Source organism: Chelonia mydas, chromosome 4 (assembly GCF_015237465.2).
Source record: "Chelonia mydas isolate rCheMyd1 chromosome 4, rCheMyd1.pri.v2, whole genome shotgun sequence".
Lineage (NCBI taxonomy): Eukaryota > Metazoa > Chordata > Testudines > Cheloniidae > Chelonia > Chelonia mydas.
In genome coordinates, this window is record NC_057852.1 from 51,060,374 (window position 1) to 51,132,462 (window position 72,089).

A 72,089-nucleotide genomic window follows, 5' to 3' on the forward strand; every position below is an offset into this window, starting at 1 on the left:
AAGCTACCATAATGTAACAGCCAGTCCTTAAAATAGTTATGGGAAATTGGCTGCATTCACACTCAGGAAACACTCGAGCAGCAGAATGTGTATGGAAAAAAAAAATACTAATGAGCCATGGTCTAGCTAGACATCTGTCTTTTCCCTCTGTTTGGATTTCCCTGTTGTCAGATAGCCCATTAATCAATCTTTTTGTTTATCTGCTTTTGTATAGCTTAAGTTTCAACAAGTCCATTTCTTGTTTTTGCCACCAACATTTCCAGTAGATTTCTTCCAGCATGTCAGACTGACAGATACATTTCTGCCACCAGCCTTGTAGGGAGCTTATTATTGTTTCCAACTTGTGCACTCAAGCTGGAGGTCTTCTGTTCAAAGTCCTCTGGAGATGTAGGTCATTTCAAAAATCTATGTTGAGTAAAGGTGTTATTTCTCTGCTAGCAAAAGCTTAGGAGAAGAGGTCAAGGCCATGTACTGAATTTTATATCACTAGCCCACATAGATAGATAGTAAAAGCAGAAATAATGGCAATAAACACTAAGTAACTCCTCACAGTATTTATTCTGAAGTCTATTTCATTTATATGGTCATCTGATGTATGCTGAAGAACCATAACATTTATGAGATTGGTTGTATCTTTAAATATTGCAGGTCCTTGCTGGCAGCACATGGATATTATTGCTGTAAATTTCTGCATTTTAATTATACCTGTAAAATGTTGCTGGGTTGAGATGTATTTTTGATGTTTAATGGGCATTTTGCATGAAGTTTGAAAAGAATGAGTTTCCATATAAATTTGAGTTTACTTCCAACTAAACGTCATGTAGCTATTGTGGACTATTATCTGTAACACTGAACCCAACTGCCCATAAACATCACTGAAATCAGCACAAATATTTTTAAATGCACAAATGAGGGAAGCTGTGACATATGGGTCAGACCTGATGGAAGGATCATATTCTGCTTCCGCCCAACACAGTTCTTATTGTACTGTTTCCTTTTTCATGCCTCTAAAGGACCAGATTGCCCATGCTTTCTATTGAGTACGGTGGCAATAACAGCAAGGCACCCATTATTTAACATCATTGGAATCCAACAGTGCAGGGTCTTCAACCCAGCCCCCTCCTGCACCATTGTGACTGGACTGTGGCATTACTCCACAACTTCAGAATTGAGTGAAGTGTGCAGTATGCTCCCCTCAGGGGAGCTCTGAGAGGATTGTGCCTGTGGTAGCCAGACTGGCTCATGGAGCTCTGGGGCATGCAGGGAGAGCGCAATTGCTGTGCTGCTATTGGAGGAGGAGAAGGACATGTGCCTAATGGAGTATTGCTAACACCAAACAGTCAAAAATACGTCGGGCTCCAAAAATCATGGGATTAGCTTTAAAAAAATGAAATTTTTAAAAGATTCTTTTTAGAGGCTCAAAAACCCAGAAGGCAAATAGTGTGAACATTTTCCAGCTCTCTGCTACCATGAGGGTTAGAGCCCTATTTTAATATGAAAGCTGCGATTCTCACATTATATGGTTCCAAGCACTGAAACTTTTAGAAAAATATGGAATGTCACAAAACCCATGATACCAATTACACGAGTTGGCAACAACAATGGCAGGTGCAGAGGTTGCCATAGCTACTGCCACCTCCAACTCTTGGCTCCCTTTCGAGTGGCTAACACTACCATTACCCTCATGGAGTCCTTGCATGTCCTGAGTACAAACACCCTGTTGTGCCCATAATTTGTGTAGGAGATGCAAGGGGAGACAAGAAACTTTATGCCATCTCTCTGCCTTATTTACCTGTGCACAGTCTGGCCTTTTACTTCCTTACCATATATAAGAAGTAAAGAAATAGGTTGCCTTACTTTTATTGACTGTCTTCTGAACATAAATGGTGTTTCCTTTAATTCCTTTTGACATTCAAAATAACTCAGAGGAAAAAAATACAACAGATACAAGTAGTCATTAGAGTTGGAAAGGAACTCAGAGATGGCTAGATATGTTAGAGAGTTGTTCAAACAGAGTGACAACATCTTTGTTTTAATGGGCTTCTACATATATATTGAAGAGTTGCAGGAAACTTGTCACTCAGGGTTCTCTTTGCAAATCCATCCTGTGACACACTGTTTTTCTGTACAGCTGAAAGAATAGCAAGTACTACACTTCATTATTGATGCCATTTTCCATTATAGCATCACATTAAGATCTTAAGCTGCTCCTAAGATAAGTATGCAGAGATGTTTTTCTTATTGAAATAGACAATCCAATGAAATAATAATGCAGGACAACTAACAAGACCAGAGGGTTAAAATATTTATTTTTGTTTGATGGAACAAAGCTTGCTTACCTATTGGGAAAAGGTATTACTTATACAATGCTTACCAAATGTTGATATATAATAAAAATCCCAAAGAGAAGAAATACTGAGTTAAAGAAAACACCTAAGGAGTTTGATATTTGTTTGGGTTTAGTTTCTAATAAATCTTAATTTCTCTGTGATTGGCATCTTTCTTCTGAGACTGTAACATGGCACACAATGCTGTGAGACAGACTATAAAGATGAAAACAGACAATTCTGTCTAGGTAAGTTTTATGCACAGCTGCTTAGTGTGATGCTAACACACCGGAGTCCCTGGCACAGTGATTGGGCTGTACAATGTCATGATTAGGTTTTCAGCCCCTTGGCTGTTGCCAATGCTGTGGCAAGTAGGATGGAATAGTTTGCGGGAGGTCACCTTCTTTTCCGTGGCTAAGAGGCCAATGTAGCGTGGGAAGGCTCTAGTGGAGTTGATAGCTTATTAAGAGAATAGCAGTGGCACCTAGGGCAGGTGAGGCATGGTAAGCAGACATAGCTTCCTCCTAAAATTTACAACTGAATTAGGTTCTGCTATATTTTATATTAAATATATAAATCTTTGATAGTATAGTTTTTCTATTAAGGGTACATTTTGAGGGCCTAATGGAGGACTGAGTCTTTACTTATTGCAGATTTGGGAATCCCTGTTGAAATTTGTGGCTTAAATTATTGTTTCTAAAATTCTAATACTGATGCATTACCAATGTTTCTTATCAATGGACTGTACTTAAATTCACTTCCCCACAAGGAGGGAGGGTCCCAGAGCTGGGGCTCCAGCCTGAGCCCAGAAGTCTACACAGCAATTAATCAGTCTCTTAGCCCAAGTGAGCTGACTTGGGCTAGCCGTGAGCGTTTAATTGTAGTGTAGACATACCCTTAGTGAAGAGTTTTCTGTGAACTGAATTAATAAAGTCATGTGTGAGGCAATCTGTGTGGACCTGTGAGTTTACTGTGTCTGTGTGGAAAGCATCAACCCAACTCAAGTGGAGTGCCCCAAGGGTTGGTCCTCGGGCCGGTTTTGTTCAATATCTTCATTAATGATCTGTAGGATGGTGTGGATTGCACCCTCAACAAGTTTGCAGATGACACTAAACTGGGAGGAGAGGTAGATGTGCTGGAGAGTAGGGATAGGATACAGAGGGCCCTAGACAAATTAGAGGATTGGGCCAAAAGAAATCTGATGAGGTTCAACAAGGACAAGTGCAGAGTCCTGCACTTCCAGTTCTGAACATAGTTTGGTACCTCTTCCACTCAAGTGAGAACCAACTACTACAAACAGGTTCTCCTGAGAGAAAGCATTATATAGCCCCATGAGTTGAAGACTCATGCATGTATCAGAGGGCCGCTCTGATCAGTCTTTTCCTTCCTTCAGTTGTGTTTGGCATCAGTAACGTCTCTGATAAGATCACCTGTGTCAATCCCATGTTCATTTTTCTTCCCAGGTTAGTGAACTATTTTATGACCTCAAATGTTCTTTCAGTAATGCCTTTTCCCCCATATGGATGATAATTTGTGGGATAAAAGCAACTGAGTGCATAACATTGGTTTATTAAATAGCTACTAAACTTTTCCTTTAATTTAATTCATATATAAGAGGTTTGATTCCCTTGCATAGTTTTGACATGGTCACTGTCCGTCAAGTAATTCACAAAGTACTGAAAAGCTAAACATTTTATTCATTTAGATATACTTCAAAGTAGGGTTGACAAGGCAATTAATTGCCCCCTCCCTATTAAATAATAGTATGTGCTATTCAAGTGCTCTTACTGTCATTTAATTACAAAAAAAAGTAAAAGGGAACAAAAACCTTAACTTAAAAAAATCACTAAGCTAAGCCTAAAGGTATGTAAAAACCAGAACCTCAAAGCTGAATCCTTTTGAATTTCACAGGGATTGGATCCAAATCCTCAGATCTGAAGCTAGTTTGGTACCAGGTGAGAGCCAAAATCAGTAGGGGACAATTTCAATTGCTTAGATGTACCCAAAGTCTTTCGGGGTGATCATGAAAACTCTTAGGAACAGATCTTACATGATTTTAATTTTCCATTTAAATCTCATGAGAGCTGGTTGCAAGATTTCAGCAGCATCAAATCTCAGCCCAGATGGTGACCTTGATTCAGCTTCAAACCTAGAATTAGGTGAAACCATATTTGGATCTAAATTCTGCCTCCTTAGTCCATCTGTAACTAAACTGGAAAGTCTACTGTCAATGGAAACCCAACATTACACTGCTCATGTGATCTGAGGAAGAGAGAGTAACACTTAAGGGTAACGGAGAAAAAAACAGTGATGGAGAAGAAATTTTATACTGTTGGTTCTGGACAGTAGTGTAAACACAAAAAGTGACTTTTCTTTGTTTTCCTGAATCATGGACAGGATGCTGCTAAATGAGAATATTAGTGACATTCTTGCAAATACAAATAGGATAGAACTGTAAGTATCATAGAATCATAGAATATCAGGGTTGGAAGGGACCTCAGGAGGTCATCTAGTCCAACCCCCTGCTCAAAGCAGGACCAATCCCCAACTAAATCATCCCAGCCAGGGCTTTATCAAGCCTGACCTTAAAAACTTCTAAGGAAGGAGATTTCACCACCTCCCTAGGTAACGCATTCCAGTGTTTCACCACCCTCCTAGTGAAAAAGTTTTTCCTAATATCCAACCTAAATCTCCCTCACTGCAACTTGAGACTATTACTCCTTGTTCTGTCATCTGCTACCACTGAGAACAGTTTAGAGCCATCCTCTTTGGAACCCCCTTTCAGGTAGTTGAAAGCAGCTATCAAATCCCCCCTCATTCTTCTCTTCCGTAGACTAAACATCCCCAGTTCCCTCAGCCTCTCCTCATAACTCATGTGTTCCAGTCCCCTAATCTTTTAAGTTAAGGTTTTTGTTCCCTTTTACTTTTTTTGTAATTAAATGACAGTAAGAGCACTTGAATAGCACATACTATTATTTAATAGGGAGGGGGCAATTAATTGCCTTGTCAACCCTACTTTAAAGTAAAAGTAATGGGGATTCTTTCTGTGCAGAATAGAAAAAATGTTTCATGCAAAACAGCTTTTTTTTAGAAAACTAAATTTAGATATTTATTAAAGAAGGCAGCTGTTGCTACCGTATATCAGTGCTTTTGTGTATGTCAAAATCCTCTGAGTTTAGCCTATAGAGGCTGACAGATTTATTCCATTAATTTAGATAGATGTCTGTGAGCATTTCCCATAGAATGGGATACTCCGCATAATGAATGCTTGTTCACTCTCTCTGGTAGCATCAATTGAGGAAAGATTGAGGGGGAAACTTAAGGATCAAGAATTCCTTTGACATTTTTGCTACCATCAGGGTCTGAAGGATACATTTGTAGAGGTTTGGGTAAAGTTTGAAAGATAATTAGTCTTGCTTTCTTGGCTATTATCACAACCTGGTCCAGACCCACTTTCTGAACAGACACCACTCTGCTGGGATGAGATTCCATCATTGCATCCCACCTGCTGCTAAGCAACCTGGTCTGGGGAGTGACACTGTTCCTTTCTCTGGGTCAGGCACACTCCTCAGGTGTAGAATATGTGTCCGACAGCCCTCTTACAGTGCGTCCCTGCAGACTGTCCACCTAACCCCTGGAACCAGTGCCTCAGTCCTCCCAAGTCCAGTAGTTGCTGAGACACATTCCCCTCAGAGACCACCTATGTGAGCTCTGGTTTCAGACATGTTAGTAAGGTAAGGAGAGAGGGGCTTAACACTCACTTTACTCTTAAGAAGCACAAGAGTTACAGGCCTATGGGAAACAAAGCTGAAAGCTCCCTCCCTCCCCGCCCCCCCCCCCCCCCCCCCCCCCCCCAATGTCTGATCTCACTCTCCTTTGTGAGTTCCTGGGTTTTGTCAAAATCCATAACGGAGGCAAAGTCTCTCCTGATGCCATTCCTTCTGAGCTTTTGGTGATGGAATATCTTCCTGCGGTTAGAAAGCACCACCTTTTAAAAACAGACTGCCACCTCTTGGATTCCAGCCTCCCCCACCCAGGTTTCTGTGAAGATCGTCCATTCAAAGGCCCTGTTGGCAAAAAACCTCACTGTCCAAATAGGGCAGTGTGGGAAGTGTCTTTCAATGTTGATGGTCCTTGATTGCTCTGGCACATCTTTCCAGACAATCTCTCCATTATGTGCCCAGCTCCTGCTACAAAACAGATGATCTGATCCACAATGGCATTCCTAAAACCAAATGGAATTCACAATTGGACATAAATATTCCCCAAAGTGTCACAAGAGTAACCTCTCCCAATTGGGTGTATTAGAAGTCTTAGTTACAGAAGACTCCCATTTTAAATATCACATGAGAGGGTGGAAAGAGATATGGAAAATAGGGATACTCAAAGGGGATCAGATTTCAGAGTAGCAGCCGTGTTAGTCTGTATCCGCAAAAAGAAAAGGAGTACTTGTGGCACCTTAGAGACTAACAAATTTATTTGAGCATAAGCTTTCGTGAGCTACAGCTCACTTCATCGGGTGCATTCATTGGAAAATACAGTGGGGAGATTTTATATACACAGAAAACATGAAACAATGGGTGTTACCATACACACTGTAAGGAGGGCGATCAGGCAAGGTGAGCTATTACCAGAAGAGAACGGGGGGGTGGGTGGGGGAGAACATTTTGTAGTGATAATCAAGGTGGGCCATTTCCAGCAACTGACAAGAACATGTGAGGAACAATGGGGGGGAAATAAACATGGGAAAATAGTTTTACTTTGTGTAATGACACATCCACTCTCAGTCTCTATTCAAGCCTAAGTTAATTGTATCCAGTTTGCAAATTAATTCCAATTCAGCAGTCTCTCGTTGGAGTCTGTTTCTGAAGTTTTTTTGTTGAAGAATTGCCACTTTTAGGTCTGTAATCGAGTGACCAAAGAGACTGAAGTATTCTCCGACTGGTTTTTGAATGTTATAATTCTTGACGTCTGATTTGTGTCCATTTATTCTTTTAAGTAGAGACTGTCCAGTTTGGCCAATGTAGATGGCAGAGGGGCATTGCTGGCACATGATGGCATATATCACATTGGTAGATGTGCAGGTGAACGAGCCTCTGACAGTGTGGCTGATGTGATTAGGCCCTATGATGGTGTCCCCTGAATAGATATGTGGACACAGTTGGCAACGGGCTTTGTTGCAAGGATAGGTTCCTGGGTTGCTGGTGAGTATTTGCTTCAGGTTGGGGGGCTGTCTGTAAGCAAGGACTGGCCTATCTCCCAAGATCTGTGAGAGTGATGGGTCATCCTTCAAGATAGGTTGTAGATCCTTGACGATGAGTTGGAGACTGAAGGTGATGGCTAGTGGCGTTCTGTTATTTTCTTTGTTGGGCCTGTCCTGTAGTAGGTAACTTCTGGGTACTCTTCTGGCTCTGTCAATCTCTTTGTTCACTTCAGCAGGTGGGTATTGTAGTTGTAAGAACACTTGATAGAGATCTTGTAGGTGTTTGTCTCTGTCTGAGGGTTTGGAGCAAATGCGGTTGTATTGTACAGCTTGGCTGTAGACAATGGATCGTGTGGTGTGGTCTGGATGAAAACTGGAGGCGTGTAGGTAAGCACAGCAGGGATATTCAACATCCTGCTTATCAACTGTAATGAACTGTGGTCCTATACCATAACCATCCAAAATTTCATAGCCAAAATGGCTCTAGATCCCCTCATATTTCAGCACTGAAAGGTTTTAACAGAAAATACTTAAAATCCCTGAGTTCATATAGACACACTGTTTGACTTTGGCAGTGACCACACAAGATCTCTTAGCAGGCACTATAAAGCAGAAAATTTCCATGGGATTTTGGGCCACACAAGTGCAGAAGTCAGAGATCCTGGCTTCTTGGCAGGTCAATCTATTCAGAGAGAAGGTCACACTGTTATGGAAACAGCTTTAAAACACCCCAGAACCACTGGTACAAGTTGCAGAGTTGATCACAGATACAAAGCTCAAAAGAGGCAGTTCTCCCACTCCCAATATGGCTAACTGCCTCTCTCTCTGAGCCTTACTGCAAAAGAAAGCTTTCTATCATTAAGGTTCAATAAAAGGTTCTTCTTTTTTGTGCCCGAGTGGGAAAATATAACAATTTAATTTAAAAACAACATTTTCAAGGTCTCCCAAATGCAACATTTGTTTTAAGCCAGTTCATTAACTGCTCTCTCTGATTAGGTCTACTTTGAGGTTAGTCACAGAGATCTAATTATATCAGCCAAAGTCTCTAAGGTCTCAACACTAGATGAGAGGCCACTGGTTCCTAGAAGAGTCTTTCTCTAGCTGATCTCAGGAATATGTATAACAGTTATGGTTTAGTCCAACATCAGGTTGTGACTCCTTCAGAGTCCTTCTTCCCTACAGGGTCCAATCATTCTAAGAATAATCTATTTTCATCGATTGACTCCATGATCACACCACAGAACCATTGGCAGAAGTTTATCATGACTGGATTGAGCCCTCTGAGTTAACTGACCAAAGGGAGGTGTTATTAACAGAGGTCTGCTAGCATGAAACTTGGCTGAGGGATGTAAAGAAAGAAGAGGGGTTTTGGAACAACTCCTCTATTACTAAGAGATAGTAAAACAAAGAATGAATCAAACCCATATTTTAGTTCACTAGATCAGTTCTAATTAGTTTTATTCATGGACTGAAAAACAGTCATACCTAAAGGCAACAAATGCCTAAGAAAAAAAAAGAAAAAGTAAATGAGAAATATGGTCAGAATATATATAGCAGGTAAAAACCAGAGAGAAAGAGAGTGAGAGAAGCCGTAGTTAAACATTTAGAAAGAAGATGAACAAAAAGGTTATGTACTCTGCTTACAAATCACCTCATATGAAATAGTAAAAAGTATTGATGAATTGGATCATTATCTTCTTGTTTGCTTAAAACAAAGATGACAATGGAATTCTGAGGAATTATAAACCTGTTAGTTCCCTGTCTGCACTCTGTAATCATTCACTAAAGTGCAATGTAATTGGGTCAATGTGGTACTGGATTTCACTAGCTAGAGAAGAGAAAAGCTTCTTTCCATCATTATTTTCTGCAATAAAGCTACTTTTCTGTAATCAGTGAGCTTTGAACAAGAGAAAACATAATTTTACCACTGTGTATGGCATTCATCAACTACAAAAATGTTTCTCATTCAGTGATGAGAAATGACTCTGTACTACCTATACAAAGTGAAATATTATCGATAAAGATACCATTCAGCTCTTGATTATTAAACATGAAAATGAGCACTCTGTTTCACGAAAAAACAAACAAGAAACAGAGCAATGAACTTAGGTGACAACAGGTATAAAAGGATTATATGTCATGTAAAAGGAGTATATATAAAGTGCTTAAACTTGAAATAAAAACATCCTAAATCACAGACAATATATGGTGCAATGGAGTTAATAGAGAAGCTCCTCCATGAAAGCAAGACTGAAAGTTAACCATAAGCAAACAAAATCACATACTCAAACATACAATGTTGAGATCATTAATGAGAGACATGACTCCACAGGAGAACATCTTAAATAACATCTTAGGATAGACTACAGAGGAAAGTAAGAGCTGCAGATGAGTCGAAAGTGCATTTTGAGAAGGAAAACCCTTAAAACACATGCAATGTACCACTATGCAATCCCTTCCTCTCCAGGAAACTTGGCCAATCTGTAAAGCAATGACCTACAGTAAGAATCAAAGACATGAGCTATCAAAGAAAATGGAATGTTTTCCTTTATTCCCCTTTTCAATAAGGACTCTGTGTTGAAACTTTGGCATTTCTTATTAACATAAGTTATAATAGGTTATACTGTATGTTGTTTTAGGTCTTCAGTATATCATTTCTTCCATTCATTGGTTTACTAGCTATATTGTTGACTCCACATGCAACTGTCATAACTGTATTGTGTAGAGCTGGGCAATTTTTTTTTGGACAAATAGTTTATTCACCAAAAAAAATTGCAGTTACAGCTGACCTGAAAACTATTTTTAAATTAGACCTAATTAAGTTTTGGCTGAGAAAATGTTTTTTGAAAGGCCAGCTTCAGAAAAAATGTGTGTGTTTTCACCTTTAGCCTAGTGACTGGAACATTTGCCTGGAATGTTGCAGACCTGGGTTTGAATCTGAGGCAGGGACTTGAACAAGGCTCTCCCCCATTCCAGGTGAGCATCCTAATCACCAGGCTATTGACTATTCTGGTGAGGGTTACCTTAGTCTCTCCTTCTGAAGTTGTCCCACTGTTTATAAATACATAAACGTTCACTGGACTAAAGCGGAACAGCTTCAACCCGAGAGACTGAAAGCAGAATAACCTGCTCCAGAGTGGGAATTCAAACCTGGGTCTTCCATATGCCAGGTAATTGACTAAAGCAGGAGTCGGCAACCTGTGGCATGCGAGCCAATTTTTACTGGCACATTGCTGCCAGCGAGGGTCCCGGCCACTGGCCACGCTCAGCCCGCTGCCTGCAGGCTGAGTGGGGCCGGCGGCCGGGACCCCGGCTGGCAGGAGCCAGCAGCCGGAACGCCAGACAGGCGGCGGACTGGGCCACTCAGCCCGCCGCTGGTCTGGGGTTCTGTCCGCCACCCAGCTCAGCCCGCTGACAGTCTGGGGTTCCAGCCACTGGCCCCTTGCCAGCTGGGGTCCAAGCCATTTGTCCCGCTCACCTCCCTGCTGGTCTGGGGTTCCAGCCGCCCGGCCCCCTGCCAGCTGGGGTCCGGGCCTCCGGCCCTGCTCAGCCCTCCTGCTGGCTTGGGGTACCGGCAGCCAGCCCAGGGCTCTGTTCCTGGCCTGGGCCCAGCGCTCTGCAGTCCTTATAAAAAATTACAATACAATTAGCTTAAAAACTTTGTATATTACAGTAATCATTAAAAAAAGTAAAAAGTTAATAAATACATAGGTTTGATGAAACAAAGTAGTTGTACTTATGTACCTGTGCTTAATTTGTGTTTTCAATGATTTGCCTTCTAAAAAAATCTCTCATGTCTCATACCCCCAGAAAGGGCATCTCACACCTCCAGGGGGTGCATGCACCCCAGTTAAGAACCATTGCACTACACTGATAAGATCTGCATTTTAATTTAATTTTAAATGAAGCTTCTTAAACATTTTAAAAACCTTGTTTACTTTACATACAACAATAGTTTAGTTATATAATATAGACTTATAGAGAGAGACCTTCTAAAAACATTAAAATGTATTACTGGCAAGTGAAACCTTAAATTAGAGTGAATAAATGAAGACTCAGCTCACCACTTCTGAAAGGTTGACGACCCCTGGACTAAAAGTTAGGAAAGGTAGACAATTTTCTGAAGTTGGTCCTTGAAAAAAGGACCAAAATGGACTATTCCAAATTGCTCACATATTCCAAATATTTTCACAACCAAACCAAATGTTTTTGGTTTGCTGGCTTAACTGAAAAAATTAATTTATCAGCTGTAGTATTTTAGTTCTCCAGAACTTGGATTTGTGCAAATTCAGAGTCAAAGGAGGATGGGCGTGGGAAAGCAGTGACTTAAAAAGTAAAATAGCTTTCAAAGCTGCGTTTTTTCTTTTTGGTTAAAGCACATAATAAAGAAACTAGAACCAAAAAAGGCAAAAAGCCCTTTCTTAATCCTATAAGCAGGACATCTTTCAGTGTAGCTACATGGCTCAGAGTTACCTACCGGCTAACAGAGTGACTGGGTATTTCCAAAATACAGGTCCCTAACTCTAACCCTTTCCATAAATATCATACATATAAAGAAAGGCCCTCACTCTGCAGTGAGACACATGGAGATGGACCTCATGACATTCTAGCCAGAGGAGCACCTCACAGGTTCGGGGATCTTGCATGTATCTCACTGCTTGATCAGGCCCAAGATCCACAGGAAGCGAGAGAAAAACTCCTGGCCCCCTTGAAGTCAATGGGAGTTTTGCGATTGATTTTAATAGGGCCAGGATTTTGCCCGTAATCTAGAAGCTCTGCCATCCAAAACATTTCAGAGACATCTGCCAGCATTTACTTTTAAGTTTTCACAAAGGAGCACACACTACCTAAAGAATATGAGTCAAGATTTCCAAACTCACTAAATATTTTAGGCTGATGTAAGTGTCATACTGGATATTAGCCTATTTAATTTATGGACTTGCTCAGCATGGTCACTTAAAAACCAATAAAAATACATTTTAAAGGTCAGAATTTACACTAACTGTTTTATGGACACTAAGATATATTTAAGAGGATTACATTTATATGGGCTTATAAAGCAGATTCAATGCTGTCTCTCTACAGTAAGTGATTTTTAAAATTAATTTCCCTCTTACAATTTCAGGGTCTAAGCAATAGACCATTTGTATAATCAGTTAAAAAAAAGTTATCTATGCACTATTAGAATTATACTCATGTTAGCAACATATCTCTAATGAAGCTTTACAAGATACCTGTACTATGTGTATTGAATTGAAGGGATACTTTATTGGAAAAAAGACAAAAGTATCATATAAAACTTCTTTCCAGTTAATATCCTATCCATGGAAGTGGCATTTATATGCCAACAGGAAAGAAGATGAAATATGGTATCAGGCCGGAAGGCAGATAAAAAAAAAGTCCACAACAGAACATTTATAAACTACTGCACTTCTAAACTGACAAATATTACCATGTTTGGTGCTACTAGGACCTTTCTTAGGACTATCCCAAAAAGTTCTCAACTGCACATAATCTGAATTTCTAAAATAGTTTTGATATAAATAGCACTATGGACGTTGTCTTCCTGTACATTATGAAACAAGCTACGTTCATCAAAGCTAAAACCTAGACCGTGGCTTGCAACCTTTCCAGACTACAGTACCCCTTTCAGGAGTCTGATTTGTCTTGCCAACCCCCAGATTTCACCTCACTTTAAAACTACTTGCTTACAAAATCAGACATAAAAATCCAAAGAAGTGTCACAGCACGCCGTTACTGTAAAAATTGCTTACTTTCTCATTTTGACCATACTATTATAAAATAAATTAACTGGAATATAAATATTGTACTTACATTTCAGTGTATAGTATATAGAGCAGTACATACAAGTCATTGTCCGCAGGAAATTTTAGTTTGTACTGACTTTGCTAGTGCTTTTTATGTAGCCTGCTGTAAAGCTAGGCAAATATTTAGATGAGTTGTTGTACCTCTTGGAAGACCTCTGTGTACCGCCAGGGTATGTATACTCCTGGTTGAGAGCCACTGACCTAGACCATAGTACATGGCCAGAGTAGCTGGACCAGGACCTGGGGAGGAGTAGGCAAAGATATTCCTACAGACTGCAAAGTGGCTATGGAGCTCTCTGCAGAGGCAGCATCAGCCCACTGGCTGAAGTTGCAGATACATGGCACCTACGTACTTCTAGGCACCTCACAAAATGAGGAAAGAGTGAATAGATCTATGGAGCAGTAGATTTTCCCACCCATACCTTCAGGTTGCCCCTTCTGTTACACCAGGGAACTCACAGAGAATGAGGATGCCACATAGACAGAGTACATAAACTGCACACATCCAGCTCCACCCTAGCACATTTGAACAGCACTGATTCCTCCACACAGGGACTCTCTTAAATTACAGGTGAGGAGATCTATTAGCCTTCAAAATAATATAAGGCAAATCTTTTTCATTTGCATGCGATAGGTGACCGGTTGTACACAAAACCTTTCATTTCTGGAGACATGAGTTCAAATTCATTATTGGGTGGGGGAGGGTGATTTTTGGTGGTATCATCCATTTCTTTATTTGTCCATATCACAAACCCTCACCCAGTTTGGCTCAATAGTCTCTTCTTAGAGGAAGCCAAGAGGGTTGAATTAGGTCAGGACCAAGGTGGCAGAACTAGCTTGCCCAGTGCACCTTCCCTGTCCTTTGTCAATCTCTAACCGCGGCTATTGGTCTCCTCACACTTTTGAATACCAAACATTTAAAATAGGTTTTCCTTGTGTAGAATTTTGTCAAGTAAGTGCTGCACCTGGCTTTAATGTATGCGGACAATGTGTGAAGTTTACAGTTTATAACTAAAACAAGATTTTCAAAAACTGTATTTTAGAAGTAATATAGGTGTAATTCACTCTGTGATGCTACTGCGCCATTACAAGGTAAGTTATAAACTGCAGATTCTTTGCATAGCTTAAGGTTATGATTATGAAAGCTGAGCTTCTATTAATAGTTTCCCCAACAGTCATGTATCTGCAAGATACACTGTGGATATGGATGATATTTTGGATATACAGAGGCAAATAATGAAAAAAGAATTTATACAAGTTCCATTAATGATCTTTGATATGTTGGCGATTCTGGAACATAATCAGTATAATTCTTGGCTTTATGAATTCACAGTTAAGATTTTTATACCAGACCTAACCTAAAAAAATCAGCTATAGAGGGAGGGCCCATATATAAATCAAGCAATGCTATTCAGCCAATTAAAAGTATTACAAATCTCATCTTAGAGGTCCCAAGAGGAAGATAAACAATACTCTTAGAATACGTGCAAATACGTCCTGGCTATGTAGGTAGGTGAATTTCAAAAATTAAGCTTTAATAATTGCTTACAGATATCCTTTATTGTTGTTCTGAGCATGAATGAAACGCTGGTACTTGAGGGAGCATGTGTACAAAGGTTCCACAAACCATTCACTGTGACTTGGCTGCAATTCAAAAACATAACAGGGAAAAAAAAACTATAAACTTTTATTATTGCAGCCTAGAAAACAATATATTTCACTGAAATCAAGAGAATATCTTACACCTGCCTCCACCCCAGAACAGCAGTAATTAATTTGTGCCCTCAAAGTTTGAAGACAATGGATTACCCTGCGTAGTAATTTTAAAAGATGCATTCAGCATGGATGATGTGGGGTTGTTTGGCTTCCCGCTCCGCGCCCCCCTCCCCCCCGCATCACGGACTCCTATGTTAGGTCTTAGAGATGATATATGTGGTATTTCCTTTTTACACAGCTGAACTGCTTGGGACTGAATGGATCACTAACACCACAAGCTAGACAAAAATAAAAATGGAAAAGCACCAGGCCAGAAGATTTGCAATATGAGAGTTTAAGAAACTGTTTCCAATCCTTTCCCCCTCAGGATGTATAATCTTTAAGACAAAAACCTGTTCAGAGAAACAAGACATTTCTCCTTGTGCAATGCACACAAGACATCATGTGAAAACTTGTCTTATGAAAGGAGACTCAAGGAGCTTGGCTTGTTTAGCCTAACTAAAAGAAGGTTGAGGGGAGATATGATTGCTCTCTATAAACATATCAGAGGAATAAATACTGGAGAGGGAGAGGAATTATTTAAGCTCAGTACCAATGTGGACACAAGAACAAATGGATACAAACTGGCCACCAGGAAATTTAGACTAGAAATTAGATGAAGGTTTCTAACCATCAGAGCAGTGAAGTTTTGGAATAGCCTTCCAAGGGAAGCAGTGGGGCCAAAAGATCTATCTGGCTTTAAGATTAAACTCGATTAGTTTATGAGATGGTATGATGGGATAACATGGTTTTGGTAATTAAATATTCATGGTAAATAAGCCCAATGGCCTGTGATGGGATATTAGATGGGGTGGAATCCGAGTTACCCAGAAAAGAATTTTCTGTAGAATCTGGCTGATGAATCTTGCTCAGGGTTTAGCTGATCGCCATATTTGGGGTCGGGAAGGAATTTTCCTCCAGGGCAGATTGGAAGAGGCCCTGGAGGTTTTTCACCTTCCTCTGCAGCGTGGGGCACGGGTCACTTGCTGGAGGATTCTCTGCTCCTTGAAGTCTTTAAACTACGATTTGAGGACTTCAATAGCACAGATATAGGTGTGAGGTTTTTTGCAGGAGTGGTGGGTGAAATTCTGTGGCCTGCGTTGTGCAGGAGGTCAGACTAGATGATCATAATGGTCCCTTCTGACCTAAATATCTATCTATGTGCTCTTGAAAAAAATCAAAGTGTGACATCCTAGGACAGCTATATTTCATTTAAGTTGTTAGCCTTAAATATTGGGCTCTAAAAATTCTTCTCTGTTAGTAACATAAATGTGACCTATTCCTTTAGTCTTGCTGCTTGCACTACACGTGCATTTTTAACAATGCAAGTAATATAGGACCCTCAACATTCACTGTTTCATAATATCAAAAAAACTACAGCTGGCTTCCATAGTGATGGGTGGGTGATGTTTGTACTTTAATTAGTCATCCATAGTGACTGTGTCCCATTCAAAGTTGTGTACATTTGTTCCACAAAAGCACTGTTTGGAACAGGTTAATACAGTCCCCTCATTTTGTTTGATTACCTCTCTACTTTAACTTGTACATCAGCAGAACAACATGTGGCAAGTGGTATTTATGAATGTATTGAACAATTCATTGTATAGTTATTGCATGTAGGGGGCCTGATCCAGTGTCTACTGAAGTAGGTGGAAAGATCTGGCCAAAAGACTTGTACAACTGAAGAACATGGGATGCAGGAAAAATTAATTTGTTGACTGCATTGGCCACGGTGGCAAAGTTGTTACTGCTTAAATACAGCATCATGCACAAGATGACAATACAGTTTAGAAATCAAAGAGCTAGTCAAAAAATTACTTGTTTAAATAAATGTGATGTAGTAAATAGTCACTTTTTGAACTTTTCTGCTATGCTCATACCCAGAAGCATATTAAGAGTTTGTTTGGATAGCTGCAATTTCCATTTCATAGCTGCTTGTTCCATTATACAGAGTGATTTCGTGTAGCCAAAAGTGTTTTTATAGTTGTGAATTTTTAAAAAAATATCGTCTAATTATAAAGGGAATATGCAGTGACTTCTGCTTGCTACAGTACTAGCCCATGATTTATTTTACAAGCAGTTTCACACAGCTCTTTACTAAATAGACGTTCTTTGTGCTTTATTACAAGTTTGCTCCATTGAGTCATGCTCTCTGTGGGACATTGCGTCTATATTTTATTTTACTCCTGCTATTAATTACCTTGTGGGCCTGTATCGTGTCTCCTTCAGTCTCATTTATTATAACGGCGCCTGCTAGCACCGCAGTAGTTAAGAGTCTGTCAGTTTTTCCATTAGAAACCCCATCTCCCAGAGGTTTATAATTCAGCTGTAAAACTTTGCTCCTGGCTGATGCTTGGCATAGATGGCCACAGCCATAAGGCATTTTAGCATCAAATTGAATGAAAAACTGTCTGTTTTTAAGTCATAGGATTACACATGGGCTCAGAGTCCTAAACTCAAACCGCTTCATTTCTTTTAAAGGAAATTTTGCAGGCCATTTGCTAACAAGAGAGGTCAGTGCTTGGGAGGCTTTTTTTTTAAGATATATCACAAGACACTTCCCCACTCCTTCTGTCTAGCACAGAACTTCCCTCTGCCCCAATGCACAGCCTTAGTGCCGTTGGCTTCAGAGTTTTCTCCTCACAGCTGTTTTCCGAAACAGCCTTCCTGAATCTCTCTACCATAATCTCTCCTGCCTCCTTCTCTGAATATTTTTTAATTCCATTTCAAGAGTTCTTTTTGGAATACACTTTGGATGAGAGACACTCAGCAAAATAAGGGCCTTCCCTGCAAACTGATCTGCTGAGGTAAACACCTTTGCCAGTACAAAGCCCCTATGGCCTTAATGAGACTCCACACACAGGCAAAAGGGTCCACTCGTTAATCATCTTACATAATCAGGACATGGAGATATATTAGATTAGAAAAGTGTTACTCACTAATTAAATGTTGTGAGGATTTTTTGAAAAAAAAAATTGTGAAGGATCTGGCCTTTGTTACTGTCTAGTCTGTCAATTATCTACAAACTAAACAAGCTTTAGAGGTTAACTTTAAATCCTCACTCATTTACTTTGATAGATTTGCCTGAATAAATACTTCCACTGACCTTACTCAGAAATAAACCAGTGTAACAGAGTACAGTTTGCTCTCTCAAAGTCTGGAACGGATATGGTAATTGATCCTGATAGATGCCACAAAGAAATTCATGGAAAATAAAGATGAGATGTTTATTTTTAATATCAGTAGTCGGTGATCCTCTGATGAAGTTCTGATACATCAGATAAGTCACATACACTGAATGTCATCAATTCCACATAAATTCAGTGTCCCACTTGGCTGACTTAGTCTCTATTAAGTGGAATACCTACTTAACAAAAATCCTGTTTGACTAGCATTGCTGCCACCCAGGGAGTTGCAGAGAGACCATCACATTACCAGACATGCCATAGAAGAAGACATTACTGGAAGATTTCTCTCCACACTGTGGTTGCTTAGTGTCACTTAAATCAACTCAAAGGGGCTGCAATGTGCCCTGATGAATATCCTGAGTGCAAGAACTACAGAGCTGGCTCAGGTGGCTGTACACCCTTATCCCACCCCACACTCCAGGGCATGCTAGAAGTGGGCTGGGGGACAGGCATTGTAGCCAAAGCAAAAAAAAATAAAGGCATCCCTGAAGTCTATCCTAGACTACGTCAGGGCATGAACTGCCCCCCTCCTCCCAGCAGTCCCTGCCTAGTGTCAAATCTAGTCTTACATAGCATTGGTAAGACCAAGCCTGCTGCCTAGCACAGTGCTGGCAGCAGGAGCCCTGTGAGATTCCAAGCATAGTAATTCAAAACGTGCAGCTGGCACAGAATGAACAAGCTAGCAATCAGGGGCAGGGACAAGAGAAGCAATTTATTTTGTGCAAGTGCCAGAGATAAGGTGATTTTCACAACTGTTAGTTGGGCAAAAGTCAGTAATGAGACTGAGGAACACAAAGACTAAATCATCTGAAAGAATCACAGTTAAGTGGAATTACTACCCCTATAAATCAGCAGTCATTGTCATTAAGTATCATTTGTCTTAAAATCGCTTTCCCTGGAGGCATCCTGATTAAGCAGATTTCCTTAATACATACTAGCTTGCTTACTCTATGCCATCACAATTAGGTGGAGTGTTCAGTGGACTTTTTGGAATTGGACTAACTGTAATGTTTAAGCCATCAGTTTCCCTGAAATGGAAGTACTGTTTTCTGGTCAGCTATGATTTAAAACCACCAGGTGGGTGTCAGAGAGAAAGAGAGGGGTGGGGTTTTTTGTGGTTTTTTTTTTGGGTCGGGGGAGGAATCAGAAAAGGAAGTATAGATAAGAAGACAGGAAGCATGTGAGATAGTTCACTGTTCACCCAGTCCTATGAACAGATAACAGGGGCTGTGGGAAGGGGCAGGGGAACGTGAGACACAAGAGGACAAAGACTTGGAGAGAATATTTTTTAGCAATGTACCCTCAAAATATATGCCTATAATTTTGTTTTGGGGTCCAGATAGTAATAATGCTCTCTACTCCAGCAATGAATGCATTTCAGGGTCCTAAGAAAGAAGACACATAGACACAAATGCCTGGCTAGCAGTGGTCAAACTGTGTTGCTTAACAAAACCAAAACTCATCTGCACATGAGGATAAAGACTATGCCATAGTAACTTCAATAATCAAGACACCAAACAGAAAAGTAGATACAAAAGCAGGTTTTTAGAAAACAAAGTTAGAAAACAAAACAAATCCATCCCTGCCCCCACATGTATATAAATGAAGTGTTTTATAAATCAAACTATAAACAGACAGCAAGTATTTAATAGCTTGGTAGACCCTAGCTGAATAATGGTGCTCATTCCAGCTCCTTGGGCTCAAAGGCAGAGGGAAGAGAGAATGCATGCATGCATACAGTCTAGTGCACAGCAAATACATTCTTTTTCAGAAACGGAAATGCCCCTACAGGCCCAATCAGTTAACACAACCAAGCACATTTTGCTTTCAAGAATTATGATGGCATCCTATTGTGTATACTGTTATACAGTAGCCCTTAAAATATACCTGTTAAGCAACTTCATACACCATACAGCAAGTGGTGGAAGCCCTGAGTTTCTCATCCTGCTAATTATAAATCCCTGGATTTTGTTGGTTTGGCAGATCCACATCATTGCTTTTATTAAAATGGTTTTCCTGGTTTTAGTAATGAAATAGCTTCTGGCATCATCTACCTTTACAATGTGGCCCTGCTTATGGAGATCAAGGATTTGTTTTCTCTGCACCTATCTGAATCCATCACTCATCTCTAATAGAAACCAAAAGTAAATCTTTAAGCAAGGCCAACAAATACAGGACAAGAGTTCAGCCTTTGTTCCTCTTAGATTATCCAAATCCTAATTCTAATGCTTGCTCCCTGGGAGGAAGGCTGTGTTTACTTATTTTTCTCTTTAGGTTTACATTTAAATTAAAAATTAATTTTGAAGGTGAAATAGTGGCTTTTATTTAAAATCCGTGCTTATATACAGTCCACAGCAGTTACTGCCCATCAATCAAGCAGCTATTTCTGCATAACTCCTCAAACTCTTCTGTTCTCTTTTCTAATTCAAAGAGAAACTGTCAGTCATGTTTATGGGCTGCTTTCCAGTTTATTACTCGGATTGACTAATAGGCTTCCATGCTAGATTTGACCTATGATTGTCATTATAATATAATTAATACCACCTCTGAAAGTGCTCTATTACCCCAGGATCTTTAAAATGAAGCTTGTTCCTTTTCTCGAACTACTCTCTTTACTCACCATAAATTCTATGATCATTGGCGATTTTGTTATTTCCTGTCCTCGTTTACATACAGTAACTGACACCCGTGGAACTGACCTTCCATAATCCATGCCCCCATTAGTTGTTTTAAACAGGTAAACCAAGTGATATATGTAAAAGTCAGCGATTATCATGTCTGTTTATGCATCTTTCTGCATAAACTATGGAAGGGGGGGATTGACTGGCCGGTGAAGATTGTGACCATGCTGAGATTGAGCAATTACTATACCCAGTTCCCCCCAAAACACACTGAATTATTATTGCACCTATATGTTTTTTTTCTTATTCTGTCCCCACAGCCTAAATAGTCACAGAAAGATCTTGTCACAAGCCAGGAGGTAGACAGTCAGCCTAGTGGTTGGAGCCAGAGTCAGGAACCAAGCAGGGTGCAGGACAGCAGCAAAGCTGGAAACAAGGCAGGATCAGGGCTGGAGCAAGGCTAGAAGCAGGGCACACAGAGGAGAGGCTACAGCTGCAGACATCTGCTTTTAGTTGTTGCTGTTGGGTTTAAGAGCAGGCTTGCCTACTTTCTTGGCCAATCAGGTGGAGTGGTCAATCAAGTGGCCCTGCTCTGGCGTATCTGTGCAGAGAGGTGGCCCAGAGACTAGGCAAGCACAGCTGCAAGTCCTCATTCCTGACAGAGCTAGTGGCCCGTTGCTGCTCCCTTTGATGTCAATAGCAAAACTTGGAAAAAGGATCAGATCCAAAAGTTGAAAAAGTTAATTTACATAAGTCTCTTAGTATCACTGAATGAAAGCAAATAGTAAAAAAAAAGACAGCTTAATAGGCTTAGATCATATAGTTTGATTTCAAATATAATGAAGATAGTAAGGGGCAGGCAAATATAGGAAATCTTTTAAAAAATTAAGAGCAAAAGAAATAGTAAAAATTGAGAGTGTGCTGAATGTTTTGAAAAAGTCTTAAAGGAAAGATTATAATACACTATTTCAAAGGTCTTACATATTGAAAAGGAGAGGTACATTGAAATTTTAAATAAGGGATTACTTATCTGGAGCAAAAATTGGAGGTGGGGGGTTAGTATAAGTACATTAAATGTAATAATAGTGCAACTACTTAGTTTTGTAATCATTTTAGAAAAGCAATAACACTTCAAGAAGATGAAAGCTCTCAGACTTCAACCTAATAACCCACAAAACAACTCAAAAGATATTAATAAGAAAACAATGTCTTTAGAAGTCACAGAAAATATTAATTGGCCCAGAGCCTTGCATGCATTTTTAAAGTTTTCTTTCACAGAGAAACATAAAATAACCCATAAAGCATTAGGTATTGAATCTTGTTCTACAGATCCTTTAACCTAGGGCTGGTTTTGGTTTTATATATATTTTAAAAACAACTTCCTAAGGAGAGCTATAGAACCATCCCTTACGTTACCCTGTTTGACTGGGGTGTGCTGCTTCAGGCTCTCCATCTATGGCATTGGGAAATCTAACTCCCAGTTCTGGAACGCTGCATCAGAGGCAGAAACTGAGATGTTTGGCTGCAACAATTATGCAGCAATTCCTTTACAGAGCCTGTGCTAGGCAGGTCCCCTTGAGGCCCCACTCCACAAGTTCTGGGCAGTTCTGCATCCAGCTGCAATGTCCGCCTCTCACTGCCTGCTCCACAGGTAGTTCTGCAGCTTCTTCTCCCTTGGTCAGATTCCTGCTGGGCCCATGGCTTCTCCGCAGCTGGCTTTCTAGCTCTGCTTTCAGCTTCCCTTGTAGCCTCTCCAGCCCCTAAGGAAAAGTCACTTCCTGGTAAGACTCTTCATAAGAATTCTGATGACCCTCACTCCTCTATTGGCCAGGGGAGGAAGATATACCTGGTGTCACCGGACCCCTCAGTGGTTCAAAACTGAGACTACCAAATTCAGGACAAACTGCTGAGAAATAGGGCGGACACACTCCAAAACTGGTGAGTATTCTTCCATAAGATATACCAAACCAGCAACAAAAGTAAACTTCTTTCTCACCACAGTGGCTAACAAGAAGTCAGAAATGCAGCCTCCTTAGATATTCCAGTCCTGGATTCAATACCCAGACACTAGACTTAATGATGAGTGGTTATTTAAAATCAATTTAATCAAACAAAGGATTCTTCTGAACCCAAAGGGCCAGCCATATACCCAGGTCAGTATATCATTCAGATCTTACACAATAATCACGCTGTTGCCAAGCCTTTAGTATCTAATATCGAAAGGTTTATTTATAAAAAGAAAAAGAGGGGAGAATTAAAATTGGTTAAAGGAATCAAATACATACAACAATTGCAAAGGTCTTGGATCAGGCTTGAAGCAGTGATGAAATAAACTGATGGCTTGTTAAGTCTCTGGTTGCTTCCAAATGATTTGGAAGGTTCTTAGTCCATCGGTAGAATGCTCCCATTAGTATAAATCCATAGTCCAGAGATTAGAGCAGGAAAGAAGCAAAATAGAGATGTTTCCAGGGCCATTTATAGCTTCTGTCATGTGAAGGGAAACTTTATTATCCCAAACAAAGCCCTGAGCATGGTTCATGGAAAAATACAGGCACACAAAATGGTGTTTCGAGTCACATGGGCAAGTCACATGCCCTTGCATGCTTTGATGAGTCAGGACAGCCATCATCCATATTCTAGCTAGAATGTCCATCAGGTGTGGATAGGCTTCTTCCATGGTTCATTGTGAGTTAAGTGTTCTTTGATGGGACATTCAACTTGAATAGTCCCATCACAATGTGCTAGCTAAATACCTTGTGAGTGTTATCCAGGAGAAAACACATTTGAAAAACTGGTATACAGCCAATATTCATAATTTCAGATACAAAAAAGGTACATGCATACAAACAGAATAATCCTATTCAGTAAATCAGAACCTTTTAATTGACACCTTAAATGACATACTTTGTACAAGATTTGTTGCAATTATATAACAGTGGTAGCAACAATGATATACATGGTCATATTTTAATCAGATAATGTCACAGCCTGTGTATCCTGCTGGATCACAGGTCAGTAGATAGGGGGTCAATAGTGTTTCATTAGCAAAGAGTGCTGACTATAGGTTAAATTTAATAAGTGGAGCTGTATTAAACCCTGGGCACTGCTCTGTGCATGTGGCTGTGTTTGAGACCCAAGGAATCACACTGCAGGAGTCCACACTATCTAGCTGAAATTGCACAGGGCTTTTCCCCATGAACATTGTTGCATACATGGAGGTTGGTTTTGTCCCATGTTGCTTTCCTGTCTCATACTCAGGGAAAGAGTCATGACGTTATCATCGCTGTCTAAATGTGCCATCCCCCCCTCGTACAAGTCTGATAATCTTCCTGAGATCTTCCCCTGTTCTTGCACACACTGCTACAATGGTTCAACTTGCCATGTTCCCTGCAATGCTGTTCTAGCACAGAGCTACTTTAACTGCTCATGCTGTCTCTTGCAGTAAATGCATCTCATGATGGGTATGGAATCCTGGTCACCTGCTGTCCTTTGATTTTGTCTCACTGTGTGTATTTCTGGGGGTGTTATGCCTTCTTGGGTTTCATCCTAGGCTTCTGCTGGATGATTTAGGTTTGAGCATCTGTCTAATAGGAGATTGCCTTCCCAGAACAGTCGCTTCTGCGGGTGGTGATCCCAAGTGCCACAGACTATCATGTCCCAAATGACAGAGGCTGTCAAGCCCCCACAATTGCATTTACTAGCCGGTATGCATAACGCAATAACATAGGGATCTACCTCCTCCCCTTCAGATTAGTCTCTAGTGAAAAACCTGCATCATTCCAGTTTTGTTCTGCTTTGGAGAGCAATAGGTCTCCAGGGCTCCTAGCACTGCTGTGAGCCTTGCAGTGAGTGGTGAGTACTGCAGACCTCTCTGCCTTGTTCCCCAATAGTTTTCCTTTCCTGTTGTCCTTTTGTATGGCCAGGTCTGTGTTCAAGTCAGAACTCCTTCTTCCACCAGCTCCATCTTTGGCCTAGGAGTCTGCAAATTGCAAGGGCGAGTAAAGACCGAGGTCCATGGCTCACAGTGCCAACTGCTGCACTGCAGAGAACTCACAGCTCAGACACTGCCACAATGTCTCATTACCAAAGAGTAAAGTGAATGCAGGTTAAGCAGAACAAGTGGAACTTTATTAAATCCTGTGCACTACTCCGCCCATGTGGCTGAGTAGCTTCCATCCTAAGCTTCCCGCATTCCTTGTTTTCCTGGAATCCCATCAAAGACAGTCCCTGCAGAGAATATGGCAGGGGTGGCCAAAGTGTGACTCTTTTGCAGTTAAAGTGCAGCTTGCAGAGCCCCCCGCCCAAACTTCCCCCCATTCTTCACTTACCAGACTGAGGGGAAAGGTCAGAGCTTCTTCCCTGTGGTGGGGTGACGGGGCTAGGAGCTTCTGCCAGAGACCCCTGGTGCCTGCTGAAAGGGGGCACATTTAAAGGTTTGATCCCAACAGCTTGACTCACGCAGTCCCCAAGCACACCTTCCCTTTTAACCTCAGTGACCCCTCCCTGCAGCTCTCAGGTGTTAGCTCTGCCTGAAGAGGCAGCTGCAAAGAGCTGGGAGCTGCAGGGAGGAACCGCTGCTTTAGCTCCGCAGAGAAAGGCATCAGCAACAGCAGTGGCTGCCCTGCAGCTCGCTGCACAGGGAGGGGGTCTGGCAGCACCATGTGACCAAGTGGGGCCAGCAAACCCTGGCAAAAATATGCAGGGGGCACGTGACTCCACATGCCCCCACCACACGTCGCCTCTGGCTTCTGCCCAGTGGGGAGGGGTGTCTCAGGTCTTCAGCCCCACAGGAGATGCCTGCCAGGACTTGGTACTTAAGCCCTGAGCTCAGGCAGGCGCGCCCTGGGATCTCAAACTTCTGTAGATTGTCATATGCGGCTCAGAGGGTCAGTAAGTTGGGTCACCCCTAGAATATGGCCCTTCTGACTGCGGTTCCACTGATCATGATATACGATCAGTTTCCTGCTCAGCTGATTCACCACAGTGCACAGTTCTAGTTCCATAGGATGCAGTCTCATATCCTCGTCCACGCTGTTTGATGGATTTCCACAATGCTAGTCCTCTGGTCAGAGGTCCAGAACACAGTCCTGTGGTCGAGAACACAGTCCTGCTGCTACGTCAAAACATGTCATGTCCCTTTCCATAGACAGACTAGCTCACATTTTGAATATGCACACAAAGTACATATATTCACAAGTGGACAATTATACTTGTGCCTATATGAGCTTCCCCCAAACACTTTTGTGAACAAAGCATCTATCACATAAATGTTTGCAGAAAATGAATTTTAAAAGTAAGTACAGTTGAATTAAATTAAATTTTGAATTCCCACATTCAATCTGCTCTAGAGTGAAACCATTTGCATCATGTGCACATATGATAACAACCTGAAAAATGTCTTTGTTCTGATTTCCACACCTCGATTTAAAGCATTGTATTGCTGAATTCAAAGACACTGCTCCATGAGTAAATATGTAAATGCTAACTAATTAATGAATTACAATTCACATTGCAGACAAGCTGTTGCTTTTTAAGAATTGTATTGATTGAATTCTGTCTTTTTTTTTAAGTGCTCCATTATCTTCTAGCAAAATGTTTGATTTATGATACAGTGGAAGTTTCTCCAAGTTTTATCCTCAGATGCCTCATGAAAAATAAAGACAAAGAAAGCATCTAACTAGGAATGACACCAGATGTCAACATTCCAGCAGTTTATACCAGAGGTGTATTCTCATGTGGTTAGTATTTCAGAGGACCACAATAAAAACAAAGTTGATGGATAATCAACAGGAAAACACACACACACACACACACACACACACACTTTGGGAATAATTATTTCTTCTCATCTCTGAGATGCTTCCTGGGTATACCTGGGACTGTGAGGCACCTGGATACCACCTGCCCTTAGCATGAGGAAGCCTTGTTAGTGCCTGACATGGGTCAGCTCCCCAACTCCACTGGGCATGGGCAACACAAGCACTCCCCTTCAGGTCTTGTAGGCCCTGCTGTCACCTCAGAGGTTAGCGAATAGCACGCTCCAACCTCAAGCCCTCCAAGGGTCTTCCTGGAGTGTCCAGCCCTTGGTCCTCTGGACACAAACAATATTCTCAGATACACAGCTTCCAGAGAAACAGTACACCCCAGTTCCACCTCATATCATTGCTCTGCTTAACGCATAACACTTAGATACATTATAGGGAAATCAGGTATAAGCATATTTAGTAAAGCATAGAGATTTAAATAGTAGCAAGCCGAGGTTTTGGAAACAAATCTTTATATATAAAATAAAATCATAACATGCATTCTAGAGCCTAGACTTCATCATCTCTCCTTGTGGAGCATTGCTCACCCAAAATCCCTGCAGCACTTTACAGCCAGGCTTGGCTGTGACCCTCCTTCCTTGAGACAACTTGCCTCCCAGGTAAAAAGAACTCCATGTATTTCTTTGCACCCCATAGATATTACACACACACACACACACAATAAGGATGAATCAAAATCAAATTGAAACATTTGATGTGAAATTATTATTTTTTTAATTTTCTTTTACTGTGAATTTTGAAGGGTTTGTTCTTAACTGGAACAAAAAACAAACACTAAAATCTCAAAATCCTCTGTAAAATAGAATTTCTGTTCTCTGCACAGCTCTGCTAATATAGCTAAATTTGGACGCCACAATTTTATTAATAATTAGTATCAACTGGGGTAACTTCCCTAAATTACCCAGCAGGCTTGTTCCAGTGTGAATCTCAGCTAGCACCAGTGGCCTCATATGGAAACATGAGGGTCAGTGTGAAGGCCATGTCCCCTCTCTATGCCATCAGTCCTGACAAGGAACCCTGAGAGGAAGCCAAAGTCCCAACCCCCTCCCTTCACACTGGAGATCACAGAGGCAAGATTAAGGGAGCCACAAGCACACTCCTTCCCCATGTGAGTGCCAAGGACCAAAGGCCAAGCAACCCACTGGGCTTTAGAGTTCTCAGTTAAACCCTTCCAAACTTACCAATCACACTGGAATCCTCCATAAAAGCCCAACCATTGTAAATTAACCAAGTCAGGTGGAATGTGTAAAACCCCATACAGCAGTTTGCCCGTTTGGGCATATGAGAAAAATCTCTTCCAGATCCCCATACTAGCTATTAGCCTAGCCCCAGCATCACTAGAGATCCAGCAACTATGTTAAGGGGGCTACAACAGGAAGTCTGCAGCAGACACCCCACTTTGGAAGCCAACTGTATCACCTCTTTCCTTTGTCACAAGACAGGAGACAATCATCCACTCCTGCATCACCCTCCAACAACGAGTAGCAGCAGTAGGTGGTTCTAGATGCAGCAGCTGACCCTCCTCCCTGCTACCATATAGTATGATGAAGGGGGAAAGTGGCAAAAGAGAAGAGTGAACCAAACAACCCCCACAAGTCAGAGGGGAGGTGTGGAACACTTCAGCTTTTCTGAGCTATCACCTTCCCACTACACGCTCGACACCAGCTAGCAGAGCAAGCATTTTAAAAAGTTGCTGGAAAAGTGATGACCATTCCCCTTTGCCAAAGCCATCTGAAAACCATTGTGATTCCTAAATCTTTGAGGAGAAACCTGGGGATTACAGAGATTGAATACACCTCATTAATCCCACTTCTGAAAATGAATCCTTCTATGGCTTTGGGCAAGGGATTTAGGACTGGATTAAGGATTCAAACCACTGGCTCTTGTGGGAGGAAGTGCAGCAGGAGCCCCTGTACATCAGGCAGTCCACACGTCTCTGGGATAGCTGTGTGAACAAAGGGCAAAACAGCCCCCACTTTGCTCTTTGGAAAGGTGCAAAGGGCATTTCCTCCAATTCTGCCCAAAGTGGGCTTGGAAGCTAGAGGCAGAGCCTCCTTGTTTCATCCTTGATAAACATCTACACTGCAAGTAAAGATGTGATTATAGCACTGACAGGCACATGCTTCCACAGAAGTTACTAAGCCAAGTACAAGCCCTCCATGGAGTTTGGGTACATACTTGAAATGCTAGATCCTGTCATCACGTCTATACTACTATTGTCACCAGTGCTAGCTAGATTAAAGCTATTATGGTACCCATGGTACCATCACACCTTCACTTGCAACACCGACATAGCCTTACTTTCTTTGTGGAAGCTAGTGCCACCGCTAGCCTTACCAGTCCTTGCACTCAGGTTATATACAGACTCACTACTCTCAAAAACCACAGTGGTGGGCACATATAAGCAGGGGGAGATCTCAACATGCTTTGAGCAGAAACTGCGAACACTGTATTTCACACAAATGTACCCCAATCCCTGAGGTTCAGCTTTAGTAGTAACTCACATAACAATAAGAAAAGGAGTACTTGTGGCACCTCAGAGACTAACCAATTTATTTGAGCATAAGCTTTCGTGAGCTACAGCTCACTTCATCTGTAGCTCACGAAAGCTTATGCTCAAATAAATTGGTTAGTCTCTAAGGTGCCACAAGTCCTCCTTTTCTTTTTGCGAATACAGACTAACATGGCTGCTACTCTGAAACCTCACATAACAATAAGCCTTCACTTAATCTTTTCCTCCCTAGACCTGACAAACCAACCTATTTTAAATATCTCTATCTAAAAGGGTCCTTCTCCTCTTCCTTGTATTCTGGATGGAATTAACAAGCCTCACCTGCCACATAAAGCAGCAGAAATAAATCAGAACAGTTAAGAGGATAGGTCAACAGCGGAAGCCTGTCTCCCTGTTGTATTATGGTGTAAAATATATTATTACAGATTAGATAATGATTTATTCACTGCTCAGACCCTCCCTTACCTTCCTCCCCCACCAAAAAAGGCTCCCTGCAGCCTCTCCTCTCCTAGCTACCTTGTTTGCCTAGCAGAGCAAGTCACAGACTCAGTTTTCCCATAGGTAAAATGGGGAACATAATATTTACTTACCTAACTCACAGGGGTATTGTGGCAGTGATGAATTAGTGTTTGTACAGTGCTTTGAAAATGTAAGTACTGTACATCAGTCAATGTTAAGTTTCTGCCAAACAAATTCATCTTTTTAAAAGCTGAAACATCTTTTTTTTTTTTTTGTGAAGACAGATGCTGTTTCTTTACAGTTTTCTTGGAATTAGGTTTGCAGTGAACTTCCTGAGAGGGCAAAAATTAGGGAATGAGAACTGCCCACACAAATGAGTGGGATGAGTAATTTCATTGCCACTCACAGCACCAAGCTTATATCTCCTCTGCTAAATACCATTTTTTTTTTATTGTCAGGAAGGTGGTGAATCATGCAATTCTATTCTTTAAGGATTTGTCTTGTGGTGGGCAGATGCAGACTGAGTATCTTTTTTACTTTAAAGAGGGAGAAATTAATAAATATTTTAAAACACCCATAGGTAGTCTGTGAATGGTGCGAGTTAATGTCTGCTCAAAATACAGAAGATGCTTTGGAGAGAGAACTGCTGTAGGCAATCTGTCCTTCCCAACTTGCATAATGTGAATTCAAAACACAGAATGCTCCACTTGTTCTCCTATAGTTATATCAAACTATACATAACTTGTTTATTTTGACTGTGGAAATAGTCTATCTTCAACTCCTCATTAACTATTTGAAGTCAAAGTTTGTGCCACTTGCCTGCTGTCATGTTATGCTGTGCTCTCCCTACCCCCCATTCCCCCTTTGATGTGCCAACAGGTTTCAGAGTTAAGCTGAATATGGCAGATCAACTTCAGGCTGTCTGTAGACTCAGGCAGCATTATCATCAAGTTTTTCTTGGCATACTTAAGGGTAGAAACATATATTAAAAAATTAGATTTGAGATTCTGATCTCATCATGTGACTACTGGAACCAGGGACCCTATAGTCTATACGTGGCTATGACTTAATCTGGCCCCGTAGAGGAGAATAAAAGTACAGGAGAGGTTACATAAGTTTCCTAGAATGTTATTAAGTTCTAAAGTTACATTCAATTAATAGAGTTAATTAATTTCTAAGGCTTTGATCCTGCCATGAACTCCACATGGTCACAGGGGTCTGCTTGCATGATGTTTAGGGTTCAAACTATAACAGGATGATGGTGCTATGAAAGTGCACTTGTAATACATAATCTACTTATACTCATTATGACCTCTCTTTGAAAAGGCAGATCCTCTGGAAAATTATAAGCAATTTTATTTCTGCACAGGTTTTGATCCATTTCCAATCATTAGTTTTATATACACACTGGACTTTCTCAGGCATGTTTACAGAGCTCTTGAATTTGTGTGTCTGTGTTGACTCTTGTTATTTCTAGGTAGCACAACTGTATAGAGTATACATCTGTAGGATGATACTGAGATAGCATAGCGTGACATATCAGGGTACAATCCAAACTAATGAGTAGCTGTGTCACTCCTTCCCTCTAACCTGGGATGCCCTTTACAATGCTTTGCTGACATAGCCTCCAGTTTGGACTGCTTACAGCCTCCAGCATGCAAGTCACTCCCAGCTATGTCTCTGTGTGTACTCCAGCCAGCCAGCCAGACCTTGGCTCGTACCAGCCTAGGTTATACAGCAGGGTGACCCCAACACACTGCCAGTCTTAGATTTTCTCCCAGAAATGTGTGCCCTGTATGGCTCAGTTTTCGAATATTACCTTACAGGACATATTTTTGTTCAAAGATTATTACAATACTATGTACGGTGTAGACAAAATTTCTGTCACACAAACACAAACACCATATAATACAATACAAAAGCTTGTAACATTTGTTAACTGATTGACTACATAATTCATCTCCATGTCCCTGTTGGGCTAGACATTTAATTTATTCTATTGACTTTTTGACTTATTATTAACTATTAATTAATTAGTTAATTTATTTAGGAAATATTAAAAGGTTTAAAAATGATGGACATGTAAATATCAGAAACAAAATAATAATCATTGCAACAGTGAGTTTTTGTTTATAAAGACATTATATGGGAGTATAATAATCCGATCTCTCTAACTAACATGGTGTTAACATATTACAGAGTGAGCATCATTACAACACCTAGGTTTCTGGTGATTTTATTAAACTGAGTAAAATTTCTGATTGCACATATTTAGCAGACCAAGCATGTCCATCAAATGTTAATATTCAAAAAACAAATGGACAGGTGTTCTGAGTTTTTGCAAGTGAATGCACTTTGTACCTTTGAATAAAAGGTCCCAAATGTCTAAATATCTATCATGCTTATGTCAATTTCACATATTGGTATGTTAATTGTTCCATAACAACCTCACATATTTTTGAACCATTCCTCTACAGTGGGACTGTTTTTCTTTTTCCAGTGAGAGGGTATCAGTGTCCATCCAGCTTCTCTGGGCTGCTTACATTGAATATAAGGTCTCTATCAACACAAAACACCAGTTTTATTTGTCTAATGTTGGCCATAAATATGATTATAAAGTAAATGATTCTGACATATTTAATTATTACATATTGTTACACACATAAATACATTATGACATATATAATTATTATATGCTGTCAGCTAAGTAACAATGTGCGTACAACTAGGCAGATTTGATTGCAGACTATTAGACTGTTAGTGGCAAAACTTCAATATTTGGAAAGTGGTCACACACATATAGATCCAGTATAGCAATTGTGCAGATTTAAATGGCCCAGATTCCGTGCTCTTGTGTGCCCTCAAAGCTCCCTGAAGCCAGCATTACAGTTCATGGATTACCCCAGTAGAGGGTGACCGTTCAGTGACACACATCCAACATTGCAGCACCTATGCACTCCCTTTCTACTTACTGCCAGCATAGGGAGTGGCCAAAGCAAAGGAGAAATAGGCAAGGCACCTTTATGCCCTGCTAACCCTGACTCATATTTTTCCCTTGGGGCTACTGTCAGCCCCGTAAGGTTTCTCTAATTTTCCCTGATAAACTAGCGTATATTAGATATTTTATATGGCATCCATTACCATAGTATCTGAGCAGCTCACAGTCTTTAATGTATATTTATCCTCACAACAGCCCTGTGAGGGAAGGAAGTACTGTTAGCTGCTCAGGCACCTAACTCCCATTGGGACATACCCAATTCACACAGGAAACCTGTTGGCAGAGCAGCTAATTGAATCCAGGTCTTCCAAGTTCTAAGTTATTGCCCAAGCTGCCGACCCAGCACACAACCAGCCTCAGCTCAGGGAGGCACAAAAGTGAGTTTTACACTACCTTTGCAGTCCCCCTCCTAAGGAGAGCTGGGTGATTTTTTCAGACTAATATTTATTCCCCCCAAAATGCAGAGGGGGGGTGGAGGTGGAGGGGGGGATTTTTTAAAAAGTCTAAATATTTTGTTTTGACCTTTTCTAAACAAAATATTTAGATTTTTCTTTTTGAAACAAAGTTTTCTTTGGAAAGATTCCTACATTTTATTTTTGACATGTTAAAAAAATGAAACTTTTTGTTTCATCTCAGGTTGAGTAAAACATTTTGGTTGACCCAAAACAATTGTTTTTTCTGTTTTTTGTTTTGCCAAGAAAACCAAAATCATGTTTTGGATCATCCAAAATATTTATTAATTACTAATTATTATTATTATTTGGTTCCGTCAGTGAACCAAAACGATCAATTATTCTCACGGCTCTACTCCTGATCTGCACTGTGTGCTCCTGAGCCACAGCCAAGGATCAGACCCAATATAACCTTGTGAAATTAATATAACCTTTTCAGGGGTCTGAGATCTGGTGAGATTCTATCATTCCAGTTTTACCATGTAGAACAGAACATGTAGGTGGTAGCAGGAGTCTGGAAATCAGCACATTAATAAATAAAGGATTGTCAATTAAGATTGACCCACCTGTTTATCAGTCACAGGACACTATTTTCTATTAAAATAGTGAAACAACAAAAAAATTTAATATTTAAAATCCAGAGTTTGCCAGAGGTGAATGAGGGCTCAGCAGACCTCAGCCAAAGGGCAAATTGCACATCACTGAAATCACATACTATACATTTGATACATATATTTTTCAAACCTTCTGATCTTTTGGCGGGTGTTTGTTAACTTCTTTCATTCTTTTATTTTTCTGGGTGGTCAAAAAATCCAGTCATTTTACAGGGTGAGTAATAAGGAAGAAAACGAGGGAGTACCTCCTTTTGTTCTGAGCAGTCTGGCTTTAGCTCTGCTGACCCAAGTTAATGACGAAGAAACTGAACAAGAGCTCTGTATAAGTTCAAAAGCTTGTCCCTTTCACCAACAGAAGTTGGTCCAATAAAAGATATTACTTCACCCACCTTGTCTCTCTAATGTCCTGGGACCAACATGGCTACAACAACACTGCCTGTGGCAGTTGGCAGGTAGCACTTGCTTTGAATTCCACCTGCCACCCTACCGGCATTTTGTTCAACATATAAGAGCATTGTGGCTCATTGTGAAGAAGCTGGCTAGCCTCGGAGCAGCATGTCTCCATAATGTTTCAGAAATAAGCTTTAGAAAATCTAAATAGCTTGCTTACTTATGTTGTATAAAACCTGTCTCTCACATAATGCAGAGCCAGTGAAAAGTCTGCCTTACCACTAGTGCGGCAGTTCTCAAACTGTGGGTCGGGAACCCAAAGTGGGTTGTGACTCCATTTTAATGGGGTCGCCAGGGCTGGCTTAGACTTTCTGGGACCCAGGTCCAAAGTCTAAGGCCAATTCCCACCGCCCTGGGCGGTGGGGCTCAGGTTATAGGCCCCCTGCCTGGGGCTTAAGCCCTCTGGTTTCAGGTTTGGTGCCTCTGCCTCTGGGGGCTCGGGCTTTGGCTTTGCTCCCACCACCTGCAGCAGGAGGGTTTGGGCAGACTCAGGCTTTGGTCCCCCATCCTGGGGTCATGTAGTCATTTTTGTTGTCAGAAGGGGGTCGCGGTGCAATGAAGTTTGAAACTGCTGCTGTAGTGGTTTTGTAAAACAGTAGAAAAGTCACTGTTCAACCAATCTATTTTGCAACTCCCCAAGAGCAAAATGTTATACACAGTCCTTACAAAGTATCAGTTCATTTAGTGACTGACAATCTGTATACAGGCAAAACACTCATAATATTACTGTTACATTCAGTCAGAGTTTTGTCTGTGAGTGGACTACAAGCTTGAGTCCTCAGTGCACTAAAGCATATCAAAATTAAACATGGGCCTAAATTTCAGATTTGGAGCCAGATTTTCCAAAGTAGGGAATTTTCTTCTGTCTCTAACCCAAAACTGTGTCTGAATTATAATATACACATTACTACTTGAAGAAGGGTGGAGAATGAAAGTCAGGGTCAAATTGTGATCTCTTTACTTGACCAAGTAGTCTCACAGAAGCTAATAGGACCAATCATCTAAGGCCATCACAATTTGGCCCTCAATTTATTATATGATTTGAGCTTGATTGGAATCCTTTACCTACAATTATGCATTATAGTGGCCACACTCCTAGCATAGAAATATGGCTATACAGTTATCAAAATATGTATTATGCTCATGACAGTAGGTGTCAAAATAGTTTCAGAATGATAACTAAGTTCTATGGGTATGTGCTTAAGAGGGAAATGAACATATTAAGGTTTTTTTAAAAAATATTTCTGCACATTTTCTTTTCAGTTTGTTAGAAAAGGAGGAGTGTTAGAGGCTGTATGAAAGAAAGAAAGAAAGAAAGAAAGAAAGAAAGAAAGAAAGAAAGAAAGAAAGAAAGAAAGAAAGAAAGAAAGAAAGAAAATGAAGGCAGATTGAGGCAGCACAAAAATGTTTTTCACCTGCATTTTAATAGCAATGTCACATTTTTCAGAAATTTCACGAGTTGTGTCTGAAAATTTACTAAAATAAATCTCTTGGATGGGAAAAATTCCGAAAGTATTGCCAGGCTGTAATTTTTTACCAATTAGTCTAAATGTTCCTCTTAAATTTCCAGAGTAGCTGATTCTGAGAAAAAGAAAAACATTTTTTTTTTTTTTTAGTTCTCAGGGGTCACAGAATGCAAGAGACTATTCACATATACTGTTTTTAAACTACTGCTGGCTTACAGTGTAATTGTTGCTTCAACACTGACTACTCACCAAAATGAAAGTACCAGTAAGTGACGTTGATGCAAAATCACAAGCTGTGGCACATAGCAGCTGACAAATAAAGACAGAAAGCACAAGGAAGGATCTCATAATAGTAGTTTATTTTCTTAATTCTAAGGCACTATAGTTATTTGTGGATGGCTCTCTGCTCTTTTCTTGAAGCCACTCTATAACTTTTCCAGTTCATTTTCACTCCCTTTCCTTTGATTTCTTTCTTTGACTCTCTCTTAAAAAACCAAAAAACAAACAAAACCAGCCTGCTGACTAAAGCTGAACACATTGCAAACTTTGGACCAGGTTATAGCTGTGTGTGGAGGAATCACACAGCATCAGGAGTCCACGGAGGAATTCTCATGACTCAGCCCCAGTTTCTCCCAGGAATTTGCACAGTGGGCTGAAAGCACTGCCTCCTGTTTACGGTGGCACTTGACCCATTCCAGCCCAGGTCTGCTAGTTGACGCAGAAAGAAAACAAGGCCTTTATTGAATCTAAATATTCACAGTGCTTGCAGTCCCTTGTGTGATTATTACAGATAATTATAGCTATTATTATTAATATGTCACCATGCTAAGTTTGGTCCAGAAATGACAAATCTGAAGATGAAGGGGGCAAATTTTTAAAAGTACCTAAATCCCAGTTCCTCAAAGCTATTTAGGTATTTGAAATCAATGGGAGTCAGGTGCCTAAATACGTTTGACAATCAGGACATAGCTGACTCGGGAACCTTAGTCCCATTGAAAGTCTCCTAAATCTTAGGCTCCTAAACCACTGAGATGTTTTTGAAAATTACTTAGGATTGCTGTCAAAATAACCTACATTTTAAGAAAAGAGAGAAAGAAGCACTAAATTGAAATCTGGACTGTCATTAAAATGTAGGAAATTAGCTAGAATGTTTTCTTATTCAATCCTCTTTCCTGATAATAAAGAATGGAATACACTCAGTTTTAAAATATTACATTTTTATAGCATCTGTCATCCCAAAGGACACCAAAGCACTTTACAAACTATTATTCAGCAGCTGTTTCTTCATGAACATGATACCAATTTAGCAGCACATGGCAACACTATCATAAGGAGAGAAAGCCCAGAGTATTGTACCCTAGTGAAATTGCAAGAAGAATTTTGATTAAACAGAATGTATTTACCCAAATGTAATTTGTCCAGACCAGATGAGACTATCTCTTCCTACTCTTCTGAAAACTGTGATGAGATCTTTAATGACCGCAGGTGATCAGGACTTTCGCTTTGACTTTCATCTGCAGCAGCTATCTTGGCTCAGTGCTGATTCAATGGGAAAAACGTCACCAACTGAACCACCAACACTAGTTTATATGTCTCCTACATGTTCTTTGGAGGTTTCCAGTCCAAGTGTAGACCTAGGCAAACCATGATTACAATAATTACAATAGCTTGTGAAATCTGTCAGATCACAGAGCAAAGTGGAAAGGAAGGCTATGTTTTCTCCTGGAATGAAATAGCTGAACGCATTAAAGAAGGACATTCTTAGGGGTCCTCTGAATTCCAGCATGGGCACAGAGAATCATCCAGGACCAAATGGGAGACCATGAATCCTGATAGTTAGATGTAGAATGCATTAGCCTATGCAAAAAAGCATAGTCAGCTCCTTCTAATTATCTCTCTCCAGTCAAAACCCACAAAAATTACCAGGTCAACAACAATAGGGTAGAAAGAAAAGGAGTACTTGTGGCACCTTAGAGACTAACACATTTATTTGAGCATAAGCTTTCATGAGCTACAGCTCACTTCATCGGATGCATTCAGTGGAAAATACAGTGGGGAGATTTATATACACAGAGAACATGAAACAATGGGTGTTACCATACACACTGTAAGGAGAGTGATCAGGTAAGGTGAGCTATTACCAGGAGGAGAGCGGGGCCGGGGGTGGGGGGGGGAACCCTTTGTAGTGATAATCAAGGTGGGCCATTTCCAGCAGTTGACAAGAATGTCTGAGGAACAGTGGGGGGGAGAGGGGTGGAATAAACATGGGGAAATAGTTTTACTTTGTTTAATGACCCATCCCCTCCTAGTCTTTATTCAAGCCTAAGTTAATTGTATCCAGTTGGCAAATTAATTCCGATTCAGCAGTGTCTCTTTGGAGTCTGTTTTTTTGAAGTTTTTTGTTGAAGAATTGCAACTTTTAGGTCTGTAATTGAGTGACCAAAGAGATTGAAGTGTTCTCCGACTGGTTTTTGAATGTTATAACTCTTGACGTCTGATTTGTGTCCATTTATTCTTTTACATAGAGACTGTCCAGTTTGGCCAATGTAGATGGCAGAGGGGCATTGCTGGCACTTGGTGGCATATATCACATTGGTAGATGTGCAAGTGAACGAGCCTCTGATATTGTGGCTGATGTGATTAGGCCCTATGATGGTGTCCCCTGAATAGATATGTGGACACAGTTGGTAACGGGCTTTGTTGCAAGGATAGATTCCTGGGTTAGTGTTTTTGTTGTGTGGTTGCTGGTGAGTATTTGCTTCAGGTTGGGGGGCTGTCTGTAAGCAAGGACTGGCCTGTCTCCCAAGATCTGTGAGAGTGATGGGTCGTCCCTCAGGATAAGTTGTAGATCCTTGATGATGCGTTGGAGAGGTTTTAGTTGGGGGCTGAAGGTGATGGCTAGTGGTGTTCTGTTATTTTCTTTGTTGGGCTTGTCCTGTAGTAGGTGACTTCTGGGTACTCTTCTGGCTCTGTCAATCTCTTTCTTCACTTCAGCAGGTGGGTATTGTAGTTGTAAGAACACTTGATAGAGATCTTGTCGGTGTTTGTCTCTGTCTGAGGGGTTGAAGCAAATGCGGTTGTATTGTAATGCTTGGCTGTAGACGATGGATCATGTGGTGTGGTCTGAGTGAAAGCTGGAGGCATGTAGGTAGGAATAGTGGTCAGTAGGTTTCCGGTATAGGGTGGTGTTTATGTGACCATCATTTATTAGCACCGTAGTGTCCAGGAAGTGGATCTCTTGTGTGGACTGGTCCAGGCTGAGGTTGATGGTGGGATGGAAATTGTTGAAATCATGGTGGAATTCCTCAAGGGCTTCTTTTCCAGATGGTCCAGATGATGAAGATGTCATCAATATACCGCAAGTAGAGTAGGGGCATTAGGGGACGAGAGCTGAGGAAGCGTTGTTCTAAGTCAGCCATAAAAATGTTGACATACTGTGGGGCCATGCGGGTACCCATAGCAGTGCCGCTGATTTGAAGGTATACATTGTCCCCAAATGTGAAATAGTTATGGGTGAGGACAAAGTCACAAAGTTCAGCCACCAGGTTTGCCGTGACATTATCGGGGATACTGTTCCTGACGGCCTGTAGTCCATCTTTGTGTGGAATGTTGATGTAGAGGGCTTCTACATCCATAGTGGCCAGGATGGTGTTTTCAGGAAGATCACCGATGGATTGTAGTTTCCTCAGGAAGTCAGTGGTGTCTCAAAGATAGCTGGGAGTGCTGGTAGCGTAGGGCCTGAGGAGGGAGTCTACTTAGCCAGACAATCCTGCTGTGAGGGTGCCAATGCCTGAGATGATGGGGCGTCCAGGATTTCCAGTTTATGGATCTTGGGTAGCAGATAGAATACTCCTGGTCAGAGTTCCAGGGGTGTGTCTGTGCAGATTTGTTCTTGTGCTTTTTCAGGGAGTTTCTTGAGCAAATAGTGTAGTTTCTTTTGGTAACCCTCAGTGGGATCAGAGGGTAATGGCTTGTAGAATGTGGTGTTGGAGAGTTGCTTAGCAGTCTCTTGTTCATATTCCTACCTATTCATGATGACAGCACCTCCTTTGTCAGCCTTTTTGATTATGATGTCAGAGTTGTTTTTGAGGCTGTGGATGGCATTGGCTTCTGCACGGCTGAGATTATGGGGCAAGTGATGCTGCTTTTCCACAATTTCAGCCCGTGCATGTCGGTGGAAGCACTCTGTGTAGAAGTCCAGTCTGTTGTTTCAACGTTCAGGAGGAGTCCACCCAGAATCCTTCTTTTTGTAGTGTTGTTAGGAAGGTCTCTGTGGGTTAGTATGTTGTTCAGAGGTGTGTTGGAAATATTCCTTGTGTCGTAGAGAGATAGGGTAGAGGAGCAGGTGAAACAACAAAGCTGCAGTTTTTCCCCCCATCAGTTAGTATCCTGACATTTAATGAAATGATTTAGAGAAACATCTCAAGTCCAATTTGTACTTCTCTCTCAGCAGATTAGAGAAATAGCTCGCAAAGCAGCTTGTTAAACAGTAAGTAACCGTAAAAAAGCATTTAACAATCTGCTTCTTGTATACCTCCTTTCTAGCCAAATTGCACCTATAAAGTTATAGCAGAACTGCTTTGGAATCTAAACAAACATGAGCTGCATATTTTATGGCTTGTATGGTGGTTAGTGTAATACAGTTTCTTAATTAGCCTCTATATATGGATGGTTTTATTTCACAACACTTTATTATTGTTAGTAATCCAATAAAAGATGTCTGTATATTTACAATAAGCAATAGCATATAAACTTTATGCCAGCAGACTGGCACATACAGTACGGGCCAAATCTGGCTTACCTAAATCACATGACTATCCAATGGGTTTGGCCCTGAAACTCCATCTCATTATTTCCTTTCAAATTCTCATAGTTTCTTTTAATAATTAGAAATAAGCTGGCAAGATTCCAAATCCACACACTTTATTCATGATTCTCTCAGTTCTTTCTATTCACTTTAGCCGCACCAAGCTAGATTCAGCCCTAAGTTATGCCATATTTTACCCAGGGCACAAGACCCCGGTGGCAGAATCTGGATGCACCGTGTGGTTATGGTGAAACAAGGCACCTCCACCAAGGAGCTGCAGTCAACCAGAGCAACCCCAGAAAAGAGTAGTGATGACCAGGAAGGAGCAGCTGGAGGAAAGCATCCCTTAAGACAAAATCTGTTTGTGGGGCTCCCATGAAATCCTACCTGCAGTTTAGAACCTAGCTGAACTCCCAAAAGGAACTAAGCAATGGAGCCCTGTTTGTCTGCCCCTAACAGTGAACTCCCCCAGAGTGGGGAGGGACAGAAGACTTCTGGCTCAGGGAGGTGCAATTTACCAGTAAGACTCTCATAATTACTGGTAAATATAATCCTAATCAAGCCCCTCAGAATTACCTAGATCACACGGGTGAGATTTGGCTGGAATCCTCATTTCAACACCAGGGAAGAGATCGATTTTTTTATACAAATCTATTATTTTGAGTTTGATTATTAATAAAACACAAATCTCTGTGGCTCCTTTTCCATCACAAGGGGTCACTGTCACCAGCCTAAAGTACAATATCTCATGAATAATCAATTACAAATCTGTTGTGTCCTTTTACAAACAGGCAAAGTGCATTAAGGAAAAAGTCTTCTCGACGTGTGTTTTCAAAAAGTTCATCTTGATGCGCCCGTAGTCCAATGGCAGACAATGCCTGTGTGTGTGTAGTCTTTTTAAGCACATGCATTTTCTTAACTTTACAAATGTGTCTATTCTTATTGAAGTCATTCCTTGGATTTCAGGGGCCGTAGGCAAAAAAAATCTCCCCCACACAATCAGCCATAAAGAAACTAATTAAACCTGATAAGATAATTGTTGTTGCTTTTTCCTTTTGGTGGGATACTTTTTTTCCTATTTCTATCTGGAAGATTATTTGCTTTTCCTTAATCTTTGGCTTGTCAAAATATGCGTGAGTGACCTATTATTGTCAACAATACTAACAATCCCACTTCATCACTGGGGTTTCTGACAAATTACAAGTAATAGTAGGTGGAATCTATTGGATTATTTATTATACAGCTCTTTCTTAAAGGGGAAAGAGTGTTTCTAATGCAGTGGTTAGAGCACAAGACTGAGAGACAGAACTCCAGTGTTCTATTTTTGGCTCCATAACAACTCACTACAGAGACTTGATGAGGCACATGAGTCATGTGACTCATCTTTACAATGCTCAGTACGGAAGATGGTCTAGAAGTTAGGGCACTAAACTGAGACTAAAGAGACCAAGGATAAATTCCCTGCTTGGCCACAGACTTCCTATGTGACTTTGGGCAACTCTCTCTGCCTCAAGTTTCCTGTCTGTAAAATGGGAATAATTAGGTTACCACACAGTATATATATATATATATATATATATATATATATATATATATATATATATGTTAGGTTCTCAAATACTTCAGTAATGGGGGCCATATAAGTACAATATGTAAATTTCTAACTGTGAGGCTCAATTACTTTCTGAGAACCTCAGAAGAGTAAGCATTTTTATTAATCTGCTAAAATCGACCTAATTCTCTGGCATTTGTTGCTAGTCCAGTATCCCTAGGGTTAGTCCATTATGCATGGTGAGACGTTGGTTTTACAGAGGTTTCTATGGAAGTGGATTTTACATTTGTTTTTCTGCTATGATTCTTATTGAACAAGATGAAATTCACCAAGAAATAGCTGCAAAAAGAAACATACAATGAACTTGTTAAAATCTAACTTAACCCTGAGCAGATATAAATAGACATACAGAAACCCTATCAATCTGTTTGACATTTGTAAGTGCCACTGGGGAATATTTTTTTCCAAAGCATTATTTTACTCCACAAATATTTCTAGATTCACATTTATGCTCCAATAGAGTTTATATTTCTGTTACTTCGAGTTTCCTTTTTATGGCTAATTAAAATACACATTTCAGGGCTCAAAAAAAAAAAAAAGCAAAGCCACAGCGGAGTAGGTATAAAAAACCCTTTTATAGCTGAGATAACTTCATAAAACAAGCCAAAGATTAAAGTATGCAAATCCAGTCATATGCCCATTATTATTTATCTGAATTTGGCAATGAGGGGTGGGTCCTCCATTTCCCCTCTTCCCCTGGAGGAGCTAGTGAGAGGTAAGGCCTTCATGTAGAAGAGGCAGATAGGGGACACCTCTTCTTCTCCTGTCAGATGCTGCTGACATGCTGGAACCCCAGAAACTCCCAATAATGCATCAGATCCTTCTGCTGCACCTACTGTAGATTCACCTGGCTAGTGTGTCCTTGCTTCACCAACCAGTGACGGAAGAAGGGAGAGCCCAAATCTGGGAGGCGAAGGGGAACATGCCTGCTTTACCAAGTAGGTGGTAATATTCTCTACTCTTTTCTTACTTTAGCCCCTGCTCACAGCTGCATATATCTGGTGGCATCTGTGTTGCTAACTCTCCTCTTTTGTTGGAGCAATCAATTGGGCATTTTAAGTCTCCATTACTGTACAAATGAAGTTGTGAATTGTTACAGTCCAGCCAATGTAACTTCTCGAGCATGTGATGTTACTAGTCCCAAAGGGACAAATTTTTAAAGGTATTTTGGTACTTAAAGATGCGGATAGGCACCTAGTGGGATTTTCAAATATTTTATTGATTTCAATGGGAGACCTCAGTCAGTGCAAAAACTGGAAGGGAATTCAATTGTTGTCCATCCCAAGTAAAGTATGTACACACATTATCCTAGAAAGAATTAAAAAAACAGTAGAGGCTATGGAAGGGACAGGAAGAGTTCAGATAGAAGAAATCACGCATAAATCAAATGGCAACCTTATGTATCATCATAGAAATGTCACTCAAACAGCAGTCACTGCTGACATGAATTTCATAAATTTTCAAAAAGTCTTTGATGCTGTGAATAGAGGTCTTGTGGAAGTTGCTACTCCACTAATGGAGTCCCTCAGAAATTTGCAAACATCATTCAGAGTGTCTATGAAAATATGACATGCCAAGAAATACATAACAACAAACTGACTAAGCCATCAGTGCTTATTATTTGTGTCAGACAAGGATGCCTTATATCATCCAGGCTCTTTCTACTGGTAGTGGACTGGGTAATAAGACCCCAGAACAACCCAGGGGTATACAATGGACTCTCATACACAAGTTAGAAGACCTCAGTTTTACAGATGACATCAACCTGCTGCCCCATACCAACAGAGATATTCAAGCTAAAACACATGAACTCCAGATCTAGATGTAGTTAGTAGGATTGAAAATCAACACAGAGAAAACTAAAACCATGAGAATCAACATGCAACAAGAAATACCAAACCTTCTGGGACTGATGGAGAAGACGTCTGACACTTCACAAACTTTGGAAGTATCGTAAGTAAAACAGGTGGAACAGACAAAGTTGTTAAACCTAGCAGAGTGAAAGCCAGACATTTCTTCATAACTGTAACGCAATCCGGAGAACTAAACTTTGGATATTTAACACCACTCTAAAGTCTGTCTTATTATATAGCTCTGAAACCTGTAGACTTATCAAGCCCCTACTATCCAAGCTCCAAGTCTTCAAAAACAGCTGCCTCAGACAACTCCTCAGTATCAGACGGCTAGAAAAAAATTACAAACAAAGAGCTTTGGAGAAGGACAAAACAGAAACTGACAGGACAGGAAATTATGGAACAAGAATGGAGATGGCTAGGACACACATGGAGGAAAGTCCCAAACTATAATAACAAGACAGACATCCCCAGGGTAAGAGGTGATGAGATAGACCCAGACTACATGGAAACGCACTACAGAAGCAGAAGTGAAGGACATCAAAATAACATGGAAAGAAGCTAAGATTGCAGCAAGAGACTTTCAAAGATAGAAGGCAGTGGTGAAAGCCCTATGTTCTTCATGAAACAAAGAGGCATGAGAGGAGTAAGTCAGTCAATAGGAGTTAGGCACCTGTCTTCATCTTTGAGCTCCTCAATACCTTTTAAAATCTGGCACAAAATTCCTTAACCCTTAACAGTGACCAATAAAGCTTTGAAAATGAGCACCAGAGGAAGAAAGTAGACAAAAGATAGGAAAATGAAGTATAGAGAAATACGCAATAGCTTAGTTTTCTGTTTTGCAAGGCCCTAATTTGGCCAAGCACATGCTTAAATCCATCCTTATTCAGCAGAGCATTTATGTATGTGCTTAAGTGCTTTCTGAATAAGATTAGCTTTCTGAACTTGAGTCGAAAGATAAAAGACCAGAGAGAACTAGATTCTTATTTGTAACATGGTATCATAAGTAACGCCTTGACCCAATGCTAGAAGCTTCCATATTCTGTCACTGAACGTCCTGATTCAAGTACCTGAAAGGTGAAAAGGAAAAGGCCATGTTTGAAATTAGTAGCTACATTGTCTGAAAGTCAGTATTGTTAAGAAATATTTAGCTCTGGATAAGGTCAATTCATTAGAATACAGTATCTCTGATGAATAACAGCTGAGCCTTAAATCAATATTCAGTTAAATATTTCCTGTGTTCTAGCCATTAATTGTGCTACAGCTTAGCAAATAACATTTTAACTGCATGAAGAATGGTAACCAAATCTGTATTTGTATTTTCATTATTTTTCCTTAAGAAAGGCTATGCCTCTTTCCCAGTACTACCCCCACATAAGTCAAATGATGCAGGGATTATAGGACAAAACATGTAAGAAGAAACACAAGTGCATCCTCTGGCCGTAAGAAATGCTGTGTTAACTTGCTAGTAAATAAAGAACCAAGCTATATAGTCAGAGGAAAAAACAGTGCTATTATATCCTTTGAGTACAAAATGTGTGTCTTTTAAGTGGTTTTTGCTCTTGGTCTAGAAAGTAGAAGTATGAGCATTTCACATTTCACATTTTTGTTATTTTTAGATTTTGGAGCACAGTCATCCAGTTTCATAAGTTGTATGACTTTTTTTTTTTAAGACTAAGCTTCTTTACATATTAACTACTGTAATTAAGCTGGAATAATATTACTAATGTTTACCTCAAAAATTAAACAAACAAGTCATGAATATTCATGATTAACCACACAATGAATACTTTGAAATAAGCTCTCATAACCCAAATACCATCAGGACACAAACACTTGCTGATGTTTTACTCTCACAACTCACAAAATAGCCAAGGTCAAAGCAATAATGTTTGACTTTGTCTATGTCATATTAGAAGTATTAAAACAGCTGTTTTGTCTGGAATGTAGAAGAATTATATTACATCTCCTGCATCTGATAATTTGCTATCACCTCCATAGTATTATCCATACATATCACTGTGTCATGACTTTATTTCTGATGAAATTCTCACCTTTGTTTTAATTTCCTCTTACCTAGACTACTGAAACTCCCTTCCTATCACCCCCCTCTACTCCAGCATGCTTCTTACTGTGTTCCCACACATACATGTGAGAAAGAAAGATGAAAGAAGCATGAAAGAATGAGCATGTCAACTCTATTCCCAATCAACTCTATTGCCACCCCATTCATTTCAGGATCCAAGTCAAAATTGCCCTCCTTGTGTGGGCAACCTTCAGTGGACTTTTTCCATCCTATCTTACAGACTTTGTCACCTTCTACTCCCACACTTGAACCTCTCTGTTCATGTAGCAATGGCCTTCCCATTTCCCTCTACACAATCTTGCCATTCCTGGTCTTCTGCAGCTCCTGCCATCTGGAACAACCTTCTTTTATCTCTCTGCCTCAATGACTTTATCACACTGATTTATTTCAAACAAAAGCTGAAAATGTATCTTTTCTTGCTTGATACGCCGTATTTTCTTCTGCTGCTATAGTTTATGGACCATGTCATTATTTTATTTAACTGACTATTTAACTCTGTAAAGATGTCATATCATTCTGTTATACTCTTGAACTTAGTTATTATGCTTTGTGGTGTAGGATTCAGCTTACCAACCTATACTATATGCAACAAACTACTCTTAATGGGAGGTAAAGATTGAGCAATCAAGCACTCCAACCTAAGCAAATGCAAAGTAAATGTTAAAAGAACAGTCTTAATTATGCTTATGGATAGGTCTTGAAATACAGTCTTTTATAACATTTTATATTATTTATTAAATAACACTCATATATTTGAGCCTCCACAGAGGTTCTTTGCAGTTCGTCAAGTTTTTAGATGTTAGTGACATTTTCAAACAAAAAAAGCCAAGTTTGAATGTTCTAGCTTTAGTTATCATTAAGTTAGTCCAGTGTAAACGTTCTAACTGAAACTCATGGGGTCAAATCCTCAGTGGATGTAGCTCACCTGAATTCATAGGTTTAGTTTGAATTTTTTCAAACTCAACTCAACTCAAAAAACAGCTCAATCAATTTTGTTTACACAGTCTAAAAAAATTCACCTCTGTGCTGAGATCATGGAAAAGTCCAGTAAAGAATTTGTTGGACAAAGTCCTGAATAACTGAAAAAGTGGAGCCCAGACTTAAATATAGACTAGAGCGTAGCTAGGGGCAAACACGCCCTGTAGTTTAGTTTTGTGGTCTGTAAAATGTAGATAATAACACTTCTCACAGGAATTAATTCTTTATTGTTTTAAAACATATTTGGAGACTTAAATGGAAGGCACTACAGAATTGACAAATACTATTTTATTATATAGTATTGAATACGTACTAGTGAATATGAAGAAAATGTTTTAAGATGAGCAATATGTAAATACAGTAGGCATACATTAAAATGATGCTACATGGTGGTTTTGGGTAATGAAATACCTGCTATGCGTGGCTAACAAGCAGTAACACAAATTGCATACAGACTGCTCAACAGAAAGTTGTAAGTAAACATTTTACAAAAATAGCTTATACTTTTAACTTTTAGGGTCTGTTTCCACTTACTAATTACTCTAATAACCACATGAAATAAGTGATTCTTTTCTCATTTACACTGGTGTAAATCAGGAGTAACTCTAGTGAAGTCAGTGGAGGTTTTTAGGCATAAAACTAGTCTACATGAGAAGAGAATCAGACCCATGATGCTTAAAAGCATAAAAATGCTTTTAAAACTACAGTATAGCCTTTGTTGTATACATGAATATAGAATTGTGCCCGGTGATGGCCTAACAGACGTTGACACTGCAGCCTTCTATTTATTAATAAACTAAATGCAACATATGCACCAGACAGTTGTTTGCATTACCCTGCAACCACTAGCTTGAGAGAATATTTCCAGTCTATGTGACCATTCAGTCCTCAGCATCTCCTCTGAAAAAGCAATGCATACAAAAGAGATATAGCAACATGTAGACATATATTTTAAAAAAATAATTCCCAAATAAAACACTCTACTGCACACACATCTTCCCCCTGGGGAGAGGAAGAGAGAACAAACACGTGACGGATGTTAGTCATGTTGCTTCATGTGCTCAGATACTATGGTATGAGTGCCATACAAGAACCTCTACAGACTAGAGCTCATAGCAATACCAAGTAGTATCACTTGTGGAGGTGGCTTTAATGATATAGGTACATTGGGGGAATAGGTTTGAGACCTCCAAATTGATTTCACATTGTCCATTGAACAGTCCTAGTAACAGCTTTTACTGTGACTGATCTGAGCTGAAGTGAAAGCAGTGACCTAGAGGTGAAAGGCTCTGTATCCCATTACCAGTCCCCAGAGCCATCCCGTCCCTTCTATTGAATCCCCTTTTATTTTTCACAATAGCTTAGTTTTTACTAAATTCTGACAAAGTATTGGAATGACACCTCCAGCCTAGCTGAATTGTTGCCACATCGGATTACATTCCATTAACAGTGATGTGCCAACACTTCTGTCATCCCAATGTCATACGATGTCAAGCCCAAGAAATGGATAAAGACAAACACAGTTTTGTTAACAAGGAGGGTTAAACGTATGTTATATCTCCCTTTAGAGGAAAACCAATTTAGAAAAATAAAAGCTCATCACTTTGGATGGAAGGGATGATACTGAGGTTAAAACACTGGATTGGCAGTTAGGAGACCTGGGTTCTCTGAACACTTCTGATACAGTGATCAAGGAAGGGCAACAAAAAGTCTGAGGCTCAGGCTGTGTGCAGGCTGAGCAGCAAATGAACAGTCAATTAGCCCAGGCCCTAGATCAAGGCAGGGCAGCAAAGAGTCTGAGGCTCAGGCTTCTGGCCTAGGGAAGGGGAGACTGCCACCCCCAGATTAGGGTGGCAGGGAGGATGCAGGCCCATCCACTCCACTGCATCCCGGCCCAGGGTCCTAGTAGTGAGAAAGTGCTTTGTCACTGGGTCAGCTGGGATCCATGCCACAACATGCTGACTCACCCTCTGTCAGTGTTGCGGCCAGACAGGGGTCTGCTACCCCTGGGCCACTTCCACACTCCCCTTCTTGGTGTACCTGTTGCTGGTCCATCGGTTGTCTGGTCCATCGGTGGTCTGGGCCAGTCATCTTCTCATTGGTCAGGTCCAATGACAGTCTGAGCGGTCTGGGCCAGTTTTCTGCTTCCTTCAGGTCTGAATCAGCTAGCGGCCCCGGTGGACCAGGCCAGTCCTCTGCTCCCTAGGCACCCTCCACCGTTTCCCAGCTTGGGAGGCCACAGCAGGCGTCTGGTCTCTCCGATGGTTGCCTCCCTACTGAGTTTTCTGGGCCACGTTTTATACTTCCTGCCTCTCCCACCCACATCCTGGGGGACGGGCAACTAGGCCCTGGTTCCACCCACCAGGGCTTAGTGCGGGGGCCCTCCCACTCCGGGTCCTCAGGAGGCCACCCTGCCTCACTACAGTCCTTTAATACAATACTAATGAGCTATTTGTGTGGTCTTTTTTAAAAGTCAGTTTTTGTTCTATTATTCAGTCAAAACAAACTAACAATTTTTGTCAGATCTGATCAGCCAGTTAAAATTAGTAACGTTAATGTAAATAAAATTTGTCAAGTCCATTTTCATTCAACTGGTCATTTAAAAACTCTTAACATGTGAGCCTGAGGTACAATTTGCCCAACAGTCACTTACTTTCATTTAATCAGTGATTTAAAAAAAACCAGCAGCCTGAGGTTAATTTTATTTTACAAGTCAGCTTTCATTTGATAAGTTAATTAAAAACAGTAATTGGGGTTATGCTTTAAAGTCAGGTTAAATTCCCTCATTCCTCTTTAAAAACAGTGGAAAGCCAAAAATGCAATCTGTTAAAGAAGTGCTGCCATCAGCCAGTTCAAATCAGAAAGTCTACAGTAAAATTGTCAAGCTGACAGTTATTTTATACTGCAAATAGAACTGGTACTCGTCAGACAACTTAGAATATACAGTTTATTTGAAGAATTTGGTTCTTTTTCCATCAGAGATTTGATATTTTACAAACTTGTTCATTATGAAAAGACTTCAGGACTGAATTCTTCAGGACTGACAGGGGAGTTTCTGAATATACGCATATCTTTTAGAGTATTCAGGAAACTTGCTCTTTCTGAAAAGACACATGTACTTGCAAATAAAGTTTGCCAATAATGTTGAAGAGAATCTATATTTTTAGTCAAAATAAAGTTCAGAAGCCTTCCTTTGCAACATTTCTCCACTCCAATTACTATTCATAAACATTGAGGTAAACATTGAATGGTATATTATACCATGAAGTCAATGGGAATACATGTGGAGTAAGATACTGATCACTGTGAATAGGGTACCACAGTGTAGCCAAAAGAACTTAGGGACCATTTCTGTTGACCTCTCAAGGGTAGCACATAATGTACACTCAAGGGGCAATCCAGTTCATTCTGCACTGGTCATCTGTTTTGCTCCTCATCTCCCTCTCTAAGAGATCAGAAGGTTATATTTCCTCACATATGTACTGCAGTGACTTTAGCTCAAAATAAATCAAAGGCCTTGTTTATACTCAAAAGCTTTACCAGTATAACTGAACAAAAATTGGAATTTCCATCCTGCAGAAAATTCCAATATTTCAACATTTGATTTCATCTCCAACTGGGATGACTCCTTAAAATATTGAAATTTCAATTTGGAAATGGTGAAACAGTTTGTTTTGACAATTTCAATTGAAATGAAATATTTCAAACAATATCCCCTGTATCAAAATGTTTCATTTCAGTTTGTTGAACTGACCTAAAATATTTCATTTCAAGTCAATTCAACATTCAGTTGCATTTCCTTATGGTGCTGTATTGCCTCAAAAGAGCTGTAGTTTGGCAGCCTGATACCTCATTATCCCCTATGGGTCAGGGTCCCTGGCTGGACTGTATCTGCCATGGTGCACCACACAGTTTGGCCAGAGGAGAGATCATTACTGGAGATGTAGTCTGACCAAGAAGCCTGGCATACAAGAGACCATGGGGGCCCAACTACCACTCCAATGAGGCAGCACAATGCAATAGAAAATGTTGTCTAATGTTGAACTCACCTGAAACAAAATATATCATTATTGGTTTTCCTGGCAAAAAAAAAATTAAATAAATAAATTATAAAAACTGAAATTTTCCAGGTAAAATTTTGATTTTGTGGGAACTGCAATTTCCATCAAAAATAATAATAAGAAAATTCCAACAAAAAATTCCTGACCAGCTCTACTCCTCACGTAGATGCAGTTATACTATGCACTTTTACTATGCAGTTATAACTATGCACTTTTTTGCCAGTAAAGTTTTGTCTACACTAGAGCTTTTGATGGATTTGATAGGTACAAGCAATGTAGAACTGAAGACAGAAGGGCTTATACTTCTAGGATACTACTCTCCCCAACCTCTTCCTTTCTTCCTCTGACGCTTAGGAGGAGAAAATGCTAGAGCCCCTCTTAATATCAAGCCTCCTGCTTCATCATCTCATGTCTCCTTCTGTGTTATATTTCCTCTTTCTAATTTCTTAACTTTGGCAATGGACTCTAACCCCCCTTCTTCCTTTAGACAATTTGACCAGTTGAAACTAAAATATTTATCTTTCCTTTGAAGCAGCAGTAGGCTAATCCCTTAGGTGGTTGTTAACTATCACTTTTAACTTACTTCCATTCACGCTTTCCAGCTTATTTGGTTGTACTCAATGCAGATGCCTTATGATTTGTCTCTCTGGGCCAGTTAGCTTTTTACTTTCACACTAAGGTGCTGGACAAGTGAGTAATACTGCCCCATAGCTGGATGCATTATTATTACATGTAATAAATGTGCTTATCATACCATTATCAAAATATGATTTTTTCTCATATAGTCTCCAGTCCAACAATATTGTCCAACCTGCCAGAATCCCTTTTCAGAGCATGGAATCCTCTGAAGAAGTGACAATTCTAAAATATAACAGATTCATTAGTAGGACTTCAGTTTACCTTGTTTCTGCCTCATAGATGTCATGGGAAGATAATACCCTCTGACATTCTTTCTCTCAACAAGGGCCTGATTTTACACCTAATTCTCACAGGTGTAAATGAGTCCACAAAGTGCAAAGCACAGAGGATCAGGCTCAAAGGCTGCTAATAGCAGACATATAATAAAATATGTTACTGACGCTACCAGAAATGTCTGCGATGCTTTTTACCAACTCTGTACAGAAGGATGGTAAATAGGAGATGCAACAGATGTACCATCAACCACCAAGATAAGAATAGTGTATGGCATTTTCCTATGAAGAACTGGAATTCAGAATCTAAAAAAAATCACCATTTAGACATACTAAGTGTTTTGCATCAAAATCTCCACTTTTTATACATCATAATGTGTTTATATAAAAGTGTTGCTCATTGGGGTAGCCTCATGAGAGGTGAATGTCTCCAGTAGTTTTCATGATGGTCCCAGGAGGGATAGCAGTTATATAATGGAGCATACTTCAGAACAATACAAGCAATACAATGCAGGACACTCAATCTCCAGTAGCACACAACAAGTCTGAGACATCACCATTTCAGTTCTCTTCATATTAACAAGGCCTCTTAACATTTCTTAAAACTAAACAATGTTGCCTCATCCTTAAGACTGCAAACCCCAAAGCCTGCCTCCCAAATCAAGTTTGGGCTCTAAACCCTTTAAAATAGTTGACAAGGTGAAAGGCATACTTGCAGCTTGCACTGAGTACAAAGGACTGTAAATATGCTGGTGAAGCTATATGATAGTGCAAACCAGTGGTCATCAAAAACTCTTTATACCGTGGCACAAATTCCAGCCTTGGGGACAGCTCCAATGGCTACATCTGAGTGCTACCAAATGAAAATGGTTCAAGGTTCTTATAATGCTCTCCATGATGCCCAACAATAGGTATTGCCACACAAGGCTTAGCACAGGAAGAATCTGGGAAGTACTTTGGATCCTTTCATGGTTTCCCTAGCAACCCCACAGTAGGAGGGGATGCATATAATTTTTTCTGAGGGTTTCCAGGACTAAACTACTGTTCCAAAAGTCTTGAAAAATATCCAGATTTAAAAACTAGTCCTTTCTTTGAAGCTGATATGAGGCAATTGAAAATGCATGCAGCCACTGAACAGGAATGGGAAACATGGTCCTCCCAACTTTCCTTCCTCTGGTGATGTCTTCTCCAACATATGGCCAGCCCTGGATACTCCAAACTCTCCCTTCTAAACAGAGTGCATATTGCAACAGGTCAGGAGCACTGCTAGGTCAGAGGCTCCCCACTCCTCCCTCGTCGGCACAAGAAGACCCCCATGGTTCATACTTCTCTGCCTTCTAGACCCATGGCAAGGGAATGAGCATCCAATCTGGGGCTCCAAGATGTTCCTACCCTGTTATCTTGGGGCCACAGTCATCACCAGTTCTGATCTGTGGCTTTTTAGGGGCACTGAAACCCCCTTTCTGTTTCCCCAGAAATAAGTCATCAGCCAAACTTACTAACCACTTAACCTATCAAATTTGAAAATAGAATCTGATTTCCCTCTTTGTCACCTCAGATTTACACCAGTGTAGGCCCCCTGGCCTCAGTAGAGTTACTCATGATTTATAGACATGATTGTGAAAGAATAATTAGGCCCACTGTTGCTCATCGCAATACATCCTCACTGCTAGAGCACACATGCTGGAATCATTGATTTGGTTTAATTGTGCCATTGACCATATTACTGATTCAAAGTTCTAAATTAAATAATGCACACCAGCGAAGTCATAGCTGTGCTTTTAAAGCAGATGCATTTCAGTTTTTCAAGTAACAAAAGCAAAGTTAGATGAAAGTTTTAAAAACACTATTCAAGAATTGCAGCCACTAATTTCATTCCTCATTCTTATCCCTCTGTAAAGTTTTATTAAAAAGTAAGAGAAAACCAGTCTACACAATGCAGCCTGTCTCAGGTGTACACAGGACAGCAGACCTTCTTGGCTACTTGTTGTCAGAAGACCTTGATGTTCACAGGTTTCAGATTACATTAGTTCACATTGGAGTGATAGGGAAGAAAGAGCTATAGCTCTGCCCAACTGTTGACACTTTAATGTTCCCCATAAATATCCCAGGCTCTGGCTGCCACTGGTTGTTTGTCAGAACTGGCAGTCATTCGGTGGTTGTTTGGGTGGGATAATCTATGTGTTGGCATATGGATGCTCTTGTTAAGTGACTTTAGCCTATAGGTTTGTAATTACCCTTTAAGAAGCAGAATCATGACCTTTACACTTCAAAGGAAGAAAATTTGGAGTCATGGGTGGCAAGTAATGGAGGCTGGGGGACGCTAAGCCTCCCCAAACCTTCACTAACACTCCCTGCCACGGCCCCATGGCCAGGCCATAGAGGGGCTCAGAGCTTCTCCAGGCGATTTGTTGCGTCTTGGATGGCAGGTGGGTGGGCCAGGGCTTGCACCGGCCAGGGAAACTAGTGCAGGTCTGGGCTCGGGGCAGCTCGGGCACGCGAGTGGGCTGGGGCTGCTCGGGCAGGCAGGCTGGCATGCAGGCCAGGATTTGGGATGGCTAAGGCAAGTGGGCAGGCCGGCTAGGGCAGCTCATGCAGGTCAGTGCTCAGGGTGGTTCAGGTGGGCCAGCTGGCCGAGTTGGTGCACAGGGTGGCTTGGGCCAGCAGGCCGGCATGCGGGGCGCCTTGGGCAGGTCGGCCGGGGCTCAGGGTGGCTCAGATGAGCAGGCCAGTCAGGGCTTGGGGCAGCTGGGTGGGCCAGCCAGGGCCCCTCCAGCCACAGTGGGAGGCCCTCTGGCTCCAGCTGGCGAGAGCAGGAGAGCGGGGGCAGAGTTGAGGCAGGGCCTCAGACTGTAGGGTCCTATCATGGTCACTTTGGATGGGCTATTACCAGCAGGAGAGTGAGTTTGTGTGTGCGGGGGCGGAGGGTGAGAAAACCTGGATTTGTGCTGGAAATGGCCCAACTTGATGATCACTTTAGATAAGCTATTACCAGCAGGAGAGTGGGGTGGGAGGAGGTATTGTTTCATGGTCTCTGTGTATATAATGTCTTCTGCAGTTTCCACAGTATGCATCCGATGAAGTGAGCTGTAGCTCACGAAAGCTCATGCTCAAATAAATTGGTTAGTCTCTAAGGTGCCACAAGTACTCCTTTTCTTTTTGCGAATACAGACTAACACGGCTGTTACTCTGAAACCTGTGCCTTGAAAGCAAATTTTTGTTTGAGAAGGCATAGATTTTTGCGAGAGCATTGTTGTTTCTTAAAACTAATAACCTTACATTGTCACGCCTGTAAGCACACCACTCTGTAACCACTCAGTGGTATAACAAGCCACTTGGCAATGGAGGGGGGATGTGCAAATGTTTTCCCTTTACAAATTTAGTCCAGTGCAGTTAAAGGTGGCTCATGAAGTCCATAGGTGACAAATCATTTTTGCCAAATTCAACTGGGGTTTAAAATTTTGTCCAGAAGTGTGGCAGGGGCTGGGGGACAAAGGGGATGGCAGTGGAGTTCTGTATGTTTGCATGCAGCCATAACAGGCTAAGCCGTGTGGATGCTAATACAGCATCTTGTTGATTCTCTCATGAATTCTGACCCAATCCCGGGTACTGATAGCTGCAAACTTTTCCTGAAGCAGGAACTCCAGCTAGGTAGTCACATTTTGGGAAAGGGAAAATTTGCCAGGGCCATCTCAGCAGCTCACCAGCTTCCTTCACTCATAGATGTACTGTCCATATGTTTGAATACTTTGGTTGCATAAAACTACAGGTTTCCCACCAGCCGTTTGGAATAACATCTCCCTTTGTCAGTTGGGCTCCACACGAGAACTGTTATGTCCTCCAAAATGTGGAAGGCCTGAATTAATAGAAAAAGCTTCTGTATCATAGCCACTCATGGCACCTCTCAAACCCTCACCCAACCCAAGTAGTTCTGCAATTTTTAGAAAACAAAAACAGCTTTGAATTTTTAACTTACCATTGTCTCTGCACTTCTTTCTCTGTAGCTAATCAGGCTGTGTCCAGGCTGTCTGTGCTTCTGTGATCTGAAGCATCCCTTTCATAATATATTCAAGTTCAGCTTGGAAAAGTAACAGTTTATCGCCTTGAAATCCCACAAGGATTTTTTCTGTGCTCCTGCACTGAGATATTTGAAACAAAAACCCTCTGGGTCTTGTCCTGCTCCAGGCTCCTCAACCTCTACTTGCTGCAGTACCTTCACAGACACCCAGAGGCCTGGACCAATGTACTTTCATGGACCATTCCAATAGGAAGCATTTCCATAAGGAACTTATGGTTGACACTTTGGACAGGGCTAACAATCAGGTTTGGTACCAAAGACAAAGGAAAGGCATGGTGAGGGAGCAGGCACTTGCTTTGCAATTCCTAGAACAGGAATGGTGGCTAAGGGAGGAAAACAGAGCTCAGCAGAAAGTTTGAGTGGCTCATATCACTAATGGCCACAAGAGTACTGGCTCCTGCTGCTTCATCCACACCATGACCTGAGTCCCCTGTCGGCACCCCGTGCTGCAGTCCAAAAGCAGCTTGGAAAACTCCATGGCTGCGTGGTCTATGCAATTGTGCTTCATGAGTGGCTGGGCAGGGCAGCCTTCCATATTAACCTCTTCCCCTGTGGATGACTCCACCCCCAACCCTCAATGCCACGTGTGTGGCAAACAGAGAAAGAAGGGAAAGGAAAACAGGGAACGAGGAGCCAGGCAACAGTAGGGAGTTTCTGTCTTGTAACTGGTTTCACTGTTTGCACTTGTTCATGGACTTTGGGTTTTTTTGTTTGTTTTCCTTTCCTAATAGTAGTTATATTGGTTTGAGAAAGTTTAAGATCACAGATACCTAAAACTGGTCTTTTTACATATGGCTTTCCAAAAGAAAGGCAGGATTTATGCTGATCCCCTTCTTCAAGCCCATTCCCAGTTCGCTGGGTAAGAGGGGACCCTTGTCCTGCCCACTCTGCAAGGCTCTTGGTGTCAGGCCCTTAATGAAACAGTGACAGGATTTCTACCCAAATACTTACTCCTGGGACTGCTTCCTCTGCACCAATATCTGCTAGGTTCTTGTATATACATCTGATTTTTCAAAAACCTTAATGGGCCACACTATGTGATGGGATGGGCTGACCCTTAGGTATCACTTCCCTTAAGGAGGCAGACTACCCCATGACAGTCATGTTTGACATCATGTTCATTAACACGACTCATCAAGATCGTTCTCAAACACAAGCTAACATACTAGTGATGACAAGCCCAAAGCGTGCTACAACCAAACGCTTCTAAAGCAAGAAATGGGAATGATACCAAATGACTGACAGTATCATCTAGTAACTATAACAGTATCTTTTGGGGATGATTTCTAAATGAAATGTTAACACAGAGAGAATCAATGTACACAGAAGAGCTAGAAAGGGAAGAAGAGCTGGACAGATGGTGTAACCTAAGAACCTCTTAATGCCAACTGGAAAGGGGGCGTAGAGGAATTACAGAAATCTCATGAGTCTGGTGTGTACATTCTAATTCACCAAAGAATGTTGTGAGGTCTCAAATGAAAGCCAGTGTCACTTTGGTCATTCATATTGTTGTGAAATGTATATACAGATACAATGTAACTGTATATACAGATACTATATATTTTCAGTATATACACTGAAAATATATTTTAAAAGTCTTTATCAATGTATTAGTAACCAGCAAAGGTGAAAAACAGGTTTTCCTCTAAACAGGAGGCAAGAAATGTGTGTCTTTCTCTGTCAGCATGTATATCAAGTATTGTAAGTTAACAAAATGGATGCCCATTTCCATACAAAGTCAGACGTGAACAAAGTGATGTGCAGTTAACAGGGAAGAAGCACATACAAAAAACAAGCCACCAAGAGCTATTCCGCCAAAGACTACAGGTAATGAACTTTGCGGGTATTTCTAGAAGGCAAAGATGACACCCTGATATCCTACACCTAGGATGTAAATGGACAGTACATTTGTGTTCATGGAAAAAAAGGTGGACTTTGGGTGGGATAAACATCTGTAGACAGGAGGTTAACCTGTTAGTTAAGTTTAGTCTCTAGAAAACGTTATGATTTTGTTTTATATGTCTCCATTTGTGTCCAGTATCCTCACTCACTATCTCCTGAAGCTGTAGTCTTTGATAATAAACTTATTCTTGTTTTCACTACAAATATATCACAGTGCTGTGGTGTTAAGTAAAGTGCTAGTCCTAAGCTGATTTTTACCAGCTGGTGTATACTGTTCCTTTAGGGACAGCCGGCCTGGTATGTCTGTGAGTGTTCAGTGGAAACAAGCTGGATACTATATGGAACAGTTGGAGGGGGCTCGGGGATTTGTGTGTTCCATTCTTTACCCTGGATAGAGTGAGCGAGGCCTGCAGAGCCCTGGAAGGCAGTGCTTGTGCTGCCATCGGCGTTTGATTTCAGGGAACTGATCCACAGCCAGCACAGACAAGACATCTTCACGTTGAGGGCAGGTAGTGGTGGGGTGCCTCACAATCCTAGGTACTCCTGGGGAGCGTCACAGGTGGTGCTACATATCAAAAATGAATCAACCCAGATCAAAACAAACAAAAAAGCTTGTATAAAACATCAGCAAGGGAAAATGCTGGGTCTCACAGGAATATAAGGGAATCCTGGTCTATTGGCCACATTCCAATTCAGGTAATTACATCCTGCCCAGCGAAATATCCTCTGCAATTTCAATTCAATATGTGATCCTTCATTTCTTGTCCTGAATTGCTACATAGAGTTCTTGTGGGCTGCTGTGTTTCATTCCAGAGAAAGCTGCATTTCACTGGAGGGTGGAGTGATACCTGGGTATAGATTGTAAATCAGATTAAGTTTCTAAAGCCTTTTGGGGTATTTCATTATTATTTGACACCCCACAAGTGTGTACTGTTACTTTGCTGAACAAACAGGTGGGCATGAGCCCTGGCCTAAAAATATGAACAGTGCTATATGGAACAACTACAAAATTATTATTTATTAATTAATCATCATCAGGGAGTGGTGTGGGGGATAGATGATGACAACTTATTTTTTACCTCACAGTCCCCCAGTATGAAAAGTTGTGGAAGATTTATATTTATGTCTGAATGGTCTTTATTTTTCCTGGGTTTAAATCAACATCTCAGCATTCTTTTTAATGCAGCTTCTGCTAGATGAATAAAAATATTTCATCATAAATATTTCAGAGAATATTATATAAGGAGTCACCATTCTGCAGCAAATCAAATTATTCACCTGGAGCAAAAAGCAAATGTATTATTGGGATTTTTTTTTTTTTTTAATAATCCTTCATTGAAGTGGTTTCCAAACTTTTTAGTAAGGCGACCCACCAACTTCAGATTGTCTTTTTGCAACCCGCTGTTGCATATATGCACCCTCCACCCTGGCACCGCAGCACTTGTCCCAGCACAATTTGAAGGAGAGGCCACAGGGCAGCCAAGACAAACCTGAGTGAGGCCAGTGAGCCCTTGCACCAGGTCACAAGGTCTGAAGCAACTCCTCTCTGCAGGAGGCCAGAAAAAGTGTATATTTGCCTAGACCAGGGCACCGTGATAGGTTAATCAGCCTGGACATGGCAACGCATCTAGAACCTTCTTGCAACCTACCCATGGGTCAAAGCCCACTGTTTGGGAAACATTGCTTAATTGTTCCACCACATAATCATTTCACTGCTCCAGATTCTATAGCAGAGCCAGATTCTGATACCCATCATGTTGAGTAACACCTTACCTCACAAAAAAACCTATTGCATTCAATATACCTACTCAAAGCTATGATTCACAAAGGTACTTAAGCACTGGCCTTGCAAGCTAAAAGTTTGGTAAGTGCCTAGATACCTTGTTGAACTGTAGCCTAAGGTGATAGCATGAGAAAAGACACAGAATTTGGCTTGGAAACACTTTAACTATTATATTACATCATGGAAAGCAGAGAACTCTACTATTTAACTGTATTTAGGCTAAATGATTTGAGAGGAAGGCTGGTCTACTGCTTAGGGCACTAGTCCAGGGCTTGGGAGAACTGGGTTTAATTCCCTGCTCTGCCACAAACTTCCTGTGTGACTATGGGAAGTTAGGAGCCTAAATACCTTTGAGGATCTGGGCCTTAGCTTCTCTGTGCCTCAGTTCCTCATTTCATAAAATGGGCATAAAAGATTGTGTGCTGCTTGGATTCTATGGTGATGAGCGCCATCGATGGATATCTGATCATTTAGAATAGCTGAATCTATTAAAATAATATAGTGCACAATCCTTGTCAGGCCTCGTAGCTAGCCTATGAAATACTAATCTGTTAAAATATTTTAAAGTATTGTCATTATATACAAGACATCACCCTCTTACAGGAGGATATACAAATAGAAAAAAAGGAGTTATTTATGGTAATCACTGAAGTGGTGGCCCTGTGTTAATATCATGCTGTACCATGTGTAATAAATAGTAATACAAACCACAGAAAAATAGAGGTGGGAGTAACTATATTCTTTGGTTTGGAAGTTATTGACTATTTTAAACAAAGACAAAAATGATTTGGGAATAATAGTAATGGCTTTTTCCTGACCTCCACATTTGCCTTAAAAATAATTAACTACTTATTTGTAACTAGTCTTTTCATTAAAGATATGATTCATTTAGCATATCCTCACAATATAGACCTGCACACAGGGAAACAAAGAAAGATATATCCCCTACATCATCATACAGGTTGTTGCAGAACTCCTTAACATAAAGGCAGTCCAAAAGTATAGTTTTACTAAGTTACATGTGACGAAGGCTACGTTTTAGTCACGTGTATTTTTAGTAAAAGTCATGGACAGTAAACAAAAATTCATGGCCCATGAGCTGTCCATGACTTGTACTATATACCCCTGACTAAAACTTGGGTGCTCTGGGGCAGAGGGCAGCCCAGGGGCGCTAGAGGTGTTCTGGGGGGGGAGCAGCCTGGGGGCACCATGGTTGTTGTGTGGGGGTTGGCAGCGTGCAGCCCGGGCCCCCTGCTGCCGCTGGGGCGGAGGCAGGCAGTGGCGTGTGGCCCAGGACCCCCGCTGCTGCATGGAGGGCACAGCAGCCTGAAACGCCCTGCTGCTGCTGTAGGGGGCATGGTGGCCCGAGATTGCCCCAGCAACAGCTGGTGCGGCTACAGAAGTCATGGAGATCCCAGAAAGTCACGGAATCCGTGACTTCCTTGACCTCCATGACTGACTCAGAGCCTTACATATGACTAAAACAGACAGTTTTAAAATGTTTGCATTTTGTCCACCTACAGCACAAGGTGGCACTATATCTGTAAGGGCAAAAAAAAATAGTGACCAATTCCTGTAGTAGTCCACATTTTTGTGAGCCAACATTCTCCTGGTAGCAAAGTATTTATGTGAGGAAACATTGTCTTTTTCCTGAGAAGTATGGTTGGTTACAAATATATTCTTCCTTGAAAATACCATGGACCTGATTCTTCCCTGCCTGGCCCCTTGTGTAGTCATTCACAACTGTTCCAAGTGGGGGTAAAATGATACCTCTGGAGTTAGTGCCAAATTCTTATTTGGCAAACTATTGGAGTGCACAGGTGTGAGGAACAATACAAGGTGTAAGGAAAGTGGAGAACCCGTCCCTGTATCTCTCATTAAGTCCTATCAGATGTGCTTTAGCATGCTGTGACTCTTAAAATGTATAAACCTCAACCAAATATCATGTCTACCTTGCAATACAATTAAACTGTTTTCCCCATCTCTGCCTGTAGGGCAGAACTCTGCTTCCACAGATCTCAGTGGCTGAACCATCTCCACTCCAGCTATTTCAATGGCATATGATACAGAGCCCTTAATATCCATGTCTGCAATAACAAGCGACACCCACACAAAGTATGATGGCATATGTAATTCATTTAGCAGTAGCACAGTGTTTCTTTCTCTGCATCTTGACCTTCAAACTCTCTCACTTAAAGTTGTTGCTTTTGGCAGAGACAAAAGCCTCCAACCACAAAGGGAGGGGGTGGGGGCGGGGGCAGTGATGAAATGGAAATCAGGCATCTGCCCAAAGTTTAGACGCCAGGAAGAATAACATTTCCAAGTTATTTTTTCCCATCGGAAATAAGGGGGGGAAAGGCCATGATAGACTCCGAAAATGTGAGATGTTAGAACAGCATGGCCTTTGGTAATAAAATACAATCGTAATTAATAGCACGTATAAACTCCCTTCTTCCAGTGTTCTCAAGGCACTTTACAAAGGTGGGAAATGAGGAAATTTGTACAGTGACGATACCTAGACACAGAGAGATGAAGTGATGGTCCCATAGCAAGGTGTCCCCATCTTTACTATTGCTTTTTCCTCTTTCTCCCTTTTGTCTTCTTATCCATCTGTTGTGCCTTGACACAATCTGAGATAGTGGACTAGTTGGCCCAGGCTCTGTCTTTGGTTTGCTCATATGGACAATGCCTAGCACCATGGGGCCCAGGTCCCTGACTGGGGTTTATAGTAGCAACTGCAATAGGAATAATAATAATGAATAATAATAAAGACAGTGGTGAAGTCAGGAATAAAACCAGGCCTCCTTGATTCCTATCTCGTGTTCTAGCCACTACATTATGCTGCCTCCGTGACCTCCCAAACACAATGGTTTATACTTTAGAACTAGAATTTTATTAGCGGGATAATGTCAGGATAAAAATAATGGAGTCCAGACACTATTAAATGGAGCAAAAAGGAGCAGGAAAATGGAAATATCACTAAAACAGTATCGGTTATGCCTTAGGGAAACGTTCCCATGCAATATCTTACCCTACTACTGCATAGCTGCCAACAGACCCTCTCCAGCAACTAAAGGCAGTCTGGCAGCAAAGGAGAAGTCAGGGCCCAATCTGTGCAGCATGACTGCCTCTCAAGTTGGTAAAATTCAGGCCACAATGAGATGCCTACATTAGCACTGCTGTGAGCAGCATTACTTCAACCTTCACACCAAGGGCATTCAATCAGAGGAGTTATATGGATTATTAAGACTGAAAAAGCTTTACAATTCTAATTTAGCTTCCAGCCCCAAGAGACCAGTCACTTACCCCAGACCACTTGGCACCCTAGATCTTACACCAAAGACAACACCTATAGCCAATGCTGTAATAAACTAAAGGTTTATTAACGAGGAAAAAGAAATTAGAGAGTTATTTACAGGTTAACGCAAGCAAACATATACACAGATGAGTTTCAATCTAAATCCTAAGAATAACAGTGTTGTAGTAATGTGTCAATTCAGGGCAGGCCCAGGAGGTAATGCCTGGGGATCTCTGGCTTCACTGGCATCACTCCACCTATCTCTCCCCCACCTCCCTCACTGACCACCTAGGGGGGAATAAGTAGCATTTACTCTCCTTCTCTCCAATGTAAATGGAGCACTTTAGCTGCAGGTTCTCCTGCTTGGGCAAACTACATCTATACGCTGCCCCTTACTCAGGAAAGTGCACAAAGGTTCTAATTCATTAAGGTTCTTACGAACATGTGTAACTGTAAGCACAAGAGAAACTCCAATGGGACTATTCATGTGCTCAACTTTATGCAGATGCTTAAGTACCTTGCTGAATCAGAGTCAAGACGCAACATTTAGCCCAGAGAAATTTGCTCACCTCTGTACACAATTAGAGGTTGTTATCAGATTTGCCCCTTACTTTGGGGTTCGCTCATTTATTAGGCTTACTCTTCGGGGGGGGGGGGGAGGGAGTGTCTGTAATTCTATTAATGTGCTGCTTGTGTCAGTTGTGTTTTCATATGGAGCTCTACTTCTCCCTTCTGCAAGTCCCCTCCCAATGGAGCTATCCTGCAGGGCCTAGGTTCCCCAGGGCTGGGTTCCTCCAGCCCCAGAATCAGACCCACACACACACACACACACACACACACACACACACACACAAACAGAGCAAGTCTGAGTCAACCAGGTCAATCAGCCCTCTCCAGCTGACCCCTTATATGTCTCTGGACTCAGTCGGCTGGGTCAAGCAGTATTTCCAAGCTGCCACCCTTATATGCCGCAGGTACCGCACCAGAATAGAGTAAGCCTGAGCAGGCTGTGCCAAACAGCACTTTCAGGCTGCTACCCATATATGCCCCTGGACTCAGCACTTCCAAGCTGCCACCCTCATATGTCACAGGTACAGCTTGTCCCTATCCCCACTTTCATGTTACAATTGTTCTGGTAGTAACCCACTTGATGAGCAAACCCCACAGTATTTTTGGGCGCTACAGGGATCTTTAGCTTAGGTAAGAGGAGTGTTGCCGCAGAATAAACGGGGAAGGCAAAACACAAAAGAGTAAAGTTCAGAGAGAGAGAGAGAGAGGGAAGCAACCAGCTTAACCATAAAAGTTATTTGTTGAATAATAGTGATAACCACACAAGGAGAGCCTGAACAGATATAACAGTTACATTATTAAAGATTACAAAACGGATCAAACAAGTCAGAGTTAAAAAGTTAAACCTGAGGTAGCAAAGAAGAGAGAGAGAGAGACGAGGTCTCACCACTCCATGAAGCTTGAACTGGTCGGGGTTCCCAGGTGATGGTGGTAGCTCAGGGTCCTGAGTGCTGGAGACAGGCAGAGCCCCCAGCACGATCAGTCAGAAGAAGCTGAAGTCCCAGTGGAACTGATGCAGTTTAGATCAGGCATCAGAATACTTACTTTAGTGTGGGTAGGGGTTTTTTGTAAGGAAATAACAATGGTTCAAGGGAGAACACTAGATTTGTTTATGACTAAACTGATGACTCAAGGGTTTTCTTTAGGCTAGACAATAGGAACTGATAATTCCTGGCTATGGATGGTGTTCCTTCAAGGGAGCTCACAATGCAATTAGGCAGCTTCAGTATTTTGAATATCAATCAAGGATTCATTACTAGAATTGGTCTGATAACTGCTAGCTGGGTGTGTGCAGGTGTAGGTTCATTAACATCTGGAGCAGAGATTCCTCATGATGCAGTGCTTCCCTGCTTTTCTGGTCCCAGAGTTCAGTGAGGTTCTTGCCTTGGAATCTCGGTTCTCCATTCTGTATGCTAATGGAGATGCCTCCCTGTCCCATCTTTGATGCAGATGGGGCTAGGGGAGTTGCCTTAATCCTATCACCCTTGTCAGGAGCGGTTTAGGTGTGTCTTCCACCGCTCTTACATTGCTTTTTGTAAGTCTTTCTTCTGATTGGTTTTGGTTCAGGCAGAGGCTGGCGGGGGTAGGGGGTGTCCTTCATGAGCCACACAGGCTGGATATTGCACCTGATTCCCCAAGAACACAGAGCTGACTGGTATCAAGGTAAAGTTCAAAAATCTCTGACTGTATCCTTACATCCTCGCTTTTTCATTGATTCAGCCTCAAAGAGATAAAGGTGCTCATCATGTAACTCTTACTCATGCAAGTAGACTCCTCTAGCCCAGTGGGACTTCTCAGGTGAATAAAGCTTGCAGGAGCTGGTGAACACTAAACATAGATAGATATGGGGGGGGGGGCATTTTCAACAGCACAATTGACCTTTCATTTTATAGGCAAAATGGTTTTGCATATATTAGAATAAAAATATACAGTGTGTGGGTAAAAACACCTGGTTTTCAGTTACAGCAGTTAGCATGTTTTGCTAACAACCCCGGAATGATACTGCGCAGCAGCCGCAGAGTTTGAGCTCTCCTGTGGTCATCACACCCACTGTTAATGGATGAGTTGGTTTTGTTTATTTTGGCTTTTGCTTCTTCACCAACACGCCAAGGCACCACAGCGGAGCCTCTTCTCTAATTTTACACTGGTGTGGGGCCGGGCAGGCGCTTAGCAAAAAAAACCTACCAGCCCATGGAGCAACAACAACAACAACAAAAGAGCAACTTCAGAGGGGAGTGGGCCAGGCATTTCTTTGAGCCTGGAACTGCCTGGAGTTAATTGTTCACATAAGAAGAATAAACTGGTGGTGCTATAATTGAATTTTTATGGAAATAAACAGGTGGCAGATTTACTGTGGCTGAAGGGATAGCAGGGGGTGAAATGCTGTAGCCACATTAACCTGTTTAATTTAATAGCCTCTGTACTCCTACAGGAGAAAAATAATGCTGTGTAGCTAGTTCAGTCAGCTGGATGCCAAATATAAATAACTACAATTACCATAAGATTGCCCATGTGCTGGTTGGGAAAAGGGCTTTGTGCCAGCGTCTGCTTAGTTGTCATGTTTATTAATTAAGCTCCAGGAAGTTTAAAAACAAAAGTTTTGGTGTAGCAAGAAAAATAAAGACACCAAGGAGGAGCAAGTGTAAGGCATCAGACACAAAGGGCTAACTGACAGTCCCCTCTGCTGCACTGCCTACTCAAACAGACATTGCCAAAGCCTCAGGGTGACTGTTTCCAAATTGAGAGAAGTGAATGAAGTTTTGCACCATGCTACCCCCTGGTGGTGTAGCATTAACAATACATTGGCTTTGAAAACTGGCCAGTGTCAGACTGCAATCTTCAATACTTGAGAGCAATGAGCACAAAATAAGCACTGATGTTTCTAAAGCATGGTATGTTTACCATTAAGCTAATTGTATGAGCAAGGATGAAACTATATAATTGAGTTTCTTCACCTTTCACTACTGATGCAAAGCAAAAATAGATTGAATCAGGAGTAGCACTGTATTTAAGTCATGGTCAGCTAGAGTGAATTGATGGAATCCTGTTGCATGATTCAAAGACAGCTCTAAGACAATCCTATGTGATAATGGAATTAGAGAATGTGAAGGCTGCATAGTTAAGCACTCATTAGTCAGGAAATACCAAAGTTAAGGTTCCAGGCATAATCACCAGGAATAATCATAGCTCTGTCCCCTAGGGCATATACAAGGCAACATAGTCATGATCAGTCTTAAATACGGCAATATAATATCAAACAATTTTCCCCTACAATTTCAGATAAATATGTGTAACGTCTTATACTACTGTGCACTATTCTGTGTGTGCTGGACAAATAGCGTCCAGGAAAGTACTTTATACACAAGATGCCTTTGACTGAGGCAAAGCTTCCAAAGGAGCCATTGTTTCATTGACTGTGCACCTTACATGATATCACTCTGCTTGAGAAAAGGAGCCAAATCCCCAGCTGGTGTCAAATAGCATAGCTCTATTGGCTTCAGTGGAGCTACATCAATTTGCACCAACTGAAGACCTGGCCCATAGCACATGAGCATTAATTAAAAATTATATTGCAATTCCATATATTTACAATGGGGCAGAGAAAAGAACTTTAATTTTGGCACTACCTGACTTTGGAGTGGTAGACTTTGAAACCTTAATATTCTCTTAATACAGGGATTTTTAATGCAATTCCCTAGCTGTCTTAAAAGAAAATGACAGAAACAAGAATTTCCATAATCTTGAAACACTTTAGTAAGACACCACTGGAATGTGCCTACTGACTCTTGTCTCGTTCACTATGCACTGTACAACGAACACCCTGAAACTGCAAGAACCCTGTCTTTTTGCCAGCTCATCATTAGTACAGTATTGCCTTTTACCACATATTATGGGAAACAAACTCTACCTTCCTTCTGAAACATTACACACTTGTTCAGCTGATCAGTATGTTAGCTCTTCCTAGCCATCCACAAGAACAACATTTTTCCACATTTTTTTTTTAGCATTTCTTCTTCTGATCCCCACTAATGAACCCAGATCCAGAGAGGCAATGAAAAAAATATTTTTTTAAAAAGTAGCTGATTGAACTTTGCAAGCTTCTAAAAAAACACAGTTCAGGGTTATGTTTTGGAATAGCGAAGCTGGGTCTTCTATTATCCTAACCAGTTTGCCAATCCCAGACAGAAAACTGTGGCTTCTATTCCAGGCTCAAGGTTAAGATAAACTTTATGGGGGAATGTTAAGGAATGACATTGAAAAGCTATGAGAAAAATGTATAAAGCAAAGTTTAAAACACAGACCACATTTTGTGTTCCTACTGACACACCTGAAAAAGCAGTAAGTGCAAACTTCAGGGATTTCCTGTCTAAGAATGGGAGGGACATGGTTTCTTTGGGTGTAGACCACTTTGGCTAACTATAAATAGTAAAATAAAACCAGTTCTTAGCCATGGGCACCCTGAAGAATTTGAGAATACAAAAGAATTCCAGGTTGCCAACCTGGAAAATGTGGGTAAATTCTCTGACCCACGGGAGCCAATATCACCTCCTCCAACTCCTCCAATCTAGTAGCGTATTTTCAGTCTTATTCAGTCTCACCGTCACCCAAACCCTTATTCTGGTGGCCATATACTAGATAAGCCAATCAATCATACCAAGTTGGACCAATGAAATAGAAAGATATGCGTGTCATCCACATATTGAATCCTATACAGCCCATAGTATTTCACTATCTCCTCCAATGGTCTAACATACATGTTGAACAGGAGCAGTGACAGAACAGAACCCTTTGGTACATTTCATGAAAGGTATTCAAGGCAAATCACAGCCACTGGCATCTGGGTTATGTGTGTGTGTGTGTACATGCTATGGGAGAGTTTAGATAGAGAACAGCTGAAGTATTTGCAACCAGATAAAATAACCATGCAAATTACACCTAATTCTGGATTTTGACACCAATAAAAAATCTCAGACTATTGGCCTTATTTTGATCTCAGTTACCCTGATGTAAGTGAGATCAAAATAAAGACCTGTGTTTATTGCATGGTTTGGCGAGGGCCACAACAATTTCAGATGATCATGATCCAGTAATGATTGAGTGTGGACTCAAACCTAAGTTGATTAATAGTTCACCATAGTAAATCAGAAAAAAAATCCTCATCTGGAAGTTTTGGTTCAAAGTTAGATGAAATGCAGGATCTTCGCCTGAGTTTCAGTTTGGGTCAGACCCTAGTCCCACTGAAGGCACTAGCAAAACTTGGTGATGTGAACCCATTCAAATCACAACTGAAGAAAACGTTTGCATAAAGCAACGTTTTGCACAGCTGAAATGGAAATGTGAAAGACTGTTTTATTAGAAAGCGAGCTAATCTAGCTATAAAAATGAGGGTGCTGTGGTGTTATATAGAGACTTAAAAAGGGAGATTTTAGTAAGTTTTGAAGCATGTTACTGCAATGAAGTGAGTAGAGAAATAATTTAAAACTCCGAGCAAGAATCTAAATCAGAGAAATTTAAAAGTAAATGCACATATGTTACTCTGGACTGAAGATACTGCTTTGGAAAATAAGCATGAGATGCGTGAATGCCAACAATCAAACACACATGCTAAAACAGAAAGATAGAAAGAAAACTAAAACACTATAGGAAATTAAAAACGGAGAAACAGAAAGAGATCAGAAGAGATATCAAACACCAGCGGGTGTTTTAGAATTTGGTAACCAACCTGTACAAAAAACAAACACACACACACAAACACACACATTAACTCAGATCCTCAGCTGATTAAATTAAATTGACATCAATGGAACTATGCTGATTTACACCATCTGAGGAACCAATCCTCTGATTTTTTGTTCTGAGTGCAAGAAAACCTCAACCTGATTGGCTGAGTGAAGGCTAAGAGAGAGTGAATGAATGCAGACCAATGAATGCATCCGATGAAGTGAGCTGTAGCTCACGAAAGCTTATGCTCAAATAAATTTGTTAGTCTCTAAGGTGCCACAAGTCCTCCCTTTCTTTTAGTCAAGAATTTTGTAACTGGAAAGTAAGTTTCCATGCAGGTTTATTTACTGTAATGGTAGGGTTAGAAGACAGTGCGAGAAAGCTTGAAGTTTGCCAGACTTTCAGATTCTGAATTCAGATCCAGACCTAACCTGAAAGTTAGCCCTCCCTCATCCTGTAAAATCCACTCCATGTTCTTGCTGAAATGGCTTTTTATATAATCAAAAGTCAGACCAAAATGATGTGATCATTGCCGAAGAAAAAGATCTTTGATCGGAACCAGTCATTCATCATACCCCACACCTATCCTTTGTCTAATCTTCTATGGTTAAAAACATAACGCATTGGCGGGAGACTGTGCTATTTTCATGAACAGTCACTGCTGGCGCTAAGGGACATTCCCATCTGTTATTTGCTCTTAGCTTTGCTTACTGATAAAACAGGAAGGACAGCTGGCTGATAGGCTTTTTGAAGCAAAAGGCTTCTCTCTTTCCTACAATTAATGTCTATAACAGGGGTCGCAACCTTTCAGAAGTGGTGTGCCGAGTCTTCATTTATTCACTTTAATTTAAGGTTTCGCATGCCAGTAATACATTTTAACGGTTTTTTAGAAGGTCTCTCTCTCTAAGTCTATATATTATATAATTAAACTATTGTCGTACGTAAAGTACACAAGGTTTTTAAAATGTTTAAGAAGCTTCATTTAAAATTAAATTAAAATGCTGATCTTATGCCGCCGGCCTGCTCAGCCTGCTGCCGGCCTGGGGTTCCATTCACCTAGGCTGGCAGCGGACTGAGAGGGGCCTGCGGCCAGGATCCTGGCTGGCAAGGGGCAGGCAGCCAGAACCCCAGACCGGCAGTGGGCTGAAGTTCTGTCCGCCGGCTCCTGCCAGCCAGGGTCTCAGCTGCCGGCTCCGCTCAGCCCGCTGCCAGTCTGGGATCCCGTCCCTGCTGACATAGAGCGGCATACCTTACCTTCTCCCTGGTTCTAGCCCATTCTCTTCCTCTATCTCTTCACTGAGATGAAGGTGGGAGTGTGCTGAGCACAGGGTTGGGGATGAAGGAGCAGGCTGAGGGTTGGGGTGTAGGGTCTGGCCAGGAGCCAGAATGAGGGAGGGGGCTCAGGGTTGGGGCAGGAGGTTTGGGTGTGGAGTGCTTACCTGGGCAGCTCCCATTTGGTGTGAGGGGTGCAGGTGGGAATGTGGGGGGGGGGGGGTGCAGGAGCTCCTGTTTGGTGCTCAGGGTGGGGGTGGGAATGTGGGGGGTGCAAGAGTCAGGGCATGGGGTGTGGGGGCATGTGAGGAGGGTGCAGGAGTCAGGACATGGGGTGTGGGGGGGCTGGGTATGTGTGGGGGTGCTGGATTCAGGGCTAGGATGTGTGAGGGGGGAGCAGGGGTCAGGGCAGAGGGCTGGGTGTGTGTGAGAGGGTGCAGTGGTCAGGGCAGAGGGCTGGGGGTGTGGGCTGGGGTCATGGGGGTGCTCCCAGCCCCCTGCCCTGAGCAGCTCACGGCAGGGGGCTGGAGGGGATATGCCCTGATTCCACCCCCCTTCCCCAAGGCCCCATCCCCACCTCTTCTCCGGAGCAGTGAGCGCGCTGCGGCTCCGCTTCTCCCCCTCCCTCACAAGGGCCATCAGCTGATCAGCAGCAGGGAGGGAGAGGAGGAGGGGCAGGAACCCAGCATGCCTGCGGAAGAGGCGGGGGAGGGGGAAACTTGCCTGCCCTGCAGCAGCAGACGGCAGGACCAAGCTTCTTCACCCTGCCCCGGGGGGGGGCCGGAGAGGAGCCGGCCGGGGTGGGCAGGATTTTTAATGGCACGCTGCTGCCTGCCGGGGTCCCAGCCTGGGTTCGTCAGCTGGCTGAGCGGGGCCAGCGGCTGGGACCTGTCAGGCAGCAGCGTGCCATTAAAAATCGGCTCGCCTGCCGTCTTTGGCACGCGTTCCATAGGTTGCCGACCCCTGGTCTATAAATTATTTCTTCAGTAGACAATATGCATCCTTCCTCAATTTCAAAATGATTTCTAGTAAATGAAAAATTACGTATCCTACACAAATTTTGCCTCACATAACTCCGACTGATGGAACGTTATAGCTGCTGTCCTTTAACAAATATATTACATTGAACTCCTTCCAGCTACAGAGTGTCTTTTGATTACTGGGGTCTCAAATGTGTATATATGTCTCTGTGTTACTCAGATAGACTGCCACATACAACATGTGTAAAGGAAATACTAAAGGTTACATTATGGCTGAGAGACTCACAGGGGAACGAGGGAGGGAGAAGGGGCAGGATGTTAGCACCTGCAGTGCTGGGGGACAGAGGCAGCAATAAGGTCTCGGGGAGAACTGGGCTCTGCTTACTCTGCAATTGTACTTGCTATACCTTTTTTTTTTTTTTAAGTACTCTTATCTATCCAGGTATTTATACGGCCCTCATCACCATCTCCTTGGAACA